This window comes from Mustela nigripes, chromosome 16 (genome assembly GCF_022355385.1).
Source record: "Mustela nigripes isolate SB6536 chromosome 16, MUSNIG.SB6536, whole genome shotgun sequence".
In the NCBI taxonomy this organism is placed as follows: Eukaryota; Metazoa; Chordata; class Mammalia; order Carnivora; family Mustelidae; genus Mustela; species Mustela nigripes.
In genome coordinates, this window is record NC_081572.1 from 51172477 (window position 1) to 51244565 (window position 72089).

At 40.5% G+C, this 72089-nt stretch overlaps 1 protein-coding gene across 2 annotated transcripts; it reads right to left on the reverse strand.

Moving 5' to 3' along the window:
• Positions 1–30465: 30465 nt before the first annotated feature.
• ZNF286A (zinc finger protein 286A) lies at positions 30466–58419 on the reverse strand. Of its 2 annotated transcripts, none has more exons than XM_059380444.1 (6): positions 58206–58328; positions 57134–57222; positions 53549–53663; positions 52258–52347; positions 34982–36233; positions 30466–30907 (listed from the first exon to the last, which is right to left on the reverse strand). In XM_059380444.1, exons 1-5 carry the CDS (start codon positions 58240–58242, stop codon positions 35005–35007), a joined length of 1560 nt encoding a protein of 519 aa, XP_059236427.1. In that variant the 5' UTR covers positions 58243–58328; the 3' UTR covers positions 30466–30907; positions 34982–35004. The 2 variants fall into 2 exon arrangements, with proteins under 2 accessions (XP_059236427.1, XP_059236428.1); XM_059380445.1 differs by lacking the exon at positions 30466–30907 and adding an exon at positions 31963–34061 and having other exon boundaries at positions 58206–58419.
• Positions 58420–72089: the final 13670 nt, after the last annotated feature.

Sequence of the window (72089 nt, forward strand, 5' to 3'; positions counted from 1 at the left end):
GAAGGACATAAATTTGACCTTATCAGTCATTAAATTAAAAGTTATAAACTGAACACTCCAATCAAAAGGCAGAGATGGGCAGAGGGAATTTTCTTAAAATGATACAAATATATTGGTGTCTACAAAAGACACACTTTTTTTCTTTTTAAGATTTTATTTATTTATTGAAAGAGAGAACATAAGCAGGAGTAGGAGCAGAGGGAAAAGCAGACTCTCCACTGAGCAGGTAGCCCAAGGCAGGGCTCATGACCTGCGCTGAAGGCAGACACTTCACTGAGCCACCCAAGAGCCCCAGAGGACACAATTTAAATTAAAAAACCCAAATAGGTTGAATGTAAAAGGACAGAAAAAACATACTGTGTAAACAGTACACAAAAGAGTGCTAGAGTAGCAACTTAGTGTCAGACAAAAGAAATAAAAAATGTTCTTAGAGGGGTGCCTGGGTGGCTCAGTGGGTTGGGCCTCTGGCTTTGGCTCAGGTCATGATCTCAGGGTCCTGGGATACGGCCCCACATCCTGCTCTCTGCTCAGCGGGGAGCCTACATTCCCCCCACCCCGCCTGCCTCTCTGCCTACTTGCGATTTCTCTCTGTCAAATAAATAAATAAAATCTTTTAAAAAATTGTTATTAGAAGCAAAGAAAGATATTTTGTAATGATAAACTCATTAATTTATTAGTAAGACATAAAAAATTTAAACATATATTCCCTTAAAGGAATCTCAAAAAACAAGAAACAAAATTCATTGAATTGAAGAAACAAAGACATTATCCAATAATAGACTTCAATGCCCCATTTTCAATAACAGTACAACAAGGCAGAAGATCAACAAGGAAACAGACGACTTGAACAGACATCTGTAGAACACGGAGGCATCCAATTATAGCAGAACATACATTCTTCTCAAGTGTATGTGGAATATTCTCCAAGACAGACCATATCTTAGGACACAAAGCAACTCTCAAAATTTTAAAAGACTGAAATTGTACAAAGTATCACTTCTGATTACAATGAAATGAAACTATAAATCAACAAGAAAAAAACTAGAAAATTCAAAAACATGTAAGAATTAAATAACTCTTAAAAAACTAATGAGTCAAAAAAGAACTCACAAGGGAATTTAGAAAATACTTTGATAAAAATGAAAATGAATTACTTTCTATCAAAACTTGTGGGAGGGGCGCCTGGGTGGCTCAGTGGGTTGGGCCTCTGCCTTCAGCTTAGGTCATGGTCTCAGGGTCCTGGGATCGAACCCCGCGTAGGGCTCTCCGCTCAGCAGGAAGCCTGCTTCCTCCTCTCTCTCTGCCTGCCTCTGTGCCTACTTGTGAACTTTCTCTCTGTGTCAAATAAAAAACTTGTGGGAGACAGTGAAAGAAGTGTGTAGTTGGAATTGTATAGCTGTGAATGCCTACATTAAAAAAAGAAAACCAATCAACACTCTAAACTCATACCTTATGGATCTAGGTACTATGCAGACCTGTACTCTGAGAACTATAAAATGCTGGTGAAAGAAACTGAAGACAACAGAAAGAAATGGAAAGATATTCCATGTTCATGGATTGTTAAGAACAAACATTGTTAAAATGTCTATACTACCCAAAGCAATGCACAGATTAAATGCAACCCCTATCAAAATACCAACAGCATTTTTAACAGAACTAGAACAAACAATTCTAAAATTTGTATGGAACCACAAAAGACCCAAATAGCCAAAGAAATCTTAAAAAAGAAAAGTGAAACAAGGTATCACAATCCCAGACTTAAAGTTACGTTACAAAGCTGTAGTAACCAAAACAGTATAGGACTGGCACAAACAGTCACACAGATCAATGGAACAGAATAGAAAACCTAGATATAAAACCATACTTATGTAGCCAACTAATCTTCAACAAAAGAAGAAAGAATATATAATGGAAAAAAGACAGTGTCCTCAGCAAAGGGGGTTGGGAAAACTGGACAGCTACCTGCAAATGAATGAAACTAGATGACTTTCTCACAGTGTACAGAAAAAATAAACTCAAAATGTATTAATGGCCTAAATGTGAGACTTGAAACCATAAAAATCCTAGAAGACCACACAGGTGGTCATTTCTCTGACATCAGCCATAGCAAAATTTTTTTAAGATATGTCTCCTGAGGCAAGGGAAAGAAAAGCAAAAATAAACTACTGGGACATCAAAACAAAAAGCTTCTGCACAGATAAAGAAAGAACTAACAATCCAAAAACAACGTATTGAATGGGAAAAGATATTTGCAAATGACATATCTGATAAAGCACTAGTATTCAAAATATATAAAGAACTGATACAACTCAACAAAAACACAAATAATCCAATTAAAAAATGGACAAGAAGACATTTCTCTAAATAAGACATCTGGCCAACAGACACATGAAAAGATGATCAACATCACTCATCATTAGGGAAATGCAAATCAAAACTACAATGAGATACCACCTCACGCCTGTTAGAATGGCTAAAGTCAAAAATCCAAAAAGAGGGGCGCTTGGGTGGTTCAGTGGGTTAAGGCCTCTGCCTTTGCTCAAGTCATGGTCCCAGGGTCCTGGGATCGAGCCCAGCATCGGGCTCTCTGCTTGGCAGGGAGCCTGATTCCCTTCCTCTCTCTGCCTGCCTCTCTGCCTACTTGCGATCTGTCAAATAAATAAATAAAATCTTAAAAAAAAAAAATCCAAAAAGAACTGTTGGTAAAGGTGGAAGAAAAGGAACACTCATGCACTGTTGGTAGGAATGCATCCTGGTGCAGCCACTGTGGAAAACAGTATGGAGCTTCCTCAAAAAGTTAAAAATTGGGAGCGCCTGGGTGGCTCAGTGGGTTATGCCTCTGCCTTTGGCCCAGGTCATGATCTCAGGGTCCTGGGATCGAGTCCCACATGGGGTTCTCTGCTCAGCAGGGAGCCTGTTTCTTCGACCTCTCTGCCTGCCTCTCTGCCTACCTATGATTTCTCTCTCTCTGTCAAATAAATAAAAGTAAAAATCTTAAAAAAAAAAAAGTTAAAAATAGAACTACTCTATGATTCAGGAATTGTATTTCTGGTTATTTATCTAAAAATATGAAAACACTAATTCGGAAAGATATATGCACCCCTATGATTACTGCAGCATTATTTATGACAGGCAAATTATGGAAGCAACCCATGTTGTCCATTGATAGATGAATAGATAAAGAAGATGTGATATACGTGTGTATACATAATGGAATATTATTCATCCATCAAAAATGAAACCTTGGCACATGCAACAACACAGAAGGATCAAGAGAGTATAATCCTAAGCGAAATTAAGTCAATCAGAGAAGGACAAATATCATATGATTTCACTCATATGTGGAATTTATGAAACAAAACAAATGACTAAAGGAAAACAGAGAGAGACAAACCAAGAAACAGATTCTTAACTACAGAGAACAAACTGATGGTTACCAGGGGTGAGCTGGGTGGGGAGATGCAGGAAATCAGTGATGGGGATTAAGAGTACATTTATCACAATAAACACTGAGTAATGTACAGAATTGTTGAATTACTATATTGTACACCTGAAACTAATACAACACTATATATAACTATACTGGAATTAAAATTAAAAGTTAATACAAAATAAATTTATACCTTAAGGAACTAGAAAAGGAACTAAATTTTTTTTAAAGCAGAAGAAAATAATGAATATTAAAATGGAGATAAACAAGATAGAGAATTTAAAAAAAAGAGAGAGAGCAAAGCAAAAAATGCAGAAGTTGGTTCTTTGAAAAGATTACAAACCTATAGCTAGACAAAGAGAGAAGACTCAAATTGCTAAAATCAGGAATGAAAAAGGAGACTTTACTACTGACCTTACACAAATAAAAAGGATTATAAGAGAATACTAGGAACAACCGTATGCCAGCAAATTAGAAAACCTAGATAATATGCGCAGATTCCTAGAAAGACACAAACTACCAAAACTGACTCAAGATGACATAGAAAATACGAATAGGTCTATAATAATTAAACTTCCCACAATAAAAGCCCAAGTTCAAGTGGCTTCCCTGAATTCCAACAAACATTTCAAGAAGAATTAATACCAATTTTTCACTAACTCTTCCAAAAAATTGAAGGAAATAATTCTCAACTCATTCTATGAGGTCAGTGTTACTAAAACAAGACATGTAAAATTTAAGGAAGAACCAGGCAGAATTAGTTCAGCAAGAAAAACTAGAGAAGAAAAAGAAATAGAAGGTATCCAGACTTGAAAGGAAAAAGTAAATTTCCATTTGGAAATGACATAATCTCTACTTACAGATGATATTATCTTGCATACAGAAAACCTTAAGGAGTCCACACTCGTGCACATGCACATACAAACAAACAAAAACCCCTTTTCTATGAAAAAAACTAGTTTAGTAAGGTTCAGGACACAAGATCAATATACATAAGTCAACTGTTTCTATACATTACCATTGAACATTCCAAACAAGAAATTAAGAAAAAAATCCATTTAAAAGAGCAAAAAGAATTAAACACTTAGGAATGAATTTAACAAAAGATGTGTAAGACTCATATATCAAAAATGACAAAATGCCATTGAAAGAGACTGAAGGACACTTAAACAAATGAGAGGACATTCCATTTTCTTCCCACTAGAAAATGTAGTATTAACACAGGAATACTTCCCAAATTGATCAACACTTTCAACACAATCCCTAAGAAAAGTCTATCTGCCTTTTTTGTAGATATAGAAACATTAAAAAGTATCATTGAAATACTGGTTCTACTCAAATTAAAATTAAAACTAGGGGCACCTTGGTGGCTCAGTCAGTTAAATCTTTGACTCTTGATCTCAGCTCAGATCTTCATCTCAGGGTTTTGATTTCAAGCCCCACACTGGGCTCCATGGTAGGTATGAAGCCTACTTAAAAAAATTAAACAAAACTAAGCTCAGTACTTATAAACAGGATGCAGAATTTAAGAAATAGCCAGACATAATTAACCTTCTCCCAAGGACTCCCTGTCAGAACAAAAATAAACCCCATGAATTTTTCACCATTTCAAAAATAATGGTATTTTCCGACAGTTCATGGTTCAAAGCCTAAAACTATTAATGTTTTCACCTTAAAAATTCTTAAGTCTAAACTGTCATATATTCAAGGACAAATTTAAGGATTGGCCCAGTATTAAATTTCAAAAAGACTATATAAAAATTATGTGTAAGAGTCTCAGAATGTATGTTGTCATAAAAGCAAAAAGAAAAGCCCAGTTTCACATAAAATATTCTTGGAATAAAACCAAATTCTGAAGTGTAATTTCATAAAAACTTAAAAACATAATTTTGGGGGGGGAAAAAAAAGGAGCAGAACTTCAACATACTCTTTTTTTTTTTTAAACCATAATTATCTATAAGAGAGGAAGTAAGAATATAAATGGGGAAAAGACAGTCTCTTCAACAAATAGGTGTGGGGAAAGCTTGACAGCTATATGGAAAAGAATGAAGCTGGACAACCTTCTTATACCCCCCACAAAAATAAGGTAACAATGAATTAAAGACCTAAATGTAAGACCTGAAACCATAAAACATCTAAAAGAAAACAAGGACAGTAAACTCTTGGACACTAGCCTTAGCAACAGTTTTCTGGATCTGTCTCCTCAGGCAAGGGAAACAAAAGCAAAAGCAAACAGCTGGGACCATATCAAACTTAAAAGCTTTTGCACAGAGGAAGAAAACACCAACACAAAAATGGGAAAAGGTATTTGCAAACGATATATCTGATAAGGAGTTAATATCCAAACTATAAAAAATGCATACAAAAAAAATGCATACAACTCAGCAAAAACCCCAAGTAACCCAATTAAAATTGGGCAGGGGACCTGAGACAGGTATTTTTCCAAAGAGGACATACATATAGATGGCCAACAGACACATGAAATGATGCTTAACATTATTAATTACCAAAGAAATGCAAATCAAAACCACAATGAGAAAATACAGCTGTCAGAATGGCTAAAATAAAAAAGACAAGAAATAGCAGGGAGGATTGGCAAGGGTGTGGAGAAAAGGGACCACTTGGGCACTGCTGGTTGGGGATGCAAGCAGGTGCAGCAGCTATGGAAAACAGTATGGAGGTTCCTCAAAAAAATTAAAAACAGGATGACCCTATATGATCCAGTAATTCTACTGCTACTTACCCGAAGAAAATGAAAACACTAATTCAAAGAGATATATGCACCCTTATGATTATGGTAGCATTATTTCCAATAGCTAAGATACAGAAGCAATCCAAGTGTCTACCAAAAGATGAACAGATAGGGACGTCTGGGTGGCTCAGCCAGTTAAGTGGCTGCCTTTGGCTCAGGTCATGATCCCAGCCTCCTAGAATCGAGTCCCACATTAGGCTCCTTGCTCCGTCGGGAGCCTGTTCTGCCTCTGCCTGCCACTCTGCCTGCCGGTACTCTCTCTGTCTCTCTAACAAATAAATAAATAAAATCTTAAAAAAAAAAAAAGGATGAGTGGATAAAGATGTGAGATATGTATACTATTCAGCCATAAAAAGGAAAAAGATTTTGTCATTTGTTGTAACACCGATGGACCTAGAGGGTATTATGCTAAGTGAAATGAATCGAGGACAAACACCATATGACTACACTTACATGTGAAATCTAAAAAAACAAAACAAAATGAAAAACAAAAGCCAGAAACAAACTCCAAAATATAGAGAACAAACCGGTGGTTCCTAGGAGGGGAGGGTAAAGAGTGAAAGAGGTGAAGGGATTATGAGGTACAAACTTCCAGTTAGAAATAAATATGTCACAGAGAAGAAAAGTACAGTATAGAGAGTACAGGTAATAATACTGTCACAACAATATAGGGTAACAGATGGTAACTACAGCTACTGTGTTGAGCACTGTGTAATGTATAGAGTTGTTCAATCACTAGGCTAGACACCTGAAACTAATAAACTTTGTACATCAACTAGACTTCCAACAAAAACTTAAAAAAAAATTTAAACCCTACAATTCTAGAAGTATCATCAACAGAAGCCCAAGAAACGGGGCACATGGGTGGCTCAGTCAGTTAAGTGTCGGCCTTTGGCTCGGGTAATGATCCCAGCGTCCTGGGATGGAGCCCCATGTGGGCTTCCTGCTTGGCAGGGAGCCTGCTTCTCCCTCTCCAGCTCCCCTGTGCTTGTGTTCCCTCTCTTGCTATCTGTCATAAATAAATAAAAATCTTAAAAAAAAAAAACCCCAAAAAACAGAAGCCCAAGATTTATGTAAGTCATTAATGAGACATCAGCCACTTGACAAAGCTGGTTCAAAGTAGATAGAAAAACAGGTGTCTACTGATAGCCAGAATAAGACATGTCTAATATGACAATGAAAGGGTACACATTTATTTTATGCCTTATTTCTTATTTCTAAGTTTTAGGTAATTTTTCTTACATATTTCATAAATTTCTGACTTCATTATTTTTTGGAAAAGTCAGGTGGATTCTGTACTCACAAATAAGAAAATAAGCTTAAATGATAATGAAATAAAAAAAAATCTAAACTAATTTAAACACATCTTAAGAATGTTTCCACTCACATTGATGCATCCTTGGTATTTCTTTTTAATTTTTATTTATTTATTTGAGACAGAGTGTGAGAGACAGCAGGGGAGAGGGCAGAGGGAGAAGGAGAAACAGACCCCCGGCTGAGCGGGGAGCCAGATTCCAGGCTCGATCCCAACACCCTGGGATCGTGACCAGGGCAAAGGCAGACGCTTAACTGACCGATCCACCTAGGTGCCCATTCTTGGTATCTTTAATGACATTGACTCTCACAATGCAAATCGAGAATCAGAGAATGTCATAAAGGATACTTCATCAATTAGCCATGACAATGTGACCATCTGCCACATTAGGGCTGCCACCACTGACAGAAATGAAATCTGCCAAATGGATGGGACCAGCCCTGGGGTTACCACACCTATCAAGTGAGATGGTGTTCACTGTAAACTTGCAGTGAACTAGGAACATTAAGAACCAGGGGCAGTAAAAGAGACCCTTCTCCATCCCCTTACATACATGTTATTACCTTTACCAGCTAGGGCTTCTCTGGCTGAAGGTGAAGATCATTATCTGCCTGGGAATCTTCAGGATTCTGAGGGGATACAGGATAAGATCTTTCAGTGACAGGCTGCCTATGACCTATAGCAGATCCTCAAGAAGCAACATCCGTCCACGGTGGATATGGCATATACAGGATAACCTCTTTTGTTGTTTTATTTAGGGCTGAAATTAATGTCCTGGAGTAACATCCAACTATAATTTTCTGTGACCTTGTTTAAGACAAGGACAAACATAAGACTGAGACAGATAGAGGGGTGCCTGGGTGGCTCAGTGGGTTAAGCCTCTGCCGTTGGCTCGGGTCATTGTCTTGGGGTCCTGGGATGGAGCCCCACATTGGGCTCTCTGCTACACGGGGAGCCTGCCTCACCCTCTCTCTCTGCCTGCCTCTCTGCCTACTTGTGACCTCTGTCTGTCAAATAAATAAATAAAAGCTTTAAAAAAAAAAAAAAGACTGAGACAGATATAACTGCATAGTTTTTAAAGCAGGCTTCCAACAAAGAACCTACCACAACAAAAATAAATTTACAAAAAGAGGCCTTCAGATGCTACACAATTTTCCCTTTAGATGTAGGGTTGAAATGTATTTCTCAGAAACAATCTCTCTCACTCAAGAAAAGTACTTAATACCTGCCAACACTACATATTTTTCACAGCTGAAAATCATTACAGTGTTGTGGGGGGTCCAAGGGACCATCTCATTCAGGAAATATTTCAGGGACTTCTCACTATATTGTTTTCTTCCAAACCTTATAAACTGTATCCCCATGAGGGACTGATTTTTACAGATGAAATGATCTTTTATTGTATCTTTCCATTAGCACTTCACAATTTTAGGTTTATGTGTGCCATTTTAAAAACTATGGGTAATATAACTATCTAAAGTCCATTGAGAAAAAAATGTTATCTTTCTCCCCTCCCAAGTTCTTATCTAAAAAATATAAATATTTAGCTTCCAGAAAATGTGAACCTCAATATCTGGTAATTAGGGATGGGTTTGACCATGTCAATACCAGACAAATGCTTTGGATCTACTGATCAAATGCAATATTTTGCTTTTTATTTATCTTTTCTCTTTTTCAAAAAAAAAGGATCCATGTGGAGGTCCTGAACGCAGGACCTGAACCCCAGACCCTAAGATCAAGATCTGAGCTGAGATCAAGAGTCAAACACTTGAGGCACCTGAGTGTCTCAGTTGGTTAAGTGTATGTCTTCAGCTCAGGTTGGCATCCCAGAGTCCGGGGATCCCACCCTGCATCAGGCTCCCTGCTCAGCTGGAAGCCTGCTTCCCCCTCTCCCTCTGACTGCTGCTTCCCCTGCTTGTGCTTTCTCCCTCTCTCTGTCAAATAAATAAATAAAATCTTAAAAAAAAAATACCAGATGTTCAACCAACTGAAGCACCCAGGCGCCCCTCATTTATCTTTCAAGGTATGTTTTAAGGACTATTTTCACTGTACATCCCAACTACAAAGAATAAAAGATCACAACTACAGGTTACTGCGGATTATTACTAGAACAAATTATATTTGTTGGTATCATCTTTCTTCGGGATCTCCTATTTCAGAAAGTCATGCTAAAGTATAGCTTTTATCACATTAACACCTATCTCAAACACATTCACACACACATACATACATACACTTAAATGTCTTCAGGGAAACATTGAAAGACTCAGCTTTAATATCTAACTCCCAGGCTTCCTTTTCATAACTTTCCCACTGGAATCACTAGCTCACTGCACTGTTCTCTGACGCAGAGCCTTGCCCTTGAACTCCCTTCTCACCTAAAGTACTTTCACAAACACTTCAAGACAATTTAAATCATTGAATCATTGCCTGGATACCACCTTAAGTCTCACTGCCCTCATGAGCTTTATCATAGACCAATTTTGCCCATACTCATGTCCCATTTCTTTTCTTTCTTTCTTTTTTTTTTTTTTAAGATTTTATTTATTTATTTATCTGTCAGAGAGAGAGGGAGAGAGAGAGAGCACAGCAGGAAGAGGGGGAGAAAGAAGCAGACTCCTATGCAGGACTCAATCCCAGGACCCTGGGAACACGACCCGAACCAAAGGCACCAGCCTAACTGACTGTGCCATCCATGGGGTCCCCATTTCTTTTCTCTTATAGCAATCATTTCTTCAGCATATGGCTAAGCAACCTCCATTCACCTAAATAAATTATGGAACTATTTCTTTTGTATGCCTTACTCAATGAGACGATAGTTCCCTACAGCCAAGCACTGTGTCTTAAACATTTTCTCTCTCTCCATGTCATCTATTAAGCTCGATCACTTCTTAATGGGTAGAAAAGAGGAGATCACTGAGAGTGGTGGACACAAGGGGAATGGTCCCTCTTAATTAAGAGGGTATATGGGTGTGTCTGTGTGTGTACATTTTTTTCCAAAATTTCCTAAACAAAATTTCCAATTTAAAATATTCCATTCTTTGGGGCACCTGGGTGGCTCAGTGGGTTAAAGCCTCTGCCTTCAGCTCAGGTCATGATCTCAGGGTCCTGGCATTGAGCCTCGCATCGGGCTCTCTGCTCAGCAGGGAGCCTGCTTTCTCCTCTCTCTTTGCCTGCCTCTCTGCCTACTTGTGGTTTCTGTCTGTCAATTAAATAAATAAAATCTTTAAAAACATAAAATAAAATAAAATATTCCATTCTTCTATCCCATAAATATCTGAAATTTCCTGGGAACTATACAAACTGAACATCAAAAGTAAATTTCCTAGGCTCTCTATCAAAACTAGCAAAAGTATTTTTTGAAAGCTCATGTACCTTAATAATTGGTTCAATATGTATAATGAATCTTTTTATAGAGTCCAAGCTTTACTATGATGAACCCAATTTCCATGGGTGAAACAATTTGATTCAGTTACCAGAAGGGATGTGGGTAAGGTAGAGAAGTCACAGACTTCAACAAAAACCGACATGCTCTCAACCCACAAGGCAGGTCAGGACCTGAAAAAACCCCAACTTACCAGAGGTCCAACTGAAAAAAACATGGCAGCCATAATCTCTTCCTCTGTGTTCCCCTCTCTGGCAAGAGTGGACTCCTGCAGGGGCATACCTGAGAAAGAGAAATAAGCCATGAAAACCCATGCTGCCTTGGAAATCATAGATTTACGCAGGTGGAACCCTGACATTACAAGAAAGCAATGACTTCCCTAAAGAACACAAGATTAACCCTCCAAAATCAGTGAGAAAAAATGATCCTTGATCCTGGAGATCTTGTCATTTTAATGCCATTAAATGTAGTCATGGCTAGGAGGCCAGACATTGTACAAGGTTCTTTTAATTTGAACTTCACATCAGTCCAATGGGAATTGTATTGCCATTCCACTGATCAGGAAAATGAAGCTTAGAGAATACTATTTATCCAAGGCAATGCATGACCCCAAATCAGTCTAATTCCAATGCTCACAACTTTTCCATTAAATCAGCTTGCTACGTGATGTGGATGAAAACAATATAATCTTTCTTTGCCACAATCACCTATTCATCTAAAAATGAAACATTCGAGGGGCGCCTGGGTGGCTCGGTGGGTTAAAGCCTCTGCCTTCGGCTCAGGTCATGATCTCAGGGTCCTGGGATCAAGCCCCACATCGGGCTCTCTGCTCTGCGGGAAGCCTGCTTCCTCCTCTCTCTCTGCCTGCCTCTCTGCCTACTTGTGGTCTCTCTCTGTCAAATAAATAAATTAAAAAATAATAATAATAAAAAAATAAATAAAAATGAAACATTCGGGGCACCTGGGTGGCTCAGTGGGTTAAGCCTCTGCCTTCAGCTCAGGTCATGATCTCGGGGTCCTGGGGTCGAGCCCCTCATCAGGCTCTCTGCTCAGCAGGGAGCCTGCTTCTCTACTCCACCTGCTTGTGATCTCTGTCAAATAAATAAGTAAAATCTTTTAAAAAAAATAAAAATAAATAAAAATGAAACATTCTAAGAATCTCTTCTTCCTTTCATGTGATGATTAATTTGCTAACATTTTCAGAGATTTCAGCTACAAATTCCAAATTTAAAAGAAGCCCTGATATGTTTCTCTCAATCTCATATTCAAACAGATCTTTATCTAGTCATTCTGTATCAGGCAAACCCAAATAAGAAGGAAGCAGAGGGGGGAAAAAAAAAGAATATGACCCAGCTAATGCTGAGTTTGGTTGCAAAACGAGAGTCTGCAAACTCTTATAAAAATGATTGTAAACGTTCTCTTAATTAAAGGGCAAAGTTTCAGGATGATGCTGTAAGACATATAAAAGGGCAGTGGTGCAATAAGAATAAAGCTTCCCAGATTTTGTGAAATTCATATTAATGACAGTTTCCCAGGAAGTTTGATGCTCTCACCATGCAGTAGGGCTTGTGGGGCCCAAGGGAATCTGTGCAGAATCATGCTGAATCTGTCCCTGCTTTACAGAGTCCATTTGCCTCCATTAAGAATTCATATCCAAGACCTTTGTATTCAAAAGCGTAGTCCAAAGAACAGCAGAATAAATATTATTGGAGGGCTTGTGAAAATGTAAAATTTGAGGTCCAACTCCAGAACCGATTGAATCAAGAATCAGCTTTTTAATAAGATCTCTAGCTGATTCATGTGCACACATCAAATTTTAAGACAATATGGATCTAATAAAGATCATGCCAACAAATGGACAACCTAGAAGAAATGAGTAAATTCCTGAAACATACCAATCTACCAAGACTGAATCATGATGAAAGAGAAAATATGACTGACTGAATACTAGTAAGGAGATTGAATCAATAATAAGAAGTCTCTCAAAAAACAAAGTCCAGGACTAGGTAGTTTCATTGGTGAATTCCACCAAACATTTAAGATATGAATTAGTACCAATCCTTCTCAAACTCTTCCAAAGAACATAGAGGAAGGAATACTTTCAAACACATTTTATGAGGCCAGAATTATTGTGAAACCAAAACCAGGCAAAGACACCACAAGAAAAGAAAATTAGATGTCAATGACCCTCTTGAATATAGATGCAAAATTCCTCAAAAAAATTAGCAAACTGAATTCAACAATACATCAAAAGGATCATACACAATGACCAAGTGGGATTTATTCCAGGGATCCAAGAATGGTTCAACATCTGCAAGTCAATCAATGTGATGTTCACCACATTAATAAAATGAAGAATAAAAATGATATGATCATCTCAAGTGATACAGAAAAAGCATTTGGCAAAATTCAGCATCCATTTATGATTTAAAAAACTTTCAATAAAGGCCATATATGACAAGACCACAGCTAACATACTCAGTGGTGAAATGATAAAACTTCTCATCATTGCCCACTCTCAACATTTATATTCAGCATAATATTGGAAGTCCTAGCCACAGCAATTTGGCAAGAAAAAGAAATCAAAATTATACAGACTGGAAAAGAACCATTACTATTCGCAGATGACATAATATTATACAGAGAAACCCCTAAAGACTCTGCCAAAAAACTGTTAGGATAAACAAAAAACGGTTAGGATACAAATCAACTTACAAAAATCAGTTGCATTTCCATACGCTAATAATAAACTGTAAGAAAGAGAAATTAAGAAAATAATCCCACTTAGAATTGCATCAAAAAGAAAAAAATACCTAGGGATAAATTTAACCAAGGGGCTTAAAGACCTGTGCATTGAAACCAGAAGACATTAAATGGAAAGATATTCTGTGCTCAAGGATTAGAAGAACCAATATTGTTAAAATGTCCATACTACCCAAAGCAATTTATAGGTTTAATACAATCCCTATCAAGTACCAACAACATTTTTCACAAAACTAGAACAAAGCATACTAAAATTTCCTCAAAAAATTAAAAATAGTACTACATTTTCCAGCAATTCCACTTCTGGGCATTTATCTGATGGAAACAAAAACCCTACCTCAAAAAGATATCCATACTCATATGTTCACTGTAGCATTAATTACAATAGTCAAGAAATGGAAGTGTTTGTTGACAGCTGAATAGATAATATAATACCCTCAGAGGAATATTATTCATAAAAAAGAAGGAAATCTTGCCATTTGTGAAAAACGTGGATGGACCATGAGAGCATTATGCTAGGTGAAACAAGTCAGACAGATGTAGACAACTATCACCTCGCTGCTATGTGGCATCTAAAATAAAAAACAAAACAACCGCCTATTGCAAACTTGAACTCACAGATACAGAGAACAGATTGCCAGAGATGATTGCCAGAGGCAGCGGTGAGCAGTGGACGAGATGGGCAAAGGTGGTCCAAAAGCTATAAACTCCTAGTTACAAAATAAGTCAGTCCTGGCGATGTAATGTACAGAATGGTGACTATAGTTAATAATATTGTATTATATATTTTAAGTTAATAAGGGTAAATCCTAAAAATTATCATCACAAGAAAAAAAAACCTGTAATTATGTGTGATGATGGATATTGACTAGATTTGTAATGATCACTTTGTTATCTATATCTATAATGATTATTTTATATACCTGAAACTAATAATATTTATGTCAATTACATTTCAATTAAAAAATGAAGTACTAAGTATCTCTGTAGATGAAAAAAAGAAAGCAAGCTCTCATTATAAACACACATACATACACTAAAATAAATCATCATGCCAGGGGGTGGGGAGGTGGGGGGCACATGGGTAGCTCAGTTGGTTAAGTGTCCAACTCTTGATTTTGGCTCAGGTCATGATCTCAGGATCATTGGATTGAGTCCCATGTGGGGCTCCATGCTCAGTGTGGATTCTGCTTGATTCTCTCTCTTCCTCTTCTTCTGTCCCTCCGCCCGCTCTCATATGCTCTCTCTCTAGAATAAAATAAATAAAACCTGAATATATGACGTTCTCTAACCATGATGTAGTAGAATTACGAATTTAAGTTTGGAGAGGGGGGAACCCAATCACCAGGAAATTAAAATAGATCCTCCTGAGTACTTATACTTATTAAGTCAAAGAGAGAACTTTAACTGCCAGTGAAACAGAAAATGAGAGAATTATAGGTTAAAAACTCATGGGTTGCCAAAACTTTCAGAAAGATAAAATTTATATCCCTAAATACATGCAACTGACATTTTTAAAAATAAAAATATTAAACATTCAACTATATAAGAGAAATAATTAACAAGCAAACCATAAAGAAAAAATAATAAAGAAACTAGTAAGAAAACAAAACAGTTGACAAAGGCAGGAGCTGATTCTCCAAATAATGAAATACATATGCCACTGGCCAAAGAACAAAAATACCAGTAAATCAAAAATAGAAACAAGAAAGGGGCTATAACATATAAATCATCTTAAAACCATATGCCAATAAAAAGAAAATTTCCCAAAGAACAATTTTTGCTTAAAAAATTTGTAAGACTGACTCAAACGGCAGGAAACTTATGTAGGCCAAAGTAGCAGATACTGCTAATTGCCTTCCAACATCCATTCTCCCCTTTCATACCGACAAAGGCTTGAAATCTCAGCTGGACACAAGGCCACCCAGGTAGAGACATTTCCCAGCCACCACACAGGCAGGTGTGCCCATGTGACTAAATTATAGCAAATGGGATTTAAACAAGAGAGCTGACGTCACATATTTAAAAGGGAGCTGCAAGGCCTCCAGTTCCTCATTTCCCCTTCCAAAGGCCTGGAACAAAACGGGCTGAGAGTGAGCCAGCCTCTGCCATAGGAAAGACAACACATTCAGGAGGTGCCAAAGCGAAAAGCTGAATGGAAACTGGGTTTCCAGAAAACCGAATGGATGAGAGCTGCCTACCCCTATCACTTTGGGCCACCTAACAGCTCAGACTTCTGTATCAGAAAGAAACAGGTTTTCTTGTTCAAATCACACAGACTCTGTTAAAGCTGAGAAATTAATTTCCTAGTTAGTAGAATGAGTGGCCCTGAAAGAAAAATGGCGAGTTCTCAGGTAAGCAGGGGAGAGTAAGGTTTTCGTTAAATCAACAAAACATTGGGGGGAGGGGCCTGGGTGGCTCATTGGGCTCCAGTCATGATCTCAGGGTCCTGGGATCCAGTCCCTCATCAGACTCTCTGCTCAGTAGGGAGCCTGCTTCTCCACCACCCCTCCACCACCACCCGCCTCTCTGCCTACTTGTGATCTCTGTCAAATAAGTAAATCTTTAAAAATAAATAAATAAATAACCTAAAGAGTGCATGGGTGGGTGGCTCAGTGGGTTGAGCATCTGCTTTCAGCTCTGGTGGAGATCCTGGATCCTGGAATCAATCCCTAAACTGGGCTCCCCGATCAGCCCAGAGACCGCTTCTCTCTGTCCTTCTGCCCCTCCCCCATCTGTGCTCTCAAATAAATAAAATCTTAAAAAAAAAAAAAAAAAAAGAATGACATGTGTCATCATTGCTTTTTAAATTTGTAAGGATTAATAAACTCCCCCTGGGCAATATGCCATACAGATAATGCTAGCTAAATCTGGTTAATACCAAACTGTGCCATAAACATCTTTTAAAGTTTTATCATCAGAATAAGCAATGCTACTTCAAATTCAATAAATTCAGCCTGATCTCAGTTATGTCAAAATAATGCACAGAGACAAAGACAGCATGCGAATCAGCCAAAACCCCACTGTGACCTGAGCGCTGGGCCGGAGGTGTCTACCTTCCTTCAGTTTTTCTTCACTTCCCACGTTGACAATGAGGAGGAGTCTGGTGTAGGTTCTAACTTAACTTCGGTTTGGCTACAGTGGAGACTCGCCCACAAGCAAACCACCTGGGCTCAAGGCGAATCATCTGAGCAGTTGCTCCTTTCACCTCCGACAGGACACAGAAGATACCCAGGCCGATACTTCACTCAGCAGTCATAATTTCCTAGATGTTTTCTCTGGATATTGCGACTTCACCCAAGCCCTGTCTACCCAAGCACTGCGGAAGCATCAGGGACTCGAGAAACTTCTCTCGCTGTGGCTCCCAAGCCAGCTTTGTTATTTTAAAATAACGACGGGGACCCTATTCTCGGTGAGAACTTCAGCGCCTGGGACCAGTGCAGCATTTCCCAGCCGAAGCAATGGTGCCATTACCACGTCAGGGAGAGACAAGGGACTTAAAAGTGATGACGTGAATGTAAGGGCCTATTTCGCCAGAGCGACTCCGTCTCGGTTAAACAGCTGTTGTTCGTTGTTTGTGCAGTAAAACTAAACCTGGCCCCCCACCCCCATCCACAGTCCCTGACAACGGAGCCCAAATACAAGGACGGTCAGGTAAGGTGGAGATAACAGAGCCCAGAATGCAAGGACGAGTCGCGGCAGGAGGCCGGGTGGAGACATCTAAACAGTAAAGCACGCACACACTATCCCCTAACCACCAAGGAATGTAAACCCGGCCTTTTGGCCGTCAATTCTGACCAGAGTGATTGGCTAGTTCAAACAGCTACTATAGGGCAAAGTGTAATTCAATTGGCCACCTGCGTGTGACCTAACATGACTATGCAACCCTCTCTGTGTGTTACAATCTCATTGGCCAGGCTCAACCACATGGCCATTGCTCTATAAAGGCTAGCCTGTGAGGCTGGGGTGGTCCCTCTCTCCATAAGAGACGGCGGTCCTTGGCTTAGCTTGACCTTCGCTTTGTATTAGTCTCCCTCCTTTGACCACGGACCCCATCAGTGAAATGCCATAAAATGAGGCAGGGAAAAACTGTCGTAGGCATAGAAAGACCGGAGTTCGTCCGCCTGTCAGGTCACCACATATGAAACCGGTCCGTCCCCGCCGCTTCAGAAGCCGGCAGGAAGACTCCTTCCTCCCCCCTCGCACCCTCTCCCTAAGAGTACATCGGGCGTCCCCTCCTCCCTCCATCAAGGGTAAAGGACTGGGAAGAGGCGGCCCGCCCCAGGGCATCACGCAAGCCGGCTCCCGCCCCGGTGCTTCCCGACCCCGAGCCAAGCCAAGCCGGCGAGAGACCAAGCCGAAAGCCAGGCAGGAGGCCCAGCCCCAGTCGCCTATCAGGTGGGGGTGTCGGCTCAGGGACCGGAACTCTGGAGGTACTGGCCATGGCCCGGATGCCGCTAGGGGCCAAGGGCCGAGGGAGGTGCAGCGGAGAACCAGGGCAACGAGTACCTGGCTGCCAAACTTACAACTGCGTGCACTCGCAGAGCCCGGACAAGAACACTTCCGGGAATGGCGCCATATGGGGGTGGGGCGGCCTCCAGGCAAGCCATTGTGCCTGCGCAGCCGGGGCTCCCGAACTACGGCCCCCGAAACCCTCGGGGGGGGGTTTTTTTTTTTTTTTTTTTCGCCGCCTCCTCTTTTTCTTCTACTCTTTTGTCTGGATTAAGAGGAATTGGATGTGTTTATCGACAGTTTGGATGACCTAAAAAAACCTATTCAAATTGAACAAACTTGTATTGAGAAGCTATAACTATGTGTCAAGCATTATTAGCACGAAGGAGGCAAAAAAGAATGACACCACTCCTTGACTCTGAACGTTTCAGGGTGACTAAAGAAATAAAGTCAATGATAGAAGATACAGGCCTTTTGTAAATTAGCTAAAACTTCGGATGTCAGTAAAGTTGGGAAGTGCTGTGCGCACTTTTGTTTGTCTTTCTTGAATGAAAAATCGATAATAATTTCAGGGTTTTTGATCTAGAGCATCCTTCCTCAGCTCATTCAAATTTAAAAAAATAATTAATATTTATATTAATTTATAGTAATATTTTAATCTTATTATTCATATTGATTTTTATTATATTATTATATATGATAAAGCATGTTTTCCTTTGTCTCAGTTCCACGGTTTAATGCCCGAAAGCCATATTTTCCATAGTGAAACAGGCTCCATAAAGTCTCTAGGGCAGCTTCCCTCAGTGAAACCATTTCCTCCCTAACCCAGTCCTATTCTGTGTGCCTTGGATTGTATGCTGCTGTGACTGTGTATGGGGCCCACACAGGGTGAGCATATGGGGAGCATATGACATATGGGGATCTGCAGGGAAATAGCTCAGTGAAGCTGAACGTTGTAGAACTGGGTTCTTGGGATCTCAAAAAGCCAGTGGATACCTTTGGAGAAAGTATGACATGTGACACTTGAACTATGAAAGGAAAAAAAGTAAGTGGGAAATCAAACTATTGGAGATAACAAGTATATCTGAAATGAAAAAAGAAAAAAAAACAGTAGATTAAGAGCTGATTAGACACTGTGAAAGGAAAGAATCATGAATTCAAAGGCACAGAAATAGAAACTGTCCAAAATGAAACACAGGGGTAAAAAATAGAGCATCAGTGAGTTACGGAACAACATGAAGTAGCCTAACTGTGTGTAATTAGAATGGTAGAAGGAGGGGAGAGAGTTAGGGAGTAGACAAATATTTGAAGAAATAAGTAAATACTGTCAAAATTTGATGAAAATTATAAACCCACAGATCCAAGAAGCTCAGTGAAATTCAAAGAAAGCACATGAAGAAAATCACACCAAGGCACAGCATAATCAAATTGCTATAAACCAGTAATAAAGGAAAATCTTAGAAAAACAAAGGTATGTGCTTACTGGGTTCAAAGATAATTTCTTTTCATCAAGGGGAAAAAAAAAAAAAGCAAAGCAAGCCAGAGGATAATGGAGTGCTTTTAAAGTACTACTTACTACCAGTTTCCTAAGAACTGAGGAATGTATAAGCAATTAGTGCTCAAATGCATTTGCACACACTAGAATTCCAGAAAGGTAAGAAGATTCCAGAAAGATGGGAAGATTGCTTAAGAACCCCTGGAGGGGCACCTGGGTAGCTCAGTCATTAAGCATCTGGCTTCTGCTCAGGTCTTGTCCTGGGATCAAACCCTGTGTCTGGGCTCCTGGATGAGCAGGGAGTCTGCTTCTCCCTCCTGGACTCTCTGCTTGTGTTCCCTCTCTCGTTGCTCTGTCTCTGTTAAAAAACAAACAAACAAAAACAAACCAAAACACAAAAAAAAACAAAAAACAAACCCATGGAAGTGCTGAGTCACTTTTACACCTCTACAAAGTCCAAAAAGCACAAGGCCCAGGCTACAACAGTACCAGCCAAGGGCTTTTCTTAGCCCTCTTTCCTCTCCTAGCTCCAACTCTGGAGGAGCTGTAGCAGCTTTTATTGAGATAAAAGGAGTCTATCATGCCCTCCTCCTGCACATACATGTATGAAAACTCTGCATGAAAGAAAGAGCAGAAGGGAAATTTCACTTTAAAATCAAGTTCACATTGGAGGGGCATCTGAGTGGCGCAGTGCGTGAAATGTCAGACTCTTGGTTTTGGCTCAGGTCATGATTTCAGGCTCCTGGTCTCAGGGTCATGAGACGGAGCCCCCATGACAGGCTCTGTGCTCCACACGGATTACGCTTAGGACCATCTCTCCCTCTGCCCCTCCCCCGTGCGCGTTCTCTAAAATGAACAAATCTTTTAAAAAACTCAAATTCACATTGATTCTTAATTATATGGAACCAGCCATTTTCATTTCTAAATTGTGACTATATTTTACAAATACAATTACAAAATCTCTTTTTCTCCAAATGTTATGGGGCTTCTTTTCCCCAAATTGTGATGGACAGGATTCCAGATGACTCTATTGCCATCCCTCTCACATGTGACCCTCATTTGGTTCATATTCATGTGATGCAGACTTGGCCTGGATTTTCAGCCAAACGAAAATCCAGCCATCTATGAAATTTCAACTGAAAGTGACACATAAAGTTGCTCCCTCCTCCTTCTCTTGATTTCTGTTTAACACCCTGGTTACACTTCACACCACAAAGGGGAAATATATTTATGATGTAATGTTAAGTGAAAACATCTGCATAGTGAGATTTTTTAAAGTTCATTTACTCTTTTTTAGTAACCATTACCATGTGGGGCTCAAACTTATGACCCCAAGATCAAGAGTCACAGGCTCTTCTGAGAGAGCCAGGAACCCCCTCATCTGTGTAATAAGATAAAAACTACAAAATATGTATATAAAAGTAAAGCCTAGAATAAACATGTTATACTACTTATTTCTGGGTGGCAAGATTTAGGTTGTTTACTTAACATTTTTCTCTATTTTTACCCTTATTACAGTGTTATTTTTACAATAAAACACACATGGCTATTTTATTTTTAGAAAAGACTTGAGGGGTGCCTGGGTGGCTCAGTTGTTAGGAGTCTTCCTTCAGCTCAGGTCATGATTCCAGGGTCCTGGCATCAAGCCCCACATGTGGCACCCTCCTTGGAGTGGGGGCTGGTTCTCCCTCTCCCACTCCCCCTGCTTGTGCTCCCTCCCTTGCTGTCTCTGTCAAATAAATAAATAAAATCTTAAAAAAAGAGACTTGAAATAAATAAGCAAAAATTATGAAATGATTATTAGGATGGTTGGGTTATAGTGAATTTTTTTTCTATACTTCCTTAGTACCTAGCAAAATAATTACATAGGTTTTATAAGATAAAAATAATTTTTAAAATTTTGCATATCTTTCTGTGCTAGATTATACATGTGTTACTTATTTTTCTACCAAAGTTTTTATTTTACTAATTAACATAATTCTTTAAGAGACTGATGAATGAGGGGCTTTTGTTTTCTCAATTTTGAAGTTGAATACTTACTTCCACAATTCACTCTCCTACATTTGTTGTGCTATACAATTGATTTCCAAGATGGTTTCGAAGGTATTCAGTGAAAACTGAAAGAATGATATTTGGGGAAAAAAATCCATGTCAATTATGGTTCATTTATTAACTCTAAATTTTCTAGTAAGTCACAAAATTTGATATATAATTAATTTCCCATATTTGTAATAGTTGTAAGTTTTCACTCTCCAGAATTTTTTTGATGAATATGAGTTGTAAATAATTGCTGAAGATTTTCCTTCCCGTATTCATTAAACATATACAATGCATTTCAGCATGCATTCTCTGACATTATATGGCCTCTTGTATTCCTTATAGCCATACTGTTTGCTGTGTTCTCTGATGTACTCTCAAGGCTCGAGCTACATCTGAAAGCTTGTCCACATTCACTTATAAAGTTTTTCTCTAGTGTGTACTCCATAATGTATAGTAAAGTCAGAATTACTCCTGATGGTGTTCCCACATTCCTTCCATGCACAGGGCTTCTCCCTGATATGAACTCTTCAAAGAAGGGTAAGTTGTGATACACTGGTAAAACTTTCCGGATCTTCCTTCTCTCTCGTATGTGTTCCCAGATGCACAGCAAGGTTAAGAACCTTTACTGAAGATTTTATTTATTTATTTGACAGACAAAGATAACAAGTAGACAGAGAGGCAGGCAGAGAGAGAGGAAGGGAAGCAGGCTCCCTGCTGAGCAGAGCCCAATGCAGGGCTCAATCCCAGGACCCTGAGATCATGACCTGAGCCAAGAGCAGAAGTTTAACCCACTGAGCCACTCAGGCGCCCCTCCTGGATGTATTCTTTGATGGGCACTGAGGCCTGCATTACTGGGTGAAGACTTTTTCACATTGATTACATTTGAAAGGTTTCTCACCAGTAGGAGAGAATTTATGCAGACTGAGCTGTGACACAGTAGCAAAAAATTTCCTACATTCATTTATGTTGTTTCTTCATCGTGGGTCTTTTGATGTACAATTACTCCTCAAAGATTTCCCACAGTAGGTACTTTGAGATGGCTTGGATGCAATGTGAATTTTCTCACGCTCTGTGAGACTTACCATTTGAGTGAATACTTTCTCACATTTAGCACATTGGTACGGTTTCTCCACAGTACGGATTCTGTGGTGAACAATTAGGTGTGATTTTAGCCTGAATGGTTCCTTGCATTCATTACTCCCATAAGGTTTCTCATTTGTATGAATTCACTGATGAACAGGAAGAGATGAGGAGCATGAGAAGGCCTTTCCACATTCACTGCATGTGCACAGTTTGTCTCTCATGAATTCTTTGACGTACAGTAAGGATTGATTTATTTCTAAAATTTCTCCCCCATTCGTTACATGTATACATGTAAAGCCATGTATATGGCTTCTTCCTTGCATGAATTCTCTGATGTGCTCTGAGGTTTTGTGTACAAATAATTGATTTTCCACACTCACTACATTCATAGGGTTTCTCTCCAGTATGGAGAGAAAAGCTAAAAGCTAAAAGCTAAAAGCTTCCCCACAATTGCCACATCTGTAGGGCTTCTTTCCAGTGTGACTTCTGGTGAGGAATCCAGTGTGATGTCTGGTGAGTTTTGATGTCTGACTGGAGGCTTTACCCCATTCATGACATACATAAAGTTTCTTCCAGTATGAATTCTCAGTAGTTGAGTAAAGTGTGCACATTTCCTGAAGGCTTTTCCACAGGCAGTGTGCTCATAAGGTTTGTCTTCAGCATGAATTTGCTGATAAGCAATTAAAGTTGAATAAACGGGGGCATCTGGGTGGCACGGGGGCATCTGGGTGGCTCAGTTAGTTAAGTGTCTGCCTTTGGCTCAGGCCAGGGTCTCAGATGTCCTGGGATCGAGCCCTACATCAGGCTCTCTGCTCAGCAGGGAGCCTGCTCCCCACCCCTCCCTGCTTCTCTGCCTACTTGTCTGATAATTGGCAGGCTTGAGACCCAAGGAAAGCTGATGTTTCTACCCAAGTGTGAAGGCCAGCAAAGACCAATGTTCCAGCTCAACAGGGAGGAGGAGTTCCCTCTTACTCAGCCTTTTTGTTCAGTTCTGATCTTCAGTGGATTGAATGGGGCCTACCCACCTGAGATAGGGCAATCTCTACTCAGTCTGTAGATTCAAGTATTCATCTCATCCAGAAACATCCTCATAGACACACCCAGAATAACGTTTGACCCAGTCTGGATGCCCATGACCCACTAAGTTGACATATTCACATTTTCTCTCTAGGGAAAATGTTCTTATATAAAATAGTTAGTGTTGGTCTGTGGTTCTTCAATTAAAACTGTCTTTCTGAAGTAACTTTTCAATGGATGATTAAGTCAGAATTCTTTGTGATCTTCATTCATGTGCATTCATACGTGGACTCTTTCCTGAAGGCTCTGTAGTAAAATAAAGATAAACTTCAATCTGAAACCTCTTTTCCCAGTTTGAGGTATCTTGTAAAAAAAGTCTACTTTCCATCAGATGATACCCCCTACCTTTTCAACAAGTCTTCATGTTCCTAGGATTTTTCCACAGTGGACTGTTGACAGCACTGTAAGTCTTCCCATTCTTGCCCCCTAGGTTTTTTTCTGCTTTAGAAAATTCCTCAGATCAGGGGTGACTGGGAGACTCAGTCAGAGAAGGGGCTGCCTTCAGCTCAGGTCATGATCCCGGGTTCCTGGTATCGAGCCCTACATCAGGCTCCCTACTGTGCAGAGGGCCTGCTTCTCTCTCTCTGCCTGCTGCTCCCCCTGCTTGTCCTGTCAAATAAATATATAAGATAAAGAAATAAAGAAGGAAGGAGGGAGGAAAGAAAGGAGAAGAAAAGAGAACAGAAAAAAGAAAAAAAATTCCTCAGATCAGATCTATGTTGGGCAGGTGATAGCAGATGAACCTACTGATGTGTGGGAGAAGATAGAAAATTGGTTTGTTTGTATGTGATTTCATACAACTCCAGAAAATGTCTCCTATTCATCAAAAAGGACAGCAGTCCTATGAGACCTGCACAGGTGAGCTTTTGCATTGTTTACCTTTGACTTGTGGTTAAGGTTGGTGAAAAGCTGCAAGCTATTTGCGTATCTGTGTCTATAAATGAGACACATTTATCTTACTGTGTGTTTTTCAAATATTTCCCTACAATTGGAGGGGATTAATTAAGTTATAAAGACTTTAGGTAAAGGAATTCTGATTAATTTCTAGAGAATGGTAGGAGTTTTTTTTAATAAATCTAATATAAGGAAACTCTAGGAGTCCCAGTGGAGAAACTAAACCTCTAATTCTCTGAATATGGCCTTTTTAGGAATACAAAAATAAAACTTCTCATAGAAACACTAGCTTAGGGGCACCTGAGTAGCTCAGTCGGTTAAGCATCTGCCTTCAGCTCAGGTCATGATCCCAGGGTCCTGGGATCAAGCCCCGCATCAGGTTCCTTCTCCCTCTCCCACTCCCCCTGCTTGTGTTCTCTCTCTCGCTATCTCTCTCTCTGTCAAATAAATAAATAAAATCTTTTTAAAAAGAAAAGAAACATTCGTTTACAGGGTTTTTTGTTTTTTGTTTTTTTTTTCATAAGAACCAATTGCCCATAACCGAGGTGGCTCTGTAAACAAATCAGACTGGCTTGATGATTTTGGTTGAAAAAGAGCCAGATGCTTCTTCCTGAGTAAGCATGCATTCTCTTGTTTTGTAATATTTGGCATGTTTCAGATCACCAATTCTAGTGTGTAGGTTTTTTTTTTTCGTATACATCCAAGCAGTCCTTAGACATCAGATGGGTGTCCTATAACTTAATTCTGATACAAGGACCGGGAGATAGCCTCAGATTCCAGAGGAGGCTAAGGGCTCAGTCCTATAAGACTGTCCCCCCACTCCAGTTGCCAGTCACAAATCCAGGTTGTCACCTGTTCTTCTGACCAACCCCCCCCATAGATTGGAGGTTCCAGTGACCCCCTCCTTGGGTTCAATTAATTTGCTAGAGCCACTCACAGAGTCAGAATAGCATTTCACTTAGAAGAGCACCAGTTGACTACAAAAGGATTTAACTCACAAACAGCCAGTTGGAAGAGATGTACTGGGCAAGGGGTGGGGAAAGGGCATAGAGGTTCCCTATCCCCTCCAAGCACACCACCTTCCCCAAAACTTCCCACCAACCTGGGTTTCGGTTTTTATGGAGGCTTTGTTACATAGGTGCGATTGATTAAATCATTGGCCACTGATGACTGATTTGACCTCTAGCCCTTGTCCCCTTCCCAAGGTCAAGGGGGGTAGGGCCAGTTCCAACCTTCTAACCACCTGGATGGTTCTCCTGGCAAGCAGCTCCCATTGTTAGGTGCTGTACAAAAGTCATTAACATTACAAAAGGCTTATCACTCTCATCACTTAGGAAATTCCAAGGGTTTTAGGAACTCTGCCAGAAATGAGGACAAAGACCAAATATATATATTTCTTATTATAAGTCACACTATCACAGTTGGGTTTGCTTTCTCCCTCAGGGCTTAGTTAATCTAAACTTATGATTTTACTTATCTGCTAAGTTATATTACTTCCACATGTTTAAGATTATGAAAAACTTAGCATTGGTGTTCAGTTCCCTTGAATTATACTTGTGACAGGCTTTTTGATATCAACAGTAAATGTGTTGCTCTGTAGTTAGCTTATATATAATTTCCAAAGGACCTTAACCTTAGTGAATTTTAAAGCCTAGAATTTACAATGAAATGAAAAAAAGGGACACATACACACATGCACATTGTTGCTAAACCAATGACTCACCTCACTGGCCTGAAGCAGAAGCTAGACCTGCACTTGCTTTGTCTTTCTTTGGATTTTTCCTTCAGTTTCTCTGATTCGTGGGATGCAGATGTGTATTTAGCTCCAGGATGAAGGGCCTTGCCTTCTGTAGGACGCCCTGGTCACCAAGGTCAGAGGCAAGAAGAATGGATGTAGGTTTCAGTCTGACTGTATGAGGTCCTAGCTCCTGCTAATGGGATTCCAACTTGTTAGTGATCTTCCCCTGCTGACTGCCTGTGGACTTCAAGCATCAGATGCAGGGACTGTGACTGTATTCAGCCTCCACAATCCCCAGTGCAGGTCTCTTTTCAGGTACTAAGCAGGACTCCCCAGGAGAGGATCCATGACTTTCTGGCTCACAGCAGATTTTCCATTACATCAAGGAATGGTCATTGCTGGGATCCAGGGAATACACATGGGCCTTGTCTCCATGGCCACTGTAGCAAACAGAATAGTTATAAGTATGCCCTCTCTGTGATCCTGGAACATAAAATCTTTTCTGATAACAAGGTCACAGAAACTAATGAAAGAAAAGCCTACAATGAGGGGCACCTGGGTGGCTCAGTCATTAATCGTCTGCCTTCAGCTCAGGTCATGATCCCAGGGTCGTGGGGTCAAGCCCAGGATCGGGTTCCGTGCTCAGCAGGATGCTTGCTTCTCCCTCTCCCACTCCCCCTGCTTGTGTTCCCTCTCTCACTGTCAATGTCAAATAAATAAATAAATAAAAATCTTAAAAAAGAAAAACCCCAAATGAGAGATGGCATGTGCTTCTAAGAAATCTCATGTTTTACAGAGATAATGAAGAAATGACTTTTTTGATGTTTCTACTAATTAGTCACAGGTTGGACTCTTCTGGGAAAGCAGCTTCACCACACGGATGGGTGTGGATAGCTAGCTCAACTTTCAACTAAAAGATTACAGATGCAGGGGCACCTGGGTGGCTCAGTGGGTTAAGCCTCTGCCTCAGCTCAGGTCATGATCTCAGGGTCCTGGGATCGAGCCCTGCAACGGGCTCTCTGCTCAGTGGGGAGCCTGCTTCCCTCCTCTCTCTGCCTGCCTCTCTGCCTACTTGTGATCTCTCTCTGTCAAAAAAATAAATAAAATCTTAAAAAAAAAAAGATTATGGATGCAGCAAACTATAAACATAATTGTGCTTTTTCTACAAACGACATTATATCAGATAGTTGTGGATGTTCAAAAATATACATATATAAAAATATATTTCTATATATTTGTTGATGTAAGCTGAATAATTGAAACATTTCAGCTTGGAATCCTTTGCATGACTAAAATGGAAATGATATTAAGATTGCAAAGTCTCATAATTTACCTTTTTTGTCCTAATAGTAAAAATGTATTCAAATACATTTATCAAAGTATAACATGCATACCAAAAAACACAGGCATAAATCACAGCTCTAATACTCAGTGATGTGTCACAAAGTGAATATGACCTTGTAACTACAACTGAGTTTGAGGAAAAGAAAACAAAACCCAGAAGCCCATCTCTTCAGAGTCCCCCAACCACGATCCATTCTATCTTGCCAGAACTAACCATCATCTAGTTTTTAACACCACAGATTAGTACTGCCTGTTTTAATAAATTTGCGTTTTTAGAACCATACAGCAGAGGGACGCCTGGGTGGCTCAGTGGGTTAAAGCCTCTGCCTTTGGCTCAGGTCATGATCCCAGGGTCCTGAGATCGAGCCACGCATGGGGTTCTCTGCTCAACAGGGAGCCTGCTTCCCCCTGTCTCTCTGCCTACTTGTGATCGCTCTCTGTCAAATAAATAAATAAATAAAATTTTTTTAAAAGATTTTATTTATTTGACAGACAGAGATCACAAGTAGGCAGAGAGGCAGGCAGAGAGAGAGGAGGAAGCAGGCTCCCCGCTGAGCAGAGAGCCCGATGCGGGGCTCGATCCCAGGACCCTGAGATCATGACCTGAGCCGAAGGCAGAGGCTTTAACCCACTGATCCACCCAGGTGCCCCAATAAATAAAATCTTTAAAAAAATTTTAGAACCATACAGCAGGAATTATTCTGTGTCTGGCTTCTTTTACTCAGATTATATTGGTGACACTCATCCATGTTTCACCGAGCGATTCATTCATTCTTGCTGCAATGTGTTATTCTTTTTATGAATATACCACGGTTATCAGCTCTGCTGTTAATGGACATCTGCTTTGTTTCCAGGGTGGGGCCATTAGCATTGAGGCAACCATACCATTCTTGCTGGTTTCCTTTGGTGCACATGCCTTCAATATCTTAAGTATGGGCCAACCTATAAAATGGCTTGGCCAGAGTCCCTGCATATATTCAAATTATGTATCACTAAACAGTTTTCCAGAGGTGTTTGACCAATACGCAACTCAACCACCGGTTTAAGAGAGTTCTAATTACTATATAGTTTGTTTTGATGGCTACAGTAGAAACCATGATAGGCATAGCTATTCCCTTTACCCAATATTAGAAATGATCTGATTGTCATTCTTTCTCATTTTATCTATTATTTCATCTTTATATATTTTGATCATTTAATTATTAGAAGACCTGAGCCTATTTTTTTTATATTTCTTAAAAATTTATATATAGTTTTTAAGGGTCTATGCAAGTTTTCTGCACTTTTTTTCCTACTGTGATGTTAATCTTTCTAAATGGTTTTGAAGAATTTAAAAAAATAATTGTTTTTTTTTTTTCCTGGTTAAATGTGAAAGAATCTTTTCCATTCAAAAACTTATTAATGGGTAATCTTTGGATACTTAGATTTAAAGTAAGATAGAAAAAAGTCTTTTGGGGGTGCCTGGGTGGCTCACTACGTTAAAGCCTCTGCCTTTGGCTCAGGTCATGATCTCAGAGTCCTGGGATTGAGCCCCACATTGGGCTCTCTGCTCAGCAGGGAGCCTGCTTCCTCCTCTCTCTCTCTCTCTGCCTGCCTCTGATCTCTGTCAAATAAATAAATAAATAAATAAAATCTTTAAAAAAAAAAAAGTCTTTTAACATAGTTGCATTGTCTGTACTTTTCCCTTTTGTTTACGTATGTTATAGCGGGGGTCTGATTTGGGGTCCTGTTAATGTATTGTTCTACTTTAAAAAGTTTTTTAAAGATTTTATTTATTTACTCATGAGCAGAGAGGGGCAGAGAGGGAGAAGCAGGCTCCGTAAGGAGCAGGGGCCCAATGTGGAACTTGATCCCACGAACCCAGGATTATGACCCAAGCCAAAGGCAGATGCTCAACCATCTGAGCCACCCTGGTGCCCTAAAATGTTTTTACTTGGAAATAATCTGAAACTTACAGAAGTTGTATTAGCAAAGGATATCATTTATCATTTACTCTATGTATACATACTTTTTCTGCATTGAGAGTAAGAATGTGCATTGTTTTCATCCCTCTATGTACTTCAATGTGTATTTCCCAATAAGGATATGCTTCAATAAATTTAATGGATGTAATAGTTTTATCTACTCTACTTCTTGTATTCCAGTTTGAAAAACTGAATCAATAATGTTCAGGATCAATCAGCATGATCTCAAGCAAAGCTCAGAAATAGCCTTGGGATTTTGCTGGAGATGTATTTTTTTAAGGATTTTATTTATTTGAGAGAGAGCAAGCGAGCATGACAGGAGAGAGGTCAGCGGGAGCAGACTCCCTGCCAAGCAGGGAGCCCGATGTGGGACTCCATGCCAGGACTCCAGGATCATGACCTGAGAAGGCAGCCGCCCAACCAACTGAGCCACCCAGGCGCCCCTTGCTGGAGATATTTAGAAAGAAGTATTCTCCTTGGGGTTGTAAATGCTTAGAGCCATACTAATTTGGAATTGCGAGGAGATGTATTTGTCATCACTGGGAAAGACTGATGAGAATATAGCCCATACAGAAAAAAACAATGCAGATGGGGGTAAATAGTCGCAGATCAATGAATGTCTGAGTCTCTAGTTTCACTCCTGATTCCTCAGACATTTGAACTTTTCTGACACCAGTCTTTTTTTTTTTTTTTTTAAAGATTTTATTTATTTATTTGATAGAGATCACAAGTAGGCAGGCAGAGAGAGAGGGAGAAGCAGAATCCCCCCGGAGCGGGGAGCCCAATGCGGGGCTCAATCCCAGGACCCTGAGATCATGACCTGGCCGAAGGCAGAGGCTTAACCCACTGAGTCACCCAGGCGCCCCACCACAGTCATATTTATGGGTGAACTGGGGGGGAAGGGGAAGGAGAGCGAAGTAAGCACATTTTATGTATAGTCAATTCAATCTAAGGGCAGATTATCTGGTTTATGGACCAACAGAGGTTAAAAAATACGAGGTTACATTGTAAAAAATTTGAAGAACAATTCAATGAAACATCTGATTTTTTTGAGCACATCAACTGGAACTATAGGTAATCCATAGATGCTATGTTCGGTGATTGCCTCTTGGCAATACAACCTATGGTGAAGGACAGCTCATGTGGTTCTGGATCCAGGACTGCCACATTGGGACCTAAAAAGAGGTAAGGAAAGGCAGAAAGCAGGGATGAAGAGCTTCCAACTTGAGTCCTGTTGTGATATTAAAAAGTGAAAACTCATCTAGGAAAACAAAGTTATTAGAAACTTTTAATAGACAATGGAACCTAGCCAATTGCTAATTTGAATACTGTTCGGTGTTCTTTTTTTTAAGTTCGGTGTTTTTTTTTTTTTTCTTTAAAGATTTTATTTGTCAGAGAGGGAGAGAGAGCAAGCGCACAAGCAGGCAGAGCGGCAGGCAGATGCAGAGAGAGAAGCAGGCTCCCTGCTGAGCAAGGAGCCAGATAAGGGACTTGATTCCACGACCTGAGCTCATGACCTGAGCTGAAGGCAGGGGCTTAACCAACTGAGCCACCCAGGTGTCCCCTGTTCGGTGTTCTTATACAGTACTATTGCTTTAATTCTTTTGGTGATGTAACATCGTCCTCCCAAAAGCCAGATGTAATTTAAAATTTATACTCGGGGTACCTGGGTGGCTCAGTTGGGGTCTGCCTTTGGCTCAGGTCTTGATCCCAGGGTCCAGGGATCAAGTGCTATGTTGGGCTCCTGGTCAGCGAGGAACCCACTTCTCGCTCTCCCTCTGCCTTTCCACTTGTTTGTGCTCTCTCTTTCAAATAAGTAAAATCTTGCCAATAAATAAATAAATAAATAAATTTACACTAAATCAGTCTACCTGATCTTGTCTAGTTGTAACACTACTTTTTATAGTTACCCCTGATAAATGAGTGGTGTCTTTTTTCCCCAATATCCCCTCCTAAATGAGTGGCACCTGCACTTGGCCAAAGGACTCAACACTGTTTGGTAGAAACAACTTTCCTGTACTCTTTAAGCTTTTTGCAGAGACATGGGCTGTGGGGGGAATTCCCCAACCCATGTCTTCAGAAATTTCTAAGCCCAGATGAACAATCAGAAATGTGATTGGTTTCCCAAATGCTATGGAGATAGTTTATGGTTGGTCTGTCTTTGCCTCTTAAACTATGCTTAAATTAGGAAACTTTAGAAGCGAATTACAAAAGTTTCTGACAATAAATATATAAACAACATCTTTATTGACAGTGGGCCAATAAGAGCAGTCAAATTTAGTTTATAGGTAACCAAAAACATTTGAAAAGTGGAACACTAAAACTTCCAAGGTTCATGTTGGAGTACAAATACAGTCTTATTGAACGTCAAACATAAACAGAATACTGAAATGTCAAGGGCCAGAGTTCCCAGTAAAACTTAGAGCTAGTCTCTTAACACTCCTTAAACTGCACTTAGATTACAAACTTGAGTCTCTGAAACTATCGATAGCTTCTGGCTAAGTGGTACTTAGGAGAGAATAAAGCAGATTCCCCAAGGTCTCAAGGAGGCTGTGTAGGGAGCAGCACCAGATGGAAAGACGAGCAGAAAGAGAAGCCTCTTCTCTATGCTGCGCTATACAGCAGGATGGTGACAGTTCTTGATGTTAACAAAAAGCATGGAAGACACATTCATTCCTAAGTAATTTCTATCTGATCAATGCTTAGCCACTTATTGCAGACTGAGTTTGTTATCTCCCCAAATTTATCTTGAAACTTAACCCCCAGAGGGATGGTACTAGGAGGTGGGGGCCTTTGGAAGGTGAATAGGTCACGAGGGCAGAATTCTTGGGAAAAGGTTTAGTTGGCCTTATAAGAGGCACCAGAGCCCCCTTATCCTTTCACCATGTGAAGACAGAACAGAAAGATGGTGATTCCTGAACCAGAAAACAGACCCTCCCCAAACATGGACCTGGTGGGGCCTTGGTCTTGGGCCCCGGTCTCCAGAACTGTAGCCAGTCTGTGGTGAGTTATTTCATTGTAGCAGCCCAAATGGACTGACGTTTCATTAAAATACATATATCTGCATATGTTTACATACCTTACAAACATATACTTATAGAAGCCATCTGTTTAATTTATTGTGAGCCAGGTCTTTGACACACATTGTCTTATTTAACCCTTACAACCTTACAAGAGAGGGATGATTTATTCCCATCTTACAGATGGAGGCCCAGAGACCTAGAGACAGCAAGTAGTAAGGTCACATAAATGTTAACTGGAGGGGGAGAATCCAAACTCAGCTTTGGAAAGCCCAAATGGATCTTACTCTGGAAGTCAAATTTTGGCCCCAAAATAATGAATTTATTTTCACTCAAGCAACTGGCACACAGAGAAGTATCAAGTATTACAGGCTTTGGGGGGACGTACAATCACTGTTGCAACTGTTGTAACAACCAAATGTAAATGAATGCATGTGGTCAAGATCCAACTAAACATTATTCTGAGATACAGGCAGAAGGTGGACTTCATCGTGGGTCCAGGTCACAGCCTGTCAGTTCCTATTTTTGAACATGAATACTGAGCATGAAGGGGAGCGCCTTTCTCTTTACCTTGTTCCTGTGTCAGCCTCCTACCCTGACCTCTCAGTCCCTGAGCCTTCCCACCCACTTCCACCCCCAATGTGTTTTTTATTCTTCCCAAAACCTTTTCCCAGTTCCTTCAGCCCCATTTTTGTTTTAATTTCCATCACGGCTGGATTTAATCCATTCATCCTTAATGATCTTGCTCTAAACTCTATTCCTCTACTTCTCCTCAATAATACAACTAAGATTTACAGAGAAGGAATTATAGGAAACAACAGAGATAATGTGGAGAAGGCCAAGAGCAAGGACTAGTTGCTGAACGTTCTTAAAGGATAGAATTTAGAAGAGAAAGAAATCTGTAACTATTTTCCTTCTATCTCTTCTATACTCTTCTCTTCATACAACAGAGTAACAATAAAAATTGACATTTGTATAGTGTTCTACTAAATATTTATTTGAACTTTTGCTTCTGCATTTCCAATCCTACCACTTGTTTTTGATCACCTGTGTAACTTATCATGTGGTTTCATGCCTCTTCTACCTTCTTTAGGGCTCTTGGACATAACCCAACAAACATATAGGGAGAACAATAACAACAACAAAATGTGGGTAGACATGAAAGCCAGAGAAATGGCAACCTCTTCTTCATGGAGGGAAGCTGTTATCCTCCATTGAGTCACTGTCCTGTGAACTATTTTCCATATTTGACAGGAAGGTGTGTCCTTGTGTCTCAGAGTTGCTTCATTTCTCCTCCTTGACTGGGACCCTAAATATAATAACACATTGAACTCATCAACTTTCCATACCCTCAACATCCTAGGGGCTTTTTCTCAAAGCGACAAAGCATCGTTTATAGAAGCAGAATAACTGTAAATGAGTTGGAAATGAAATATCCCTAATACTTTGCTTATAGAAAAACCAAGGACTCATTTAATGCCAAAGATACAAAAAGAGGCATTTGATCAAAAACTGCAGTTAAGATTTTGACCCATTCTTAACTTCAGGGAAATTCCAAGGAAGGAGAAAATAAAAATCTACACAACAGAGGGATAACAATTATCTAAATGTATGACCAGCATAATCCAGGGGAACATAACTTAGAACCTGCAATACATTCTACTTTAGGTTCATCAAATTAGATAGTAGCCTTTGGGGAGGGAGGGAATCCGAAGCATATTTCAACTCTTAACTTTACATTTTATAGCTAATATAAAAGAAATAACCCTCCCTGAAGGAATGACACTAGCTGTACATCTGGAGATCTACTTTGGATCCAAAGAGGAACAACTCCGTGTCTTCCTGATGATAAAGATAGGAGTCTTCCACCTACGTTTATAAATAAGAATTTCCTTACAGAGTGAGAAGCTGTAACAAGGCTCTCATGTAACAAAGAGAGGGAGAAACCAGACTCACAATGATTATACAGTTATCCACTTCCAAGGATTTCTTGAATTTCCATGAAAGGGCTATTTGGTAGTGGTGGTGGGGGATCAAAATAGGAGATCCCTGGCCAGAAGCTTTCATAATGATCAAATCAATGAATATAAAGAACATTCTGTCTAGGGCTCAAAACTATCTGTTATGCAAGTAAAATTAGATGCATACAAAATTGGTCCTTGGGCAGGACTTTACGGGTGTCCCACCTAAACTACTCAGATATTTAACACAGTGATAAAGCCAACTTACATTTCTTCACATTTAGGAATTTTTCAGAGTTGCTCTTCAGTATGAATTCTTTGATGTCTGATGAGGGATGAGCTGCACTTAAAGCTTTTCCCACATTCATCGCATCTGTAGGGCTTCTCTCCAGTATGAGTTCTCTGGTGTTGAATTAGAGCTGATGAATGGATAAAGGCTTTTCCACATTCATTACATTTGTATGGTTTCTTTCCAATATGAATTCTCTGATGTTTAGCAAAATTTGAGCTCCGGCTGAAGCTTTTCCCACATTCGTTACACTCATAGGGTTTCTCTCCAGTATGAATTCTCTGATGCTGAACAAGATGTGTGCTCTGACTAAAGGTTTTTCCACATTCGCTACATTCATATGGCTTTTCTCCAGTATGAACTCTCTGATGTTTAGTAAGGGATGAGCAGTGGCTGAAGGCTTTCCCGCATTCCTGACATTTATAGGGTTTCTCTCCAGTATGAGTCCGCTGATGTTTAATGAGAGCTGATGAATGAATGAAAGCTTTATCGCATTCATTACACTCATAAGGCTTCACCCCAGTATGAATCAACTGATGCTGCACAAGATGTGTACTTCGATTAAACCCTTTTCCACATTCACTGCATTCATATGGTCTCTCTCCAATGTGAATTCGCTGATGTATTGCAAGGGATGCACTTTCTGTGAAGGCCTTCTTGCATTCGCTGCATTCAAAGAGAATTCTAGTATGAGTTCTCTGATGTTTAGTCAAATTAGCTCTGTGGCTAAAAGATTTCCCACATTCACTGCAGCTATAGGGCTTCTCTCCAGTATGGACCCTCTGGTGTCGGATAAGCACTGAATGGTAAGTGAAGAGTTCACCGCAATCGTTGCATTTATGAGGTTTCTTCTCTTTACAGGTTCTTTGCTTTTTCATTAAGTTTGATTTCTGTTTCAACCTTTTTTCAAGGGTATGGAAGGCATATGATCCTCTGGGAGCTCTGTCTTGAGTGAGAAGAACAGACTTTGGACTCAGGTTTTTCCAATAAACATCATGCTCACGAGCTCTTTCTTCGGGGAGTGAATTCGCATGGCTGAGCATTTCTCTCAAGTGTCTCTCCTGATTTCCTTGCTGATTCTCTAGCCAGTTTTCACATTCAAGAGCTGTTTCCAAGCTGGAGTCATAGACACTATCCCTTGTCAGTCTATCTATTATTGCAGTCTGGCATGATTCATTGGAAAGATCTTGCACTGAAGTTGAGTCTTTGTCCTCAGGTTTAGTTTCCAGGTCTGAAAGAAATTGGAAATGCAAATTTCCTTTGTTTTCAGTGCTCAACAAAAGACAGTTCTGTAACAGCTAATAAAGATGAAAAGCATGCTTCCGAGGAGGAAGTGGATTTGACTTTTTTAAGATGACTTGCAAAGAGAAGCAAATGGAAGGAAACAAACGCACAGTGTTATGTGGAGAAAATGAGTAGACCTTATCCAGCATAGTCAAAAGGGGGTAAAAGATGACCAGAAATACAGAAGGAGAGATGCAGATGAACCAGTGTTATCGCTGGATGCGCAGGAAACGAGCACACTAGATCAGAAGAGGGAAGAAACAAATTCTTATTGAATACCCACTTGCTATATTAAATATACTGTTATCACTTTAGAGGACATTATGACTTTCATGTTTCCAGTCATGCAGTCCTACCCACATCCAAATAGGCATTCCATTTCCAGTTTAACCTTCCCTAACAATGCTTTTATATGTCTCTGATCAAAAATGTCCTATGATCTCCCAAAGATATAATGGCAAATATATGGTATCTTATATACATAAGACTACTCCTTTTAACACTGAGATAGCGGAATACTGGTAACATCTCAACACTGATTACAGAGAACTGATTAAATGCAGTATGATATAGACATAAAATGCAGTACTTGCAACTTTTTAAAACATCACAAAGATCTCCATATATAGATATGAAGTTATCTCCAGGATATATTAAGTAATTTTTTTTTAAAACCAGCAAACTGGGGCACCTGGGTGGCTCAGTGGGTTAAAGCCTCTGCCTTTGGCTCAGGTCATGATCTCAAGGTCCTGGGATAGAGCCCAGCATCGAGCTCTCTGCTCAGCAGGGAGCCTGCTTCCCCCAGCCCCTCTGCCTGCCTGCAATCTGTCAAATAAATAAATAAATAAAATCTTAAAAACCAGCAAGCTGCAAGTGAGTGTGTACAATCTGCTCTTTATGTAGAAAAAATGGGGAGGGAGATATAAATATATGCACATATTTGGTTATATTTCCAAAAACCAAGGATGGACAAATGAAATATTAATAAAAATGGTTGCTTATAGGCAAAGTATCAGAATAGAGGAGAGAGGGCAGAGATGGAAGCTAGAGCTCTCTAAATACATCTAATGTATTAGAATATTCTGTCTAATATAAAACTATAAAGCTAAACTAATTTAAGGAGTGTAGTGGGTCAAAGCAACAGATCAATGAAACAGAAGAGCAACTTCAGAAATAGTCGAGCATATACAAATAAAAACAATACAAAGGTGATATTTCAGTCAACAAAAGACAATCTGTTTTCAAACATATGTTGCTACAACTGATTACACATTTACAAGAAAATTAAGTTAGACCTGTCCCTCATTCTATACAGCCAAATGACTTCTATTCCTTCACCAAGCTACTTTTCTATGCATTTATTCAACACTTATCCATTGAATATCTACCATATGCTAGGCTCTGTGCTAGGCACTGGAAAAAGACACATGCACAGGAGGGGAGAGAGAATTTTGTCTAACATTCACAAATGCATGTAAAAATATGCTTGTAGGGTACCTGGGTGGCTCAGTTGGTTAAGCAACAGCCTTCAACTCAGGTCATGATCCTGGAGTCCCAGGATCAAGTCCCACACCAGACTCCCTGCTTGGTAGGGAGTCTGCTTTTGCCTCTGACCTTCCCCTCTCTCATATTCTCTCTCTCTCTCAATTAAATAAATAAAATCTTTTCAAAAAAAGTACTTGCAGTTAAGTATTGAGGAATAAAAGGCAAATGACTATGAAAAAATATGGGGGGAAATCTAGGGAGATGAGGGGAGGCTTCTCTGAGGAAATAAATCACTGAGCTGGAATGAAAGTGCAGTTGGAGTTTGGGTGAATGTTGCAGGTAACTGGTACAAATCACAGAGATGAGCATTACAGGGAGAGGGAATGATACGAACCAAAGTGCCAAGATGAGAGGGACATACAGGGAAAACACAGTGGTTGAGAGCATGGACTCTAGAATCAGAATGCATGAAGATAATCCCAGCTCTGTCGCTTATGAGCTGTATGACCTAGGGCAAATTATTTAACCTCTCTATTTCAGTTTTTTTATCTGTAAGATGGGCAATAACAGTATCTACTTCATGAGGAATAATGACAATACTTACCTTAATAAGCATTAAAGGGATATAAACCACTAAAAATTATGACACAGCCTAAGAGCTAATAATTTGATGTAAGGCTGATATAGGGATGTAGGTAGAAAGCTCAAAGTATGGTCCATAAACCCTGGGGAAGCCAGAAATTCAAAACTATTTTCAATATAATGTTTAGATGTTATATGTCTCTTTCATTGTCTTGTCATTTGCACTGTTACAAAAGTCATCATGGTAAAACTGCTTATGACTTAGCACAAATCAGGACAACAATAAACTTAGTAGCAGCTGTAACCTAGCCCTGGCATGTACTCTCAGTTAAGGAAAAAAGGAGCCAGTTTCACTTAAAAATGTCTTAGGAAACAGTAAACACTACTGATTTTATTAAATTTCAAGCCTTGAGTATACATCTTTTAAAATTTCTGAATTGAGAAAATAGGAAATATTATAAGGCAGCTCTGTTCCTGTCAAAGTATGATGACTGTCTTGAAGAGAACCACTTGTGGGATCATTTGAGCTGTGAGCTGAACTAGCCACTTTTCCCATGGACCACAGTTTTTACTTGGAAGAATGACTGACAGACAAAATATGTTATCCAAGTTGAGTATTTGACAGATATTTCCTCCAAAATGAACAAACTGGGGTGCCTGGGTGGCTCAGTGGGTTAAGTCTCTGCCTTTGGCTCCGGTCATGATCTCAGGGTCCTGGGATCGAGCCCCACATTGGGTTCTCTGATCAGCAGAGAGCCTGCTTCCCACTATCTCTCTGCCTACTTGTGAGTTCTTTCTCTGTGTGTCAAGTAAATAAATAAATATATATATTTTTAAAAGATTTTATTTATTTATCTGACAGAGAGAGATCACAAGCAGGCAGAGAGGCAGGGAGAGAGGAGGAAGCAGGCTCCCCGCTGAGTGGAGAGCCTGATGTGGGGCTCGATCCTGGGACCCTGGGATCACAACCCGAGCCGAAGGCAGAGGCTTTAACTCAGTGAGCCACCCAGGTGCCCCTCAAGTAAATAAATAAAATCTTTAAAAAAAAAAAAAAAAAGAACAAACTGAGCCTGTCACTTCAAGAAAAACAATCAAGAGTATTCAGTAAAATTTCAGCTTTTGGGCAGAAATCAGAATTTTGGAAAACTTGTATCTGCTCTTGAGAACCTGGTAGTTTTTTAATCCTTAAAGACTTTTCTGATAAGGTCAGTGGTGATATTAAAAGTTGTAATTTTAAAAACACTACACGATATAATGTGTCAATACTTAGAAGATCTGGGGGTGCCTGGGTGGCTCAGTGGGTTAAAGCCTCTGCCTTCAGCTCAGGTCATGGTCCCAGGGTCCTGGGATAGAGCTCCGCATCGGGCTCTCTGCTTAGCAGGGAGCCTGCTTCCTCCTCTCTCTCTCTGCCTGCCTCTCTGCCTACTTGTGATCTCTGTCTGTCAAATAAATAAATAAAATCTTTTAAAAAAAACCTGAGATCTGCATAACTCAATGAACCAGTATTTTCCAAAAGATCAGTAGATTTTAACAAAAGAGTATGAAAAATTCATGGATCTGGTTCCTGATGCCACATTATATCTGATCTTCAAGAAAGTAAAACTTGCCCAGGGGCACCTGGGTGGCTCAAAGGTGGTTAACGGTCCGACTCTTGATTCTGGCTCAGGTTATGATCTCAGGGTCCCAAGACTGAGTCCCACGTTGGGTTCCACACTCAGTGGGGACTCTGCTTGAGGATTTTCTATCTGTCTGCCTCTCCCCCTGCTCAAAGGCACCCACACACATGCTCTCTCAAATAAATAAATAAATCTTAAAAAAAAAAAAAAAAAAAAAGGAAAGAAAGAAGCTAACACTTGCCCAGTTTTTGGTGTAGTAATACAACAGCTACACTTACCTGAAAAAGCTATGAAATGTTTCTCCCTTTCCAACTATATTTTAGTGTGAGGCTGGATTTTTCATACATGTCAACCAAAACAATGTATCACAACAACTGCATCCAGAAGTGGAGTGAGAATATAGATTTGCAAAAATGTAAAACAATGCATTCTTTTTTTTTTTTAAGGTTTTATTTATTTATTTGACAGAGAGATCACAAGTAGTCAGAGAGGCAGGCAGAGAGAGAGGAGGAAGCAGGCTCCCCACTGAGCAGAGAGCCCGACGTGGGACTCAATCCCAGGACCCTGAGATCATGACCTGAGCCGAAGGTAGCGGCTTAACCCACTGAGCCACCCAGGCACCCCAAACAATGCATTCTTGTCAATAAATTTTTGTAGCAAATAGGTGTTTATATAAAAATTATATTATTTGTGTTAACATGAAATGGGTTTTAATTATTTTTACATGATTTAATAGTTTAAAAATTTTTCCAATTTTCATTTCTAATACAGTAAGTACTGGTAAATATAACCCAAACATAAAATATAAGTGTATTAATAAAGCTCTTTCGGGTCCTCAGTAATTTTAAACATGGTCCTTTGATGGCAAAGTACTTAAGAACTGCTATGTTAGAGTACAAAAACAGGGACAGCAGGTGTGAGATTAGATTAGAATAATGAGTAAAAGCCAGATTTTATAAGACTGTATAGGCCTCAAGGATTTTGGTTGTTATCCTAAGAGCAATGGGAAGACACTGGAGTGTTTTAAGCCAAAGAATGACACCATCAGATCTGTATTTTGAAAACATCACTCACACTGTGATATAGACTAGTGTAAATCTATGGGGACAGAAGCAGAATTGAGATTACCACAGTGGTCCAGGCCAACAAAAGAGAGAGGGATGCTAACAGTAAAAAAAAAAAAAATATTTACAGGATGACTGGATAAATGCGAAGTTGAACTGGATAAAGGAGAGAGGGAGTGTAAAAACTGTTCACACATTTCTGGCTTGTGTAATTTGGTAAAACAGTGAGTGTCATTAAGACAACTGAAGGGGCGCCTGGGTGGCTCAGTGGGTTAAAGCCTCTGCCTTCGGCTCAGGTCATGAACCCAGGGTCCTGGGATCGAGCCCTGCACTGGGCTCTCTGCTCAGCGGGGAGCCTGCTCCTCCCTGCCCCCCCCCCCACCTGCCTCTCTGCCTACTTGGGATCTCTGCAAGTAAATAAATAAAAATCTTCACAAAAAATAAACATGCTGTATTGCGGTTATATTTATCATAAGCACATGGAAACATCAAATAGTTACACAAATGTTTAGAACAGGAGGCTGAAGGAGAGATCTAGGCTCGAGATACAAATTTGGGATTCATTAGACAAAGCTGATAATTTGGTTATGGAACAAAGTAGAGGCTGCCACCAGGTGCCCAGTGGGACAAACCTGACCCTCAGACATGTTTTGTTTGGCCCACATTGTTTACAGAAATTTTTGAGATTAGTGACAACATTTAAAAATGGGGAGACTTCACACAGAAATTCAAATTTTGGGTAATTTTGGAAAATACTAGAGGCATACTGCATGTCAACAACCAGCTGGAGCAAAGACCAGCAACTATAGCTTGCTGTTTTTTTTTTTTAAATAAAGCTTTATTGGAACACAACCATACCCATTCATTTATGAACTAAGACTGCTTTCCACACCACCATGGCAGACTGAGTTGTTGCAGCAGAGGCCATATGTCTCAGAGATAAATTATTCACTATCTAGCCCTTCACATAAAAAAATTTGCCAGCTCTTGAGCGACGGCTAAATGGAAGGAGGGCCACTCCTTTCTGTTGAGCTGTGTGCTCTTTCAGTATATCAGCCCCACCTGCTTACCCAGCTTGCTTCACTCAGGTGTGTTACCTGCTGTCCCAGGCAGATGCTCAAGATTATGACTGCAAATACATAGAGGGATGAGAGATTAAAACCAATCCTTGAGCCATTCAAACAAGCAAATGTTCAGAAAACAAACCTAAGAAGATACCACCCGAGATGAGGTGATTCCAAATGGATTATGGATTCAAAAGAAAAATTAAAAGACAAATAGAACAGAAGCAAATATGTCTTTCATCTTGGAGGGAGAACTTTTGAAACACTGATCAAATATCAGAAAATGGAGAGGAGGAGTCAAGATGGCGGAGAAGTAGCAGGCTGAGACTACTTCAGCTAGCAGGAGATCAGCTAGATAGCTTATCTAAAGATTGCAAACACCTGCAAATCCATCGGCAGATCGAAGAGAAGAAGAGAAGAATTCTGGAAACAGAAAAACAACCACTTTCTGAAAGGTAGGACTGGCGGAGAACTGAATCCAAAGCGATGGGAAGATAGACCCCCGGGGGGAGGGGCCGGCTCCCGGCAAGCGGCGGAGCAACGGAGCACAAAATCAGGACTTTTAAAAGTCTGTTCCGCCGAGGAACATCGCTCCAGAGGCTAAACCGGGGCAAAGCCCACGCGAGGTCAGCGTGGCCCCAGGTCCCGCAGGGTCACAGAAGGATTGGGGGTGTCTGAGTGTCCCAGAGCTTGCGGGTATTGGAACGGGAAAACCGGCTACAGAGACAGAGCCGACAGTAAGCTCACAGCTCGGTGTTACCTTGAACTGGCCAAAGGCTCGGTGAGCTCGGAGTGCGGCCGGAGGTCAGGCAAACGGGAGTAACTGGGCGCTGTTCTCTGAGGGCGCACTGAGGAGTGGGGCCCTGGGCTCTCGGCTCCTCCGGGCCGGAGACCAGAAGGCCGCCATTTGTATTCCCGTCCTCGGGAACTCTACGAAAAGCGCTCAGGAAACAAAGCTCCTGAAAGCAAACCTGAGCAGATTACTCAGCCCGGCTCCCGGTAAGGGCGGTGCAATTCCGCCTGGGGCAAAGACACTTGAGAATCACTACACCAGGCCCCACCCCCAGAAGATCAACAAGAAATCCAGCCAAGACCAAGTTCACCTACCAAGGAGTGCGGTTTCAATACCAAGGAGAGCAGTGGAATTCCAGAGGAGGAGAAAGCAAAGCACGGAACTCATGGCTTTCTCCCTGTGATTTTTTGTCTTGCAGTTAATTTAATTTTTTGGTTTTTCATTTTTTTTTCTCTTCTTCTGCTAAAATTTTTTCTAACTTTTACCCTTTTCTTAAACGTTTTTTAACTAGTTTATCTAATATATATTTTTTTCTTTTTTATATTTTTCTTTATTCGTTTTCTTTTTTTTTAATTCTTTTTTTTTTTCTTTCTTTCTTTTTGAACCTCTTTTTATCCCCTTTCTCCCCCCTCACGATTTGGGATCTCTTCGGATTCGGTTAAAGCATATTTTCCTGGGGTTATGGCCACCCTTTTAGTATTTTATTTGCTCCTTCATATACTCTTATCTGGACAAAATGACAAGGCGGAAAAATTCACCACAAAAAAAAGAACAAGAGGCAGTACCAAAGGCTAGGGACCTAATCAATACAGACATTGGTAATATGTCAGACCTAGAGTTCAGAATGACAATTCTCAAGGTTCTAGCCGGGCTCGAAAAAGGCATGGAAGATATTAGAGAAACCCTCTCGGGAGATATAAAAGTCCTTTCTGGAGAATAAAAAAACTAAAATCTAACCAAGTTGAAATCAAAAAAGCTATTAATGAGGTGCAAACAAAAATGGAGGCTCTCACTGCTAGGATAAATGAGGCAGAAGAAAGAATTAGCGATATAGAAGACCAAATGACAGAGAATAAAGAAGCTGAGCAAAAGAGGGACAAACAGCTACTGGACCACGAGGGGAGAATTCGAGAGATAAGTGACACCATAAGACGAAACAACATTAGAATAATTGGGATTCCAGAAGAAGAAGAAAGAGACAGGGGAGCAGAAGGTATACTGGAGAGAATTATTGGGGAGAATTTCCCCACTATGGCAAAGGGAACGAGCATCAAAATTCAGGAGGTTCAGAAAACACCCCTCAAAATCAATAAGAATAGGCCCACACCCCATCACCTAAGAGTAAAATTTACAAGTCTTAGTGACAAAGAGAAAATCCTGAAAGCAGCCCAGGAAAAGAAGTTTGTAACACACAATGGTAAAAATATTAGATTGGCAGCTGACTTATCCACAGAGACCTGGCAGGACAGAAAGAGCTGGCATGATATTTTCAGAGCACTAAACGAGAAAAACATGCAGCCAATACTATATCCAGCTAGGCTATCATTGAAAATAGAAGGAGAAATTAAAAGCTTCCAGGACAAACAACAACTGAAAGAATTTGCAAACACCAAACCAGCTCTACAGGAAATATTGAAAGGGGTCCTCTAAGCAAAGAGAGAGCCTACAAGTGGTAGATCAGAAAGGAACAGAGACCATATACAGTAACAGTCACTTTACAGGCAATACAAAGGCACTTAATTCATATCTCTCAATAGTTACCCTGAATGTTAATGGGATAAATGCCCCAATCAAAAGACACGGGATATCAGAATGGATAAAAAAACAAAACCCATCTATATATTGCCTCCAAGAAACTCATTTTAAGCCCAAAGATACCTCCAGATTTAAAGTTGGGGGGGGGGGGAGAATTTACCATGCTAATGGACATCAGAAGAAAGTAGGAGTGGCAATCCTTATATCAGATCAATTAGATTTTAAGCCAAAGACTATAATAAGAGATGAGGAAGGACACTATATTATACTCAAAGGGTCTGTCCAACAAGAAGATCTAACAATTTAAAATATCTATGCCCCCAACGTGGGAGCAGCCAACTATATAAACCAATTAATAACAAAATCAAAGAAACACATCAACAATAATATAATAATAGTAGGGGACTTTAACACTCCCCTCACTGAAATGGACAGATCATCCAAGCAAAAGATCAATAAGGAAATAAAGGCCTTAAATGACACACTGGACCAGATGGACATCACAGATATATTCAGAACATTTCATCCCAAAGCAACAGAATACACATTCTTCTCTAGTGCACATGGAACATTCTCCAGAATAGATCACATCCTCGGTCCTAAATCAGGACTCAACCGGTATCAAAAGATTGGGATCATTCCCTGCATATTTTCAGACCACAATGTTCTGAAGCTAGAACTCAACCACAAAAGGAAGTTTGGAAAGAACCCAAATACATGGAGACTAAACAGCATCCTTCTAAAGAATGATTGGGTCAACCGGGAAATTAAAGAATTGAAAAAAATCTTGGAAACAAATGATAATGAAAATACAACGGTTCAAAATCTGTGGGACACAACAAAGGCAGTCCTGAGAGGAAAATATATAGCGGTACAAGCCTTTCTTAAGAAACAAGAAAGGTCTCAGGTACACAACCTAACCCTACACCTAAAGGAGCTGGAGAAAGAACAAGAAAGAAACCCTAAGCCCAGCAGAAGAAGAGAAATCATAAAGATCAGAGCAGAAATCAATGAAATAGAAACCAAAAAAACAATAGAGCAAATCAACGAAACTAGGAGCTGGTTCTTTGAAAGAATTAATAAAATTGATAAACCCCTGGCCAGACTTATCAAAAAGAAAAGAGAAAGGACCCAAATAAATAAAATCATGAATGAAAGAGGAGAGATCACAACTAACACCAAAGAAATACAAACTATTATAAGAACATACTATGAGCTACTCTACGCCAACAAATTTGACAATCTGGAAGAAATGGATGCATTCCTAGACACATATAAACTATCACAACTGAACCAGGAAGAAATAGAAAGTCTGAACAGACCCATAACCAGTAAGGAGATTGAAATAGTCATTAAAAATCTCCAAACAAACAAAAACCCAGGGCCAGACGGCTTCCCAGGGGAATTCTACCAAACATTTAAAGAAGAACTAATTCCTATTCTCCTGAAACTGTTCCAAAAAATAGAAATGGAAGGAAAACTTCCAAACTCATTTTATGAGGCCAGCAACACCATGATCCCAAAACCAGACAAGGATCCCATCAAAAAAGAGAACTATAGACCCATATCCTTGATGAACACAGATGCGAAAATTCTCACCAAAATACTAGCCAATAGGATTCAACAGTACATGAAAAGGATTATTCACCACGACCAAGTGGGATTTATTCCAGGGCTGCAAGGTTGGTTCAACATCCGCAAATCAGTCAATGTGATACAACACATCAATAAAAGAAAGAACAAGAACCATATGATACTCTCGATAGATGCTGAAAAAGCATTTGACAAAATACAGCATCCCTTCCTGATCAGAACTCTTCAAAGTGTAGTGATAAAGGGCATATACCTCAATATCATCAAAGCCATCTATGAAAAACCCACCTCAAATATCATTCTCAATGGAGAAAAACTGAAAGCTTTTCCGCTAAGGTCAGGAACACTGCAGGGATGTCCATTATCACCACTGCTATTCAACATAGTACTAGAAGTCCTAGCCTCAGCAATCAGACAACAAAAGGCATGCAAATTGGCAAAGAAGAAGTCAAACTATCACTCTTCGCAGATGATATGATACTATATGTGGAAAACCCAAAAGAATGCACTCCAAAACTGCTAGAACTTATACAGGAATTCAGTAAAGTGTCAGGATATAAAAGCAATGCACAGAAATCAGTTGCATTTCTCTACACCAACAACAAGACAGAAGAAAGAGAAATTAAGGGGTCAATCCCATTTACAATAGCACCCAAAACTATAAGATACCTAGGAATAAACCTAACCAAAGAGGCTAAGAATCTATACTCAGAAAACTATAAAGTACTCATGAAAGAAATTGAGGAAGACACAAAGAAATGGAAAAATGTTCCATGCTCCTGGATTGGAAGAATAAATATTGTGAAAATGTCTATGCTACCTAAAGCAATCTACACATTTAATGCAATTCCTATCAAAGTACCATCCATCTTTTTCAAAGAAATGGAACAAATAATCCTAAAATTTATATGGAACCAGAAAAGACCTTGAATAGCCAAAGGGATATTGAAAAAGAAAACCAAAGTTGGTGGCATCACAATTCCGGACTTCAAGCTCTATTACAAAGCTGTCATCATCAAGACAGCATGGTACTGGCACAAAAACAGACACATAGATCAATGGAACAGAATAGAGAGCCCAGAAATAGACCCTCAACTCTATGGTCAACTATTCTTCGACAAAGCAGGAAAGAATGTCCAATGGAAAAAAGACAACCTCTTCAATAAATGGTGTTGGGAAAATTGGACAGCCACATGCAGAAAATGAAACTGGACCATTTCCTTACACCACACACAAAAATAGACTCAAAATGGATGAAGGACCTCAATGTGAGAAAGGAATCCATCAAAATCCTTGAGGAGAACACAGGCAGCAACCTCTTCGACCTCAGCCGCAGCAACATCTTCCTAGGAACATCGCCAAAGGCAAGGGAAGCAAGGGCAAAAATGAACTATTGGGATTTCATCAAGATCAAAAGCTTTTGCACAGCAAAGGAAACAGTTAACAAATCAAAAGACAACAGACAGAATGGGAGAAGATATTTGCAAATGACATATCAGATAAAGGACTAGTGTCCAAAATCTATAAAGAACTTAGCAAACTCAACACCCAAAGAACAAATAATCCAATCAAGAAATGGGCAGAGGACATGAACAGACAGTTCTGCAAAGAAGACATCCAGATGGCCAACAGACACATGAAAAAGTGCTCCGTATCACTCGGCATCAGGGAAATACAAATCAAAACCACAATGCGATATCACCTCACACCAGTCAGAATGGCTAAAATCAACAAGTCAGGAAATGACAGATGCTGGCGAGGATGCGGAGAAAGGGGAACCCTCCTACACTGTTGGTGGGAATGCAAGCTGGTGCAACCACTCTGGAAAACAGCATGGAGGTTCCTCAAAATGTTGAAAATAGAACTGCCCTATGACCCAGCAATTGCACTATTGGGTATTTACCCTAAAGATACAAACGTAGTGATCCAAAGGGGCACGTGCACCCGAATGTTTATAGCAGCAATGTCCACAATAGCCAAACTATGGAAAGAACCTAGATGTCCATCAACAGATGAACGGATCAAGAAGATGTGGTATATATACACAATGGAATGGAATACTATGCAGCCATCAAAAGAAATGAAATCTTGCCATTTGCGACAACATGGATGGAACTAGAGCATATCATGCTTAGCGAAATACGTCAAGCGGAGAAAGACAACTATCATATGATCTCCCTGATATGAGGAAGTGGTGATGCAACATGGGGGCTTTAGTGGGTAGGAGAAGAATCAATGAAACAAGATGGGATTGGGAGGGAGACAAACCATAAGTGACTCTTAATCTCACAAAACAAACTGAGGGATGCTGGGGGGAGGGGGGTTGGGAGAAGGGGGGTGGGATTATGGACATTGGGGAGGGTATGTGCTTTGGTGAGTGCTGTGAAGTGTGTAAACCTGGCGATTCACAGACCTGTACCCCTGGGGATAAAAATATATGTTTATAAAAAAAAAAGAAAGAAAATGGAGAAGACTGTAATGCATTAAATTTGTACATTAAAAAGCAAAGCCTAAAAGCAAAAGCTAGAAAAAATGTCTGACAATAATAATAAATGCCTCAGGTATGAAGAGTTTTAGATCATTCAGAAAATGGCAATATCTCCCTCATAAAAAGGGAGAAGGGTGGTGAATAGGAAAGTCACAAAAACTGACAGGCCTACATACAAGAGGAAACAGACATATCTACAATCACAGGGGAAGATTTAAAAACTCAACATTCCAAAACCAAGAAGATTTTAAAAACAGAATATGACAGTAAGTTTCATTTTAGCGATACATACTAGAAAGTATAATTCAAACAACGTGTTGCTGTGGTAAAGACAGACAAATAAGCCAAGGAGCCTGGAAACAGACCAAAGTATACATGGGACCAGAGTCTACCAGAGTTAGCGCTACAAATCTGTGAAAAAACATAGATTTTTGAATAAATGATTCTGGACTACCAGTTTTCAGCATGGAAAAAAAATTAAAAGTAGTTCCTTACTCACATAGCATGCAAAAAACCCCCAAGAGGTCCTACCGTTAAGACAAAACTTGAACATTTTAGAATAAAGTAGAGATCATCTTCCCAACATTGGAATAAGGAAGGCAATTCAGAAAATAGTAAAGCACTTAAAAAAAAGAAATAAATCTAATAACATTAAAATTTTAAAATTTTGTATGCATAAGAGACCCTAAAATAGACTAAGCCACAGATAAAAAGGACCGTTTTTTTCCCTCACTGATTTCTAATGGTACCTCTGTCATGTATTACTATTGAAAATGTATAAAGAACTCCCAACAAATCAAGAAAAAGATGGGAATGGCCCAATTTCAAAAAATAAGGCAAAAGATATAAACAGGTAATTTACAAACGAGGAACCCTGAATAGTCAATAAACATATGAAATACTCAAACTCATGAGTTTGAGAAATGTAAATTAAGAAATTAGAGAAATGTAAATTAAGAAATAAGAAATTTCCATTGGGCTCCCCGCTCAGCGGGGAGTCTGCTTCTCCCTCTGACCTCTCCCCTCTCATGGTCTCTCTCTCTCAAATAAATAAAATAAAATAAATTTAAAAAAACAAATAAGAAATTTCATTTCATACCCATCAGACTGACACAAATTACTAAATGCAATAGCATCAATTGTTTGCCAGGATGGTGGTAGGACCTTGGCAGGTCCTAAGAAAGCTAAACATGTGATACTTGAAGATCCAGTAGTTCTTACTCTAGTTATGGACCTAAACCAACTCTCAAGATACACAAAACACATTAAAATGATTTATCCCAACTAGTTACTTCTATGGAGAAAGCAAAAGGACTTCAACTATATCTGTAACATTTTTCCTTTTTTAGAAACTTTCTATTTTTAAAAAAGATTTTATTTATTTATTTTAAAGAGTGTGCAAGCACGAGTTGGGGTATGGGCAGACGGAAGAGAGAATCTCAAGCAAACTCCCCACCAAGCGCAGAGCCCCATGTGGGGCTCGATCTCATGACCCTGAGATCATGACTTAAAATAAAATCGAGAGTTGGACTCTTAATTGAGCCACCCAGGGGCCCCAACTCTTCTTATTTATTGAAAAGATTTCATGCACCAGTAAGAATGGCTTCAGTGAAGCCATCAGACAATATTAAGTGCTGGGAAGGATGCTGAGCAGCTCCCACAATCACATATTCTGCTAGGAGAAGTGCAACTGTAACTAGGACAATGCCTTTGCAAGCCTATCTGGCAGTTATCTACCAGAAGTAAACATGCACCTATCCCAGGACCCAACACTGCTCCCCGTGTGTTAATGCAACAGAAACGCACAGACAGGCACACCTTGCTTTCATTATCGTCTACTTCACTGAGTTTGCAGATACTGCGTTTTTGTTTTGTTTTATAAATTGAAGGTTTGCAGAGACTCTGCATCAAGCTAGTCTAACAACTCCATTTTTCCAACAGCATTTGCTCATTTTGTGTCTCTGAGTCACATTCTTGCAATATTTTAAACTTTATCATTATTATTATATTTGTTATGGTGATGTCATCAGTGTTCATGACTTGCTAAAAGTTCAGATGACAATGAGCATTATTTTGGGAAAGAAAGTGTGAGTGACAGTGGGAGAGGGTCAGAGGGAGAGAGAATATTAAGCAAGCTTGGAGCCTAACGCTGGGCTCAATCTCAGGACCCCGAGATCATGACCTAAGACAAAATCAAGAGTTCGATACTTAACCGACTGCACCACCCAGCACCCCGATGGTTAGCATTTTTTTTTTAAAGATTTTATTTATTTATTTGACAGAGATCCCAAGTAGGCAGAGAGGCAGGCAGAGAGAGGAGGAAGCAGGCTCCCCGCTGAGCAGAGAGCCTGATGCGGGGCTTGATCCCAGAACCCTGAGATCATGACCTGAGTTGAAGGCAGAGGCTTAACCCACTGAGCCACCCAGGCACCCCGCAATGGTTAGCATTTTTTAACAATATGTTTTAATTAAGGTGTATACACTTTTTTTTTTTTTTAGATTTAATGGTATTATACACTTACTAGGCTACAGTATAGTATAAATGTTAACTTTTACATGCAATGGGAAACAAAAAATTCATTTGACTTCCTTTTTTGCAATGCTCACTTTTACTCTGGTGCTCTGAAACCTAACCCATACTATCTCCAAGGTCTGCCTCTATGGGTTCGCCACAAGACATACCAAAGAATATACGCAGTGGCGCTACTCATATAGCCCCAAACTGGAAACCTCCCCGATGCCCATCCCAAGAGAATAGATAAACTGGTCTAGACCAGTGAAAGACCACACAACACAGAATGGAACCCATCTACATGCAAAGACATGGCTGTTTCTCACAGTAACATTCAGTGAAGAAAGCCAGACGTTAGAACAGTCTGTATGAAGTTCAAGAACAGCCAAAATTAGTCTGTGGTGTTAGAAGTTGAGATAAGGTTATCCTTGGGAGAAACGAGTGACAAGAGTACTGCTAGGCTGGTAAGGTTGCTCCTTGATCTGGACACTAGTTACATGAACGTGTTCATTTGTGAAAATTCACAGACCCGTACAGTTATGATTTTTTTTTTTTAAGATTTTATTTATTTATTTGACAGACAGAGATCACAAGTAGGCAGAGAGGCAGGCAGAGAGAAAGGAGGAAGCAGGCTCCCTGCTGAGCAGAGAGCCCGACGTGGGGCTCGATCCCATGACCCTGAGATCATGACCTGAGCCAAAATCAGAGGCTTTAACCCACTGAGCCACCCAGGCGCCCCCAGTTATGATATTTTTATTTTGTGTTGCCAAACAGAAGAAAGAAACAAAGGAAAGAGGAACAGAATATTAGCGTATGTTTGATTTTGACAGTGAAACCATATGTTACTTTTCTTCTCTACTTTTATATTAGTCACAGTGCTCTATCACTTAAAATAAGTGCACCACTTAAAATAAAAGCACATAGGCATTTCTAATATTCTCTCTTAAGCACTGAAAAGTGCCCCTTTCTGCTGTCCTGTGGGGCTGTTATTTCTGGAGACCCCCATTTGGCCAACTCACCATAGTTGCTTTTGGGGGCTTTTCTCTCAAGCACCAATGGTTCTTTTCCATTCTCCAAACTGTAGTTCTCAGGTTTAGAAACTGGAAGCCCTGCTCGTTTAAAAAAGAAAGAACAAAAAAGAAACAGGACTTAACTATCTGTGATGGGCACAAAGACCTATTCTATAACATAGACCCAATCCTATGATCTACAAAGACAGGGTATTATAGGAAGATCAGGAATGAGGGAGGGTGGGCTTCTGAATGCTGCTTAAAGTATTTGAAACAAGAGTCTGGGTCTGGGAAGGTGCTTATATGCATTGGAAAAGGCAGATATTTTTGCCTGTCAAAAAGAAGAGAACTTCTAGGGTACCTGGCTGGCTCAGTCCACAGAGCATGGGACCCTTGATCTCAGGGTCATGAGGTCAAGAATCACACTGGGCAGAGAGCTTACTTTAAAAGACAGAGAGAAGAGAATTTCTCTTTTTTCTCTATTGAGGAATTCTCTCGTCCAGGGAGACACTACAGGTGAGTGCTTTAGCTTTGGGAAGAGATGAAGAAAGCGGACCTCAGTGGCTAAAAGTTGTGACCATGGTGACCAGAATTTTTGTCTTCTTTCTAAAGGTTTTTCTCTTCTTCCTTCTTTAGTTACCAGAACCCACTTTCTTAGAGAATTTATTACATAAGCACAAAACGAACTCAAGGCCAAAAGCATTCAATTGGAAAACGATGGCAACAAATTAGGGGTTCAGATGTAATTTACAATGTTCATGTGTAACTATCACTGGGAAGAGTTAACATAGTTTCTTCTACCCAGTGTGAATCATATAGGGGCACACATTATGCACACGCGCACACACACCCCCCCAGAGAGGTGAACACGAGATCCCTACTGGCTGGAGAGTACTCTAACTGGAAGAATCATGCAACCTTGGAGCTGCCAATGGCCATCTCTGCCACAGGGGGAGATCCTAAGAATAAAGCTTAGACAGAGTAATGCCAAGCCACATGTTTAAAAAAATTAAGAAAATTTCTGCCAGTATATAGGATTCCCTGAATCAATATTTTTATCCCCTTTAAGCCAGTGTGAATTAGGTTTCTAACATTCGAAAAAGAATTTTGACACAAAACCAGCATAGACATTTCACCAAGAAACTATGGCAGAAATAGATTTTTCTCTGGGCCCAAAGGGAGCAATACTTTATGATTCCTGAATGCAAAGGTAAAGGCTTCATTAAGCTATTTCACTTCCAGTAACGTAATGATGTCCCCATACACAGATTCTAGAGTCACGATGAGAACCCATCCTTACAAAGCGAGACCAGGTTCTTATAGTTCTCCAGCATCACCTCCCTTTGTGCGGGATCCAGCTTCCCCCACTCCTCTGGGGTGAAGTCCATGGCCACGTCCTTGAACGTCACTGATGCCTAAGACACAAACACACTTTTGTTCACCATCTCTCACTTAACAGACTCAATTTCAACCCCCAGTTTCTGCTGGCCCTCGAGCAGATGCGTAAGCTATACACAGGACAGGAAATAACAGTAATGTACTAGATTTGAAATACTCTAGGTATAAAGTCACTGGGTATCAATCATGTGCCAGGCAGACTGCGGATTCAGTATGAGAATCCAGAGAGGTAAGACTACAGTTTCTCCATTGAGACTATCATTTTTCTAGGGAATACAAAGTTAAAACATGAATCAACGGGTCAGCAGTGCAGGTTGGCAAAGTAAACAAAACTTGGCCCGAGGAAAAAGGCATGTCTGAGTCATTCTCCTTGTGTGTCCTCAATAAAAACTTAAAGAATCAATCTAGCCAACCAGAAGATGAACTGAAACACAGGATTTGGAAATGCGAAATAGTCACGCAGTGAGAAGACTGACAGTCAAGCACAGAATTCAAAGGAAAAAGCATTAAACTAGAAACTAACAGGAACAAATTAATTGAAGGTACAGATATAACTTATAAATGTTCCTGTGTAAATATCACAGGGTCAAGTTTATATAACACAAAATATATAAAAGCTGTGATGAATTATAAAAAGTAAGGTAAATGTTAACTTTTGGAGACTAACTGGAGAGAATATGAAAAATCTTTTTACTATTTATAACATTTATTTAAATCTAAAATTATTTCAAAATAAAGTTTCCAAAGTAGAAATAATCTGAGACTTAAGTAATAAAACAAAATCAAGAATCATCTTTGGAAAATAAAATACAATATGAAAATCATTAAGTAGCCACTGAGTAGATATTATAAGGAAAAAATGACCTTGTTCCTATAATCTGCATATCTGTAGCTAAAATGACACACAATAGGAATTAATTTCCAAACCATTAAAAGAAAAAAAACAAACAAAAATGCAAGCTATTGCATGAAAGGCAGAAAATACAAAAGAAATAAAGCATAATAAACAATTATAAAAATCACGTGGCAAGAAAAATCTGAAACATAAAGTTAATATGACTTAGTTCATTTACCGCATAAAAAGGTGTTTTTTTTTAAAAAAAAAAAAATCCAAATCCTATTTACAGAAAGGACACTCAAACAAAAAACCCAAAGCTGGGAATGAGAGGGAAGTGGAAAGAGATATACACCAAACTGTCCTCCTCCGTAGGGAGAGGGGGAGGGCTGAATTTGGGGAGGCAAGTAATAGTATGCTTATTATATATATCTGTGCTGTTCACCTGGTTACAGTGAGCAAGAATTAAAACTTTAATATTTTTTAAAAATCTAATACATTAAAGATAAAAAAAAAAAAAAAAAAAAAAAAAAGAGAAACAACCCCAGGAAAATCCCAGAAAAAAAGAAAGTTGTTAGCATCAAACAAAATCTAATGCAATGCAAAAGACAGTTTTTAAAATTTATATAAAAGATCAGTGGGTTAAGCCTCTGCCTCTACCTTCAGCTCAGGTCATGATCTCAGGGTCCTGGGACTGAGCCCCACATCAGGCTCTCTGTTCAGCAGGAAACCTGCTTCCCCTCTCTCTCTGCCTGCCTCTCTGCCTACTTGTGATCTCTCTCTCTCTCTCTCTCTCTGTCAAATAAATAAATAAAATCTTAAAAAAAAAAAAAAGGTCTAATCCATCCTGAAGCTATTAACAGTCTTAAATCCAATATCAAAGTGTTGAAATATATAAAGCATTCACCCCTCCTCTGGTACCTACACCCTGATTCTCCTCTGGCCACTATGTTTGGCTACTGTTAGTATAGCTCAGGTATTACTAATTCCATCCCTGATTCATGGATGGGATGTGTATTTGTTTGAGTGTGTGCAGGTATATTCCCTAGGCCTCACCAATTAATTAGAGAATTACAACTATATCTGGCCAAAAATGGTGCCAGAATATTCCTCATACCCGTTCAAGAGTTAATTCCAGGACCTGGGCTCCAGTGACTAGGAGACAAGATAACTTTTTTCTGTGGTCTTCAACATAGGGAAGATGTAAGCTTGAATTTGTTAGGAACAGGCACTAAGGAAAAAAGCCTGCTTGAGAACACAATGAGAGAAACAAAAACAAAAACAAAAAATAAAACTCAATGAAATGGAGAGAATACATGCTAATATTACTGTCTGGGTTCTATTTCTAGCCACACTTGGATTTTTCAGTTATGTGACTCAATAACTCTTTTTGCTTAAGCCAATCTGAATTTTCATGAGCTGCAACTTACAACTTCTGGACTGATAAAGTCTTCAGTAATCATGTAAGGCAGCTGAGAAAGCAATGGAAATAAGCAAGTATAGAAGGATCCTGAGAAAGGATGCCTGGCTGACTTAGTCAGATGAGTTTATGACTCTGGTCATGAATTCAAGACCCAAGTTGGGTGTGGAGATTGCTTAAATAAGTAAAAAACTTATTAAAAAAAAAAAAACTTAAAAAAAAAGGGATCCTGAGAAGTCACTTTTCAAATAGTAATAGTAGTGCAATGTCTACTTTCTACACTCTGATTATAGTAGCAAAGAGAAAGCGAACAGAGGTATGCCACACACATCATGGAGAGTTCTTTTCTCCTACCCACCTTCTTTTCATAAAAACTTTCAAATATACAGGGGTGCCTGGGTTGCTCAGTGGGTTAAAGCCTCTGCTTTTGGCTCGGGTCATGATTCTAGGATCCTGGGATCAAGCCCCACATCTGGCTCTCTGCTTAGCAGGAAGCCTGTTTCCTCCTCTCTCTCTCTCTCTGCCTACTTGTGATCTGTCAAATAAATAAATCTTTAAAAAAAAAAACTTTCAAATATACAAAAAAATTGAGAGACTAACACACTATTCACCCATATGGTACAGCCACCACTCAAGTTCAACAATCCCTGATATATTCTCTTGGGTGGGGGTTGGGAAGTAAGCCGCAGACGTTAACACTTCACCTCTAAAATACTTCAATGTTCATCATCACGGAAGACCGGATTCTAGCTCTTTAAATTAAATCCTGCACAGGCTTTCCCCTTTTAGCACTTCTTTGAACTATTTGAACCCTTGTTTTCATAATTCGCTTCAGCATTTAAGGTGCTTTCTTACACTTCTATTTAACAGTCATATGTATGTTGTTTCCCCTAGACAGACACATATTTCAATAGGTATGTGCCACATCTTTCAAAATAGTTTTCCTATGTTATTCAAGCACAGAAATTAGCATAAAAGTTAAAAGAAGGGCAAGGCTTTCTACATACCTACTGATAATGACAATAAACACTAGGTGGAGAAGGTACTAGAGGTACATACTAGCCATTTTCTACCGAGTTCATTAGATACTCAAGGAGTCTCTTAGAGCTGGAATCCAGCTCTCTATACGGGCTCTACCGGACACAGAAACTCCTAATCAAAAGCGAGAGAGTACATCTGTACTCTGAGAAATAACGGGGAGAGGGGTTTTTTTAACAGAGACTCACACTCACCTGGGATCTAGCTGTGAGGCGCAGAGCTGCCACTTCTCCCTCTTCTGTGCTCTGCTCTGGGGAAAAGGGAGAGTCCTGGGAAGACAGAGCTAAGGACAAGAAAGCAGTATAATGATAGGGCCTAGAACCATCCTGTGACTTTGATTTACAAGTCGAAAATTCCCTCCCCATACTAATGGTGCTCCCTACAAACACTGTAAAGAAAGGGAGGGAGCCCCAAAAAACCCAGGATCCCGGGATCATGGAGAAATGTCTACAAGTGTTGCTACTCAGGACTTAAGTTCACTCAGTTGCTGTAATTCTAACACATTCTGGAAAGATGGCACACTCTGATCTAGAAATAAAACTAAGTCAGTTTTCCCCCTGAGCTTAATGTCCATATTAAAAAAAAAAAAACAAAAAACAGGCTCAGTAGCTTTCAGAAATCACCCTGCAAGCTTATTTAAAACGAAGATTGCTGCATACCACCTCCAAATAATTATCATTAGTTGAATCTATGGTGCAATCTAGAAATCTAACAGGCACTCAGGAAGGTAATCCTGATGTAGGAGGTCACAGACCAAACTTCAACAAAGACTGCTCTGGTAAACTGGAGGTCAGTTACTGACTTCTAGGCCCGCTTTCTCCTATATAACACAAAAAATGATTTGCTTATTGAAGTCACATGGTAATCGTGCAAAGTGGCATAAAAGGTGTGGAAAATATTTTGCCAACCAGAAAGCGAAATTCTCAGACCCACGACTGAGGCTAAGTTGGCATAATCATCTGGGAGGAAGAATGTGTGCGGAAAAAGTAATCGAGGCTCTGCTCCCGCCTTAGAAGCTAACCTTACGCTCGGATTTTGGGGGTGGCTTTGAAGGGTCCATTATGCGCCCAGCTGGAGAGGAGAGAGGGTGGATCCCACACCAAGCCCTTCGTGCTCCCTGCAAGAGCCCATGGGTCCCCCAGACAAAGGAGACGGACAGCCCTCTCGGCCAAGAGTCACCTTCTGTGAGGCAACTGATTTTCCTTTCGGGAGGAAAGAATTTCTCCCTCCCCAACACAAGTTCAACAACACTTCGACAACTCCTACCTCTCTTCTCAGGCTTGTCGGCCAAGTCGGTCTCCATGATCACTCCCTGCTCCGGGTTCCGAATATTCTGATCTCCCACCCAGTTCAGACTTCTCCGGGCAGAACAGCGAGAAGCCCCCGCGGCCTCGTCGTCCTCCTTCCTGCCCTCCCTCCGGGGGCTCTGCTGCTGGAAGGCTTCGATCAGATCGGGTCGGGATTTTTCCTCACTCTCGAGCCTGGCTCGGTCCTACGAGGCTGGAATCTGGAAACCGGGGACAGCATCCCTGAGGCTGGGTGCCAGGTGCCTGTCCCTGCCGCCTGCAGCTGTCCCTGGGGGCACTGAGCGGCTGCGAGGGACCAGCCAGGTACCAGGCGCGCAGACAAATCCCGCCGCGCTCCGGGCTTGGCCCCGCGCCCCGCCAAGGCCCCGCGCCCCGCCCCTCGCGCACCCGCCGGCACCGCGCTCACACCCGCGTCCCGGGGAGGCGGCAGCCGCGGGAGGGATTCGGGACGGAGCTCGAAGGGATGGGGCTCATGGTCCGCCCTCGAGGCCCCCTCCATAAACGCGCACTCCAGCCCCGACTGGGCATGAACTGATGCCCTAGGGGCCACCATCCAGGCTGAGTGGAGAAGAGCGCCATGGGAACGGCCAACTCACCTCCCATCCCGGGCCTGACAAAGGCTACGAACTTCTTGGGCCGGCTCGGAGTCGCGCATGCGTAAGAAGGAGCGGGGCAAGGCTGCCAGGCCTCAGCCAGCCCCGGAACTACGAATCCCAGAAGCCCCTGGGCGTTGCCATACTCCGTTTCTTTGCAGGTGGGAGCACACGTGGCGCGGTTGGGAGAATCGAGGGAGCTGTGGTCTCCTTCCCTCTCGCGAGAGTATCGGGCCGCGGTGCTGGTGTCGGATTCACCCAAGGGAGAGCGCGAACGGTGGAGAGACAGAGCGGAGTTGGTATCGGTACCCGAGCCTTGTGTGCTCGTGGGACTGCCCCGCAGTGCTTAGGGCTGCTGAGGAATTCAACCCTAATGACTTACCTGTAAACTATATTACAGGATATGTCTTTTCCCATACTTTTGCCCTCCCCAAACTCAGCCTTTGCCTTCAAACAACGTGAAAGTCGTGTTTTGCAGAACAGCAGATTGTCTACCCAGACCGATGTTCCTGTATCCAGAGACTGCTTTGTGATACTGCAAATTAACTTGCATAAAATAGATGAGTTGAAAAGACTCAGCCAGTTTCAACAAATTTGGAGCAATAGATTTCCTTGCAGCCGTAAAAATTTAATTTATATAAAGAGGTTGTTTGCTCAGTGGAACACTGTTAGTCTCCGATTCTGCTCTTGCACGAAGCTACCCAGCCCAAACTAAACATCTAAATACATCTAAACTGCTCTTCCTCTTCTCAGTGAATTGTTTTCACTGTCCATAAACCCGTTCACAAAAGCCAGAACCAGAATATCCTCAACTCTTCCTTTTCACTATTTATCTCCCAAGTCCTATTTGTTACATTTTTAAACAGCTCTCCAGTTTTGTTCATCTCTTTCTATTCCCACTGGCCTTCCCTTATCTCCGACCACCACCATTTCACGAGGATTACACCGAGTCTCCTAAGTGATTTTCCTAATTCCATTTTTCTCTCCTGTGTGTCCATTCTCCACACTTTCTGGGCACTGATCATTCTAGAGCCAGAATTTAATGTTCCTTTACTGCTTAAAACTTTTGAAATGGCTTTCAAAAAACTTTGAGGAAAGATGATTGTTAGTCCCCAGGAGAAGGTACTCCTTCTCTGGTTCCCATTATCTGCTGTGGCTCACACACTTGTGTAATCCTCTCTTCCTGTGTAATCTCTTCAGGAGTTAAGTAGCACCTGGGACTTACTGTTAAAACAATTGAACACAACAAAGGTGATGTGTCTCTTGCCTCTTGGCTGGAGACTTCTTGCTGGCTTTGATGAAGCAAGGGTGTGATGTTGGAGGGCTCACATGGCAAGGATCTATGGATGGACTTCAGCCAACAGTCAGCAAGAACTAAAATCTGTCAACAAACCCCAGGTGCTTGGAAGCGGATCATTTCTAGTAGAATCGTCAATGAGAACCCAGTCCTGGCCCAAACCTTAATAGCTGGCTGCAGAGGACCCAGATAAGCTGTGCTCAGACCTCACCCAAAGATACCATGTGATAATAAATGTATGCTGTATTGAGCTACTAAGTATATAGTAATATTGCTATGCAAAGAAAAGATTACTAATACAGCATCCTAATGTAGAGGACTAACTCCTTTCCCAAAACCTAACCTGAATATCCATTGGAAGGAGGGAGGTTGTTGAATTGAGAAACTATTGAAAAATTGATTGGCGGGGCACCTGGGTGGCTCAGTCATTAAGCGTCTACCTTTGGCTCAGGTCATGATCCCAGGGTTCTGGGATTGAGCCCCATATCTGCCACCCTGCTCAGCGGGAAGCCTGCTTCTCTCTCCCCAACTCTCCTTGTTGTGTTCCCTCTCGCGCTGTGTCTCTCTGTCCGATAAATAAAATCTTTAAAGCAGAAATTGATTGGAAACCCTCTGGAAGGTAGATGGCTACAGTTGGTCCTAGGAAGTGGGGTGCTTTTTGGTGTTTTGTTGTGCTCCTTTCCATCTACTCCCACACTACCCTGTGTAATTCTTTGCCCACTCCTTCACCATTGCACAGGGTAGCCCTAGAACAGGGCCAGGAGAAGAGTGGATATTAATAGATGCAATCATACCCACCTCAAAGGGTTTTATTGAGCTTTCTCCCATTCTGACACACACACACACACACACACACTGAGCCAGGCAATTACTGTAAAAAAAAAAAAAAAAAGAGGTAGAGATAGAAAGGTTCTCTGAGGGATAAGATCATCTGGTAGGTAGAGAGTAGTAAATGCCATAGATTCTCTGTTTTTAAAATAACTCAAATTCCCCTAAATAGTCTTTGCCCTGTCTACATACAAACATATGATCTACAACTTGGGCACTTCCTGGTGAGTTGAAGAAGACTGAGGAAACACTCCAGGGCTTGGTTCCCTTCCCATCCTGTGTTACCAGCTTATAACCTGGGCCTGGAGAGTATGGGTTTACAGGGAAAAAGAAATACCTGAAGAACTCTGTTGCCATAAAAAGAAAATAAACTGAAAAAAATTTAAACTGGACAATTTATAGAAGATAAAGCAGAATTAGTGGATCATTTAGGATAAAATATATGTATTTAAAAAAAGTTGTCCTAAAAGATAAAGGAGGGCATAAGAAATATTTAGTGAGAATGTATCATAAAAATGAAACCATGTGTGAAAAATAAATGGTTGAAATAAAATAGTCAATATTTTATTGAATACCAGAATGTATAAAGCTAGAGTAAATTTTAAAGCTGGGCACCACTCTTCCATAAGAGACAGAAATGGATAAAAAGTTGAAAAATATAAAAGAAATTTTTAAAAAAGATTTTATTTAATATTTGACAGAGAGAGACACAGCGAGAGAGGGAACACAAGCAGCGGAAGTGTAGGAGGGAGAACAGGCTTCTGGCTGAGCAGGGAGCCTGATGCCAGGCTTGATCTAGGACCCTGGGATCATGATTGGAGCTGAAGGCAGATGTCTAACAAGTGAGCCACCCACGTGCCCCTAGAAAAGAAATGTTAAGCAACACGGAGACTGAATAGTTACTTATATAATGAGAATCCTAAAAGGAAAGGAAGAATAAACAGGTAAAACACTTAAAGAAATAATAACCAAGGATTATAGAGAAATGAAAGTTTAGGAACTTCAATAGAAAGTTCTCCTAAAAAGTCAAACAAGAAAAATATGAAAAGACACTGCATATTATAATAAAATATAACAACATAAATTTTGATTTACAACCTTGGGAGTTCCCTAGGTGGGATTTGAAACTGGCCCCCATATATGGCAAGGAAAGACTGAAGGAAGAGGCAGACTTCTGCAGGTTGGTAGGCAGCAATTTTAATAAGCAAGGGAACTAATATACTAGGTTCTCTTGAGCAGCTGTTCAAGAGACAAGTTGATCTCTGCACCTGCCCACCAGAATCTTTAAAGTTTCTGTACAGGCTTTAACTGGATTCAGTCCATATGGTCTAAATAACACATTACTCTCTCAAGGCTACATCCCCAAAATGACTCCTACTGTGGGAATGCTGGGTAGAACATATATTTCCAAGGGCAGGGGAGGGGGTGAGGAGTCTCCCATTGCTTGGGTGTAGCTCATAGGTCAATTGGAAGTCACTCTTCATGACCTCTTACACAAAAAATGGCAAGAAATTCTAAAACCTCCCAGATACAAAACTGATCACATATAAAACAGAGTTCACTGCCAAATCCCCTGTGTTAAAAGCAGTGCCTGGCATTTTGTGGCCCTTTAATAAGTAATAATTGAATAAATAAACCTAATTGTTCACTAATAGTACTGACTACAGAAGAAAATGTAATGATATTTTCAAATTGTAAAAGATTAAAAGTTTGAATCTAGAATTTTATATTTTAATTAAGTATCATGCAAATGAGTCAAAATAAGGCTACTCTCGTGCATACAAGACCTTGGAAATTTTCTTGGAGGATGTATGTCAGCAAGAAGGAAAAGAGTTCAGGAAGATGCTTTAGGATATAAAAGACAGTAAGGGCAAAAATAATTTAATAAAGGATTTGTTATCATCTTTAAGGAACAGAGGTAGTGAAACAGGGTGACACCAACTACATGTAAATAAAAATTCCACTAAAATTTTAGTATCAGTGAGGATGAGGTTGGGAAGTAGAAATGCACAAATAAGATGACTAAGTTACTTGTCCTGAGTAGAGGGAGGATATACATAGTTACAAGTTGGATAAAGAGATGGGCTGTGGGTAAGAAATGTAGGTGTGAGTTTTAATAAATTAGGTACAAGTACCATGAGAGTAAAAGAACATGTATAACATCCAAAGAACTGATTTAAAAAAATTTTTTTAAAGATTTTATTTATTTTTGAGAGAGGCAGAGAGAACATGCAGGGTGAGGGGCAGAGAGAGAGGGAGAAGTAGACTCCTCACTGAACAGGGATCCCAGGACCCTGGTATCATGATTTGAGCTGAAGGCAGACACTTAACCGACTGTGCTACCCAGTCACCCCAAGAACTGATAATTTAATGGAAACCCAGACAAGAGGAAAATGAGAAACAACAATAAAGTATGGTCAAGGGAAAACACAGAATAAGACCTGTTACATAACTTATTACAAAAAATGTAAATGAGTCAAACTCATCCATCAAAAGGCAGGGAATCTCTGTTTGAATTCAAAACAAAACCAAAAACTGGGGCACTTGGGTGGCTCAATTGGTTAAGCACCTGCCTTCAGCTCAGGTCATGATCCCAGGGACCTGGCATTGAGCTCTGTGTTGGGCTTCCTGCTCAGCAGAGAGCCTACTTCTCCCTCCCACTATGTCCTCCCCCACCCACTGCATTCACTGTCTCTTTCTCTAAAATTAATTAATTAAGAAAAAAAAACTAACACAAACCCAAAGATGCAGCAATATGTTCTTTACAAAATACACATTGGAAATGAAGCAACACAGAAAAATGGAAAACAAAGTGATGACAAAGGATATACCAAGCAAATTGAACTAAAATAATACCCACATAAAATGTTATTAATAGAATTAGATTCAAGATAAAAGCACCATAATGGACAAAAGAGGGATCTATATACCTGTAAAACTCATGAGGAGTATTGTATTTGCCTACATTTCTGTTTCTTCCATGGTTCTTTCTTTTATGATGTTCTATGAGTCCTTGCTATATCGTTTGTTTGTTTGTTTGTTTGTTTGTTTGTTTTTGTCGTTTTAGAATTTCGCTTTGCCATTCTTTAAGGGTAGATCTGCTAAGTGACCAATTTTTTTAGTTACCACTCATCTGAGAATGTTTGGATCATCTCTTCATTCCCAAAGATACTTTTGATACTCACGTCATGGTTGGCAATTTTTTTCCCTTCAAGCTGACAGCACTTGAAAATGTGCTATTTTCATCTGGCTCTCATGGTTTTTGGTGAGAAACTTCCTGTCATTCAAATAGCTGTGGTCCTGTAGGTAATGTGACATCTCTCCACTGCCTTCTCAGTGTTGGCACTGTCAACTGCCTTTTCTCCTTTAGGTTGTGATCTTCCTGGTTCTTAGTATGATGGGTAATTTTGGATTGATTCCTGGAGATTTTGCCTGTTATATTAGGAGACTCGGTGTTCTATTTAAATCTTCTGTTTTAGACCACTATCACTCTTTTTAGGCTTAGCATACAGGTCTTAGCCTACTTTTGTAGTCTGTGATTTCAGCAAGAATTTAATTTTCAGAGCTTTTGTGGTACAATTTTGGTCTGGTTGGTGTATCTGGTACTGCTGGGTCTCCCACTGGTCCCTGCTGGTGCTGCTTGAGTGAGTGGAAAGAGCTTCCCAGGCTGGGCTAAGGTGGGGTAAAGGGTTTCCAGCCCAAGAAGAAGAAGAGTGCTTCCTGGGTTGGGCCCTTTATGTGGTGGCATTCACATGCCAGCAGTAGGACTCATCCAACTGGTATCTCTAGATGTGGGTGTGGATGTGTGCTGCGGTGGGCAGGTGGGGATTCCTGGGTCTAGCTGGGGCAGAGAGCACTTCTTGGGCCAACTGGTTGTTGTGGTCAGATCCCCCAGATTGTGACATCTAGAGTCTGTTTCTCTCTGTGCATGAGAGAGGTCTCACATTTGGGGGGGGGGGCAAAGAAGCTTCTCAATCAGGACAGTTGTAGTGGTGGGATCCCCTTTATCAGTCCCATTTCTCATTAGTGACAGTCCCCTCCTACCTTAGCTCTAGGTTGGGGAGGGAGGTTTCAGCTTCCTGACTGGACGATGTGGCAGATCCTCTCCTTTTGCGAGTGCTGCCCATCTACTTGGTGTTATGGATGGGGGAAGAGAGTCAGGCTGGTAGGGAAGGAGGATACTTTCCCTGGCTTCTTATTGTTGGTGGGGCTTCCAATATGTCCCCCTTCCAGTGCTACAAGGATCCCCTGGTATTATAGGTAGGGCCTCTATTCATTCTATGGGAGAAATGAGTCCACCTGGGCCACCTTCCCATGCTAGGTTTGGGTTGTGACTTGCCCTGCCACCATGCTGTTCCTCAAGTCCTGAGGTCTGTCTCTCTACCCAGTCCACGTTCCTCTTTCCACCTGTCAGAGTTCTTGTTTGTTATTTCTAGAATTTATAATAAATGCAGCAGGAAGGATTAGGGAGAAATAAGTCTACATATCATCTCATCTAGACTGATTGTATACTTATAAAAGAAATGAGAGATCAAGTAGATAGTATGACTGATATCAATAATTATAGTAGGAAAGTTTTACATAACCCCTGAGAAAATGGTGAAATAAGCAGACAAGAGGAAGGAGAGCTATAGAAGTTTTAATAACAGGATTAAGGAACCCAAGATAAGGGGCATCTGGGTGGCTCAGTTGGTTAAGCGTCTGCCCTTCAGCTCAGGTCATGATCCCAGCATCATAGGATCATGCACTGCGTTAAGCTCTCTGCTCAGTGGGAGCTTGCTTCTCCTTCTCCCTGACACTCCCCCTGCTTATACTCTCTCTTTCTGTCAAATAACTAAATAAAATGTTTTTAAAAAGGAAGGCCAAGGTAATAGATTGACATGCAACTTGACATGCAACAAACAGATATGCATTCTTTTCTCGTATACAGGCATTATTCAGAAAAATTGACTATAGGCTTTAATACAGAAGATGCCTCAGTGAGTTTAACTATCACACATCTATTCACTACATACATTATAGATCATTGAAATATAATGTAAACCGCATATGTAATTTAAAACTAGCCAGTGACCTGGGTGGCTCAGTTGGTTAAGCATCTGCCTTTGGCTCCTGTCATGATCTCAGGGTGCTGGGATCAAGTCCTGCATCAGGCTCCCTGCTCATTGGGGAGCCTGCTTTTCCCTCTGCCTGATTCTTCCCCTGCTTGTGCTTTCTCTGTCAAAAAAAAAAAAATAATAATAATTTTAAAAAAGTAGCTGTATTTTTAAAATATTTATATATTATATATAATATTTATATATTAAATAAATATATTTACTTAACCCAATAAACCCAATATATTTAACTTGCAATCAATATCAAATTTAGTAATAAGACACTTTGTATTTTTGTGCCAAGTTGTCCAAATCTGTGTGTATTGTTCACTAATAGCACATCTCAATTCAGATTAGGCACATTTCGAGTTCTCTATCCACATATGGCTATTGGCTACCATATTGGATAGCACAGATCTATCTTTTTTGACCATATGTGATAAAACAGAAATCAAAAATAAAAAGAGCTAAAAATTCTCTTTCCGAATAATAAAACCAAAACGAAATATACTACTAAATAAATTTTGGGTTAAAGAGGAAATAGTGAAAGAAATAAGGGAATACAATGAAAAGATTCATTCAGAATTTGTGGGACACAACCAGAAGAGTACTTAAGGGGATACACATAATTTCAAACACATTTTAGAAAAATTGGAAACAAATGGGCTAAGGAGTCTATTCAAAGAGCTAAAAAGAAGGACAGATTAATCAAAAGAAATAAGAAATATGGAAATAAGAAAGGATTAAAGTCAATGAAGTAGCATACCCAAAACCAATGGAGAAGATAAAACCAAAGCTGGTTCAATAAATAGATTAAGAAGTTACAAAAAAACTGCAGTGACAGTAATGAATCTCAAAAAGAAAGCAGGGGTGTCTGGGTGGCTCAGTGGGTTGAAGCCTCTGCCTCTGCTCAGGTCGTGATCCCAGGATCCTGGGATCAAGCCCCTCGTGGGACTCTCTGCTCAGCCAGGAGTCGGCTTCCTCCTCTCTCTCTGCCTGCCTCTCTGCCTACTTGTGATCTCTGTCTGTCAAATAAATAAATAAAATCTTAAAAAAATAAAAAAGAAAGCAGACAGATGAACTAAGCAGAAAAAATGGAGACACAACAGATTAATAAACAATACATTTGAAAACATAAATTTATGAAAATATACAATGAAAAAAATCAGTACAAAACTAAAGTAGATATTTTAATAGATCACTTACCATAAAATATGAGAAAATATACAATGAAAAAATCAGTACAAAATTAAAATAGATATTTTAATAGATCAATTACCATAAAAGATTGAAAAGATTGAAATAAGAAACCAATTTCCAAATTCTACTAAACTTTTAAGGAATAAATCTCTATCTTATGTAAGATGTTCTAAAAACAGGAAAATAGGAGTGCCTGGATGGCTCAGTTGGTTAAGCCTCTGCCTTCAGCTCAGGTCATGACCCCAGGTCCTGGGACCGAGCCCCACGTCAGGCTCTCTGGTCAGCAATGAGTCTGTTTTTCTCTCTCTCTCTTTCCCTCCACCTGCTTGTGCTTGCTCTCTCTCTCTTTCAAGTAAATAAATAAAATCTTAAAAAACAAACAAACCAGGAAAGGGGCACCTGGGTGGCTCAGTTAGTTAAGAAGCTGCCTTCGGCTCAGGTCATGATCCCAGGATCAAGCCCTGCATCAGGCTCCTTGCTCAGTGGAGAGCCTGCTCCTACCTCTCCCTGTGCCTGCTGCTCTGCCTACTTGTGCTCTCTAGCTCTCTGTCAAATAAATAAATAAATTAAATGGTTTAAAAAAATGATTAGGGCGCCTGGGTGGCTCAGTGGTTAAGCCGCTGCCTTCGGCTCAGGTCATGATCTCAGGGTCCTGGGATCGAGTCCCGCATCGGGCTCTCTGCTCGGCAGGGAGCCTGCTTCCTCCTCTCTCTCTCTCTCTGCCTGCCTCTCTGCCTACTTGTGATTTCTCTCTGTCAAATAAATAAATAAAATCTTTAAAAAAAAATGATTAAAAAAAACCCGAGGAAAATAAAAAGAGATAAAGCTGTCACATTTGTTTTAGTAACCCAGTATAACCTGGATTCTTAACATTGATAACAACACTATATGGAATAGGAAAATTATAAAGTAATTCTAACTTTAGATATAGATGCAAAAGTCCTAAATAGAATATTAGGTAACTGAATTTAACTAATACCATGATCATACAGACTTTAACATCAGAAAATCTAGCTATGAAATTTTCCACATTAATGGACTCTAAAGGATAAAATTAAAATGATTAAATCAACAGAAACAAATATCATTAGTAAATTTCAATATCTATTTACGATTAGGTTGAAAACTCAGATAAGCCTCCTTAACTTTTTTTTTTATTTATTTATTTATTTATTTATTTATTTATTTGACAGAGAGAGATCACAAGTAGGCAGAGAGGCAGGCAGAGAGAGAGGAGGAGGAAGCAGGCTCCCTGCTGAGCAGAGAGCCTGATGCGGGACTTGATCCCAGGACCCTGAGATCATGACCTGAGCCGAAGGCAGCGGCTTAACCCACTGAGCCACCCAGGCGCCCCCCCCTTTTTTTTAGCCTCCTTAACTTTTTAAAAAAGATTTTATTTATTTATTTGACAGAAAGAGATCACAAGTAGGCAGAGAGAGGGAGGAAGGGAAGCAGGCTCCCTGCTGAGCAGAGAGCCCAATGCGGGGCCTGATTCGGGGTTCAATGCAGGGCTTGATGGGGGACTCTATCCCAGGACCCTGGGATCATGACCTGAATTGAAGGCAGAGGCTTTAACCCACTGAGCTACCCAGGCGCCCCAAGCCTTCTTAACGTTTATAAATCTATATTCCAAAAGCATAAATGTGAGTTTAATAAGGGTGATTAGGAGCATTCCCTTGCAGACTTGGAATTAGACAAGAACATTATCATTGTTGATGTTCAACATAGTAGAAGAGAAAATACAGTACTGCCCAATATAAGGAAGGAGGGGGGAGAAAAGAGGAGGGGCTTGTTAGGGTGTTGGAAGAGATAACATCTGAATGGCAATTATTTATATACATAGAAGTTAAGATCACAGACCCTAGAGCCCGACTACCAGGTATTAAATTTAAAATCTTGGCTCTGCTGCATATTATATGACCCCAGGTGCATTCCTTAACATCTCTGTATCTCAGTTGTCTTTTTGTAGAATGAGGGCAATAAGTAATACATACTTCAATGGTGGTGTGAAAATGAAATGAGCTATCTAAGAGAGGATTAAATGAGTTGAACTCTTATGTATTTTATGTAGTTATTTGCTGGTGATATAACAGGGTATGAGTATCTCTAGAGAAAACCTAAAAGAATTAACGAATCATTAAAGTGAGTTCAAGCCCTATGCTGGGCTTCACTCTGAGTGGAGCCCACTTAAAAAGAAAAAAAAGAAGGACATGAAATGTGGTGTACCTATTTCGTGAGGTCTTTACCATTTGCCGCAGCTTATGATCCATCCAGGAGTGATAACTTGGGTCATTACAGCTAGCCCTCGGAGTGCACATGGTCCTGCAGGTTTCCAAACAGAAGGCTTCTGCTGTCACTTATGACCCAGAAAGAGATCAGAGGCTCAGTGGGCTTTTCAAACATTTTCAACAACAAAATCCTATTTGCAAATCATCTTCTAATGTAAAAGCTCAATGTGGAACATAGACAAAATGACGTTATATTAGAATACATCCATGTTGTAAGTTCAAAGCTCACTTGCTAGCAAGGCAGTTAGGGAGAACAATGTGTCTATTTTGATGAAAAAACACTAGAGTGCTGTATGCAGCATGTGGTAGGTTCATCTATATAAAAACAAGTTTCCTCCAACCCGACAGAAGCTAATATCATTAAAATGAATAAAATGGGGGAAGCCTGTGTGACAGCACAAGACAGTAAGTTTAATGTGGGACAGGTTCCATCTGAGGTGTTTAGAGGGGCCCTGGGCAGGTCAGATCACCTCTCTGTACTACCTTATCTGAAAAGTGGCATAATAATGTAATACATTCTTGATAGGTTATTGTGAGAATTCAATGAATCAGTGTATGTAAGCTGCTTAGAACCGCCTGGTCCATAGTAAATTCTATACACGCTAATCATTATGATGTAGCTAGAGCTTTCTAGTGTGAACTGCACATAGCAATAAGGCAGTTATCTACATGCTCATGGCTGTTGATGACATGCAACACCACCAAAAATACTGCTTTGCACTGTGAGAAGTGGATCCAAAACAGGTGTGAGACACGAGCTGCTACCATGAAGGCAGGAGGAGAACCCGGAGCCCCCAGGCTGGTGCAGGAACAGTCTAGAGAGAGAACCCTCTCCTGCTTAAGTGGAGCAGCCTCAAAGAACCCAAATGTCCTCAACTTCACCAAAGAGCTGGAAGATACTTTTCTGGGTATTAAGAACAAAACTGGGGCAGCACCAGGAGGAATATGTGGCCCAACACCCAGGAAAGGGACGTTCTGTTACAGAGCATGGGGTGAGGGCAGGGTTTTCATTCGCGGATCTGAGGAAGAACGAGCTGAGGACTGGACACCATGGGCCCCTCCAGGCCAGAATCGAAGGCTTTTACCTAAGTTACAAAAGTCCGCCTATCCTGCCTGTGGGCCACAGTCTCCCGTGTGCTTCTCAGTCATACTTTTACAGTCCCTATTGGAGTCTACATCGGTTTGAAAGGGTCTGTGGCAAAAGGACGAGACTGATACAAAGCGAAAGTTAAGCAGGGCTTTATTTTGTGCCAAACATCGAGAATCAAACTGACCTGCCAGGGCCGTCTCTTGCAAAGAGGCGACCCTCCCAGCCTCACAGACTAACTTTTATAGAGTAAAGGCCATGTGGTTGAGCCTGGCCACAGACAGGAGGCCAATTGAATTACAATTCACCCCATGATAGTCATTTAATCAGCCTGTGACCTTGGCTGGAATCGGCACCCTTGTCTGGCGCCTGATAGGCGGGGCTCACACTCTTTGGGGGGTAATACCTGCGCTTTCCATTGATTGGACGTTTCCACCTGGCCTGGCTCATCTTTGGCGGGTAGGGAGGTAATACGTGTGCTTTTACTGATTGGATGTTTCCACCTGGCCGGACAGGTCCTTGTATCTGGGCTCCGTTATTTTTGCCCAGCCTGACATGTCCTGGTATCTGCGTTCCGTTATTGGGGCTATTTGGCCGTATTTAACCAGTTCTGTTTCTAAGCGCTTTCCTCTTGGGGGGGAAGGGGCAGGTTCAATCTAAGTTTACTGCATAAACAACAAAATGGCTCGCTCTGGCTAAGTATGCCCTTACAGGTTTCCTTGGGTTTGCCTCGCCCAGCAGTGCCCTGCACCACCCTGGGTTAGGGCATCAAGCAGACCAGCCTCCATTTCCCGAAACCCGAAGCAAAGGCAAGCCCCTCGTGTGTACTGGAGTGCACTGGAGTGCACGCGCACTGAGTGTCCCCGCTGCCCGCCAGCGCCATTGTGACCAACTGGGCGTTCCGTGCCACCCCAGGCACAGGGCCAGACCCGTGCGGGGCGCTGGGCAGGCCTCTTGCCTTTGGTTGGGGGGCCCCTGAAATGCCAGAGGGGCTGAGGCGTATTGGGGGGAGTAACGTTGACTCTCTTTGGGGGACATCCAGAGGCCAACAACTTTGTACGTCCTGGTGTTGGGAGTCCTGGGCCTGGAGCCTATTCCCCCGAGAGCCTAACGTGCCAACCCCTGGCAGTAGGGCCCCCTAGCCCGCGTGTCCCCTGCTCAACCTGGGCAGGAGGAGGAAGCTGATAGAATCTCAGGTGTCTTCTGAAAAGTGCATCTGGCGGTGTGAGTGGTTGCCTTCTGAGGGTCACGTGTCCTTCCTGCCAGGTGGGCATTCTTCTCCTTGGACCCAGTCCCTTTTTTGTAAGCCCGCTGGAATGCAGAGGCAGTGCAGATAATCCCCTTTTTTATTTTTTATTTTTTTTTTTAAATTTTTTATTTTTGATAAACATATATTTTTATCCCCAGGGGTACAGGTCTGTGAATCAACAGGTTTACACACTTCACAGCACTCA

Excerpts from the sequence above, each read along its gene's own strand:
- ZNF286A (XM_059380444.1), bottom strand. The coding sequence starts at position 58,242 with ATGGAGACCGACTTGGCCGACAAGCCTGAGAAGAGAG. Across the intron at positions 57,223-58,205 it reads CGACAAGCCTGAGAAGAGAG|CTCTGTCTTCCCAGGACTCT; the intron begins GTAGGAGTTGTC and ends TCTTGTCCTTAG. Across the intron at positions 53,664-57,133 it reads GCCTCACAGCTAGATCCCAG|GCATCAGTGACGTTCAAGGA; the intron begins GTGAGTGTGAGT and ends TTTGTGTCTTAG.